Consider the following 72,089-nt stretch of genomic DNA (forward strand, 5'->3'; position numbering starts at 1 on the left):
ATTGGATGACAAATAATTTTCTCCAATTAAATTCGGATAAGACAGAGATATTAATTATTGGACCAAAAAACACTACACAGAATCTTGTAGATTACAATCTGCAACTAGACGGATGTACTGTTACTTCCTCTACAGTCAGAAATCTGGGTGTTATATTAGACAGCAATTTGTCTTTTGAAAATCATATTTCCAATGTTACAAAAACTGCATTCTTCCATCTTAGAAACATTGCCAAGCTACGAAACATGTTATCTGTTTCTGATGCAGAAAAGCTAGTTCATGCATTCATGACCTCTAGACTGGACTATTGTAATGCACTTCTAGGTGGTTGTCCTGCTTCTTCAATAAACAAGCTACAGGTCGTCCAAAATGCAGCAGCTAGAGTCCTTAACAGGTCAAGAAAATATGATCATATTACCCCAATTTTACAGTCTCTGCACTGGCTACCTATTAAGTTCCGTATCAGTTACAAATTATCATTACTTACCTATAAGGCCCTAAATGGTTTAGCTCCAGCGTACCTAACTAGCCTTCTACCACGTTACAACCCATCACGCACCCTAAGGTCACAAAACGCTGGACTTTTGGTAGTTCCTAGGATAGCAAAGTCCACTAAAGGAGGTAGAGCTTTCTCTCATTTGGCTCCCAAACTCTGGAATAGCCTTCCTGACAATGTTCGGGGTTCAGACACACTCTCTCTGTTTAAATCTAGATTAAAAACGCATCTCTTTCGCCAAGCATTCGAATAATGTATCTCTTAAATTGTGAGTGTAGTTGCATCTGATCAGATGTGCATTTTTATTCATTAGCTTGGGTTAAATTAATTTTAGTTTGTTGGATCAGCAGCTATGCTAATTATGTCTCTATTTTGTTTCTATGTTTTGCCACGGGATGTAACTAGGATTTACACAAGCTCCAGTCTGGATCCAGAACACCTGAGAAGAGATGATGCTGACCCTCAGAGGACCCCAGATGATGCTAACCCTGAATCAACAAACAGAACTAACAATTATTGCTACATGTGTGACTGCATCATATAACAATTATTAATTAATAATAATAATAATATTTATCGTCTAGCTGACTACGTCTTGTATTAATTTTTTTCTAAAACTCCTGTCAAACGTCCACAAACTGACAGTCACCACCATAAGCTACTACTAGATATTGTATAAACATTATTTTCTGTAAAGTTGCTTTGTAAGGATTCGTATTGTAAAAAGTGCTATACAAATAAACTTGAATTGAATTGAATTGAATGGACAGGGCCAACCTGGTGGTGGTGGGGAGGGTGGAGGGTAACGTCGCAGCAGTATCTGCAAACACAATGAAGTGTGAGTAGAGTTTTATGTTTGTAGTTTATTTAGAATATATTTAATTATCCCACAACATAATTTAATATTATTATTATTATTCATGTTGAAAAGAGCTGAGAATATTTTTGGGGGAATAAATTGAAAGAACAGCATTGTTTGTTACATTTGTTACAGTTATCTCTATTTGTTACATTTATATTATTTACATCAAGCTTTTGTATGGTATAGTATTGTATATTGTTATTGAAACTTCATAATGTTTCACTTGATTATACATTTAGTCAGGAATTGTAGTTTGAAAAAAAAAAGTCTTTGGAAAAAGTCTAACTAGTAAAATGTTTACAGGTTATGTGAAAACTAGTACAAGTATATAAATAAATAAAAAGAGACTTACTCATGTTTTATGATCTCTGCTGAATAAAGCACTACATTCTTTTTTTCTGAGGAAATCCATTTCTCAAATCCTCAACCACATCACATCTTTTTGGGGTGAATTATGTCTTATTCCTCTCATCGCGAAGCAAACAGTAAAATAAAAAACCTTGAAGAACAGTCTCGCTGTGTTGTCCTCTGTTGGCGTATTCAAGCCGCGTGCTTCAGTGAAACATTTTAATCTGAATAGAGCATCAAGTTTTCTACAGATATATCGCTCATGCAGGGCCGGATTGGGACTCATTTTCAGCCCTGGAGTTTCATGCCTTAGACGGCCCACTTTAGTTCATGACTGACCAGTTCAGTGCAAAAACAGTAGCCTTAGTTTTGCTTCACAGTGAAGATTTATTAGAACAGTAAATAACAGGATAGTATCAGAATCCCTTTAAGATTTAGTATTCATAAATATCCAAACATTGAAATAAAGAAAAAAAAATCGAATAAAAACAAATATACAAAACAAAATAAAAAATAAAGATTAAAATAAAATGTATTGCACTTTCTAATGACAGTATTATCTTTTTTTCAAGGAAACAGCTGCTTTACAACTTCAAATATTTTTCACAAATATGAGAACACTAGTTAAGGAACTAAACAAATATTGCACTGTTTTTCACAGTATAACTTTTAATGATTGTTTCATCTCTTTTTCCACTGCATAAGTTTAGCTTCAAGGAAACATGGACAACCCTAAAACATTAATAAACGCCTGAGCAGAGCACTGGTCTCTGCAACTTTATCTATCACAATGTCATTGTCCAAAGACATGAGAATTTCTTTCTTAGTGCACATGAGCATGAATGCCTCAAAGTTCTTCTGGGTTAAAGTGCTCCTGAGAGTTTCACTGTTGAGAAGCTTCTCTCACAGGCTACTTGTGTGATGGACAGTGTTAATAGCAACTTGTAGGTGAGTCCAATCACATGGGAAGCATCAGTTAGTGGATTGTACTGAGAGAGAATGAGATGAACACAAATGACAGTTTTTACAGGAGGAACAGGTTTCACTCTAGTTCGACATCCTGCTGTTCCATGGAAGGATCCTCATCACTTCACTAGCTGTCCTAACAATATAACCCTCCAGAGGGGACATCTTTAGTCTGTCCCACTGAGAGGCAAAGCTGTACAGTTCACCAATGTGCCAACTGTAGCCCTGTCATCAAACTTAAGCAGACATTTGCTTATTTCTTCCAGAGCTGAGGTGGGAAGTCCATTTTCCCTCATAAAAGCAAAGTTTCTAGGGTCTAAACAGGCAAAATCTTTTTTTGCAAAAAGTTTTGCATTAGCAGAAAACCTCCTTTGGATACTGCCTATTACATTGTCTACAATGGCATTGTGTACTTTTACTCAAAGTCAGTATCTGCTGATGCTAACTGCCCATCTTCTGCAAGCTCTCCTGGCATTCCTTTCTTTTTTCTGATCCTTCTCTCAGAAAAGGCAGCCTGCACTACAAGCTCACATTCTTCCTCCTCTTGCAACTTTCCACTAGCCCACTTCACAAACTCATCAGCTGCACACTTAACCCCTTCAAAGTCCCTAGCACACTTTCTGAGACCCTCCTCTGTTCCCTCAACCAGACTTTGAGCTGTCATGATATCCATTCCCTTTGTCTGTAAGTATTTTGAAAAGGGGATGTAAGCTCAAAAAATTGTAGTAAGAGTTGAACAGTTACCACAGTCTCATACTTCAGAAAGCCTTCTATGAATCCCTTAGCCTTGGCCCTCACAGATGGCTTTTGTGTACGGTCATCTATAATGCTGTCTAAAGTCATGAGCTCTTCAAAAACAAGCCTTCCTGAGGATTCCTGAAGCACCCTAGCCCACCTCCCAGTTGGCTCTTTTGGCCAGAGTCGTCTGTGAGGCTTGTCCTGACTCTCCTCTCACTTCTGCATGCGCTTGTATGACTCTCTTTAAAAAACTGCTACATCGTTAAGCAGTGAAAACAGAGACACACTTTCCACAACACTGCCTGTTGTCTCTGCCAGTACAAGATTCAAAAGATGTGCCTAACACCAAATATGAACCTGATTGGGGAATGCTCAGAGAGGAGTGTAGAAACCCCCTAAACTGACCCTGTATATTAGCTGCACCATCTGTTGAGCTGCCCACACATGTGCCAATGGCATTATTAAGGTTCAGTAGCACTTTTTCCAGAAGCTCTACAAAATGCCTGCCAGTAGATGACTCACAGTCCAGCATAGCAATCAGTCTTTCGTGAATGACATCTGTTACATATCGAAGTATGATTGAACACTGGTCTTTGGAGCTGATATCTTGGGTTGTGTCAATTTGAACTGAAAACATACCAGCTTGTCTCAATTCTTCTGCTTTAGTCACCTTTATCAGTTGGCTAATGAAATCCACAGCTTTATTTATTGTATCTTTTGACAGTAGGAGAACTGGAGAAGCCTCTGCCTTTTGCACCAGTTTCATGCTGGGATTTGCTGTTTTCAGTGCCAGTGTTAACATGCTGTTGGAGGCAAATGTCTTATCTACTCAAGAGTAGAATCAACTCCAGGACGTTACCATGATTTACACCAATGTTTTCTAAACTAAAGTCTCCCTCTTCTTTATCTCCTCTGTAGCTAAAGCCACATTTGCCTACGACTTTTAACAACGTCCACTATACGCCCTATCACCTGGCGTTTCTTTTTCACTTGCTCAGCTTGTAATGACATTTGGTTGCCAGTCAACAGGCTTTTCACATCTGCCTTTTGTATTTTCAGAAAGTAAGCATCCTCACTATCTCTCTCTGTCTTACTTTGTTCTTGTTCCACTATCCTAAGAAAGCTGCCATGTTTACAACTGACGGCAATTGCTTATCAGGATCAGCTAAACACTGGATTTTCAAGAGTATGTGAAATTTTTAAAGTCTGCAGCATAGAATCTTTAAAACATGTCCAGGAGTTTTACACACCGGTATTTTAATGTGGCGCTATTTCCACAACTCGAAACGTGACGATGAACAAAGTGAACTGTGATTTTTACAATATTAGTAACTGAACTAGCCAGTTAGCATTAGCCAGTATTAAACTCGTGCAGCAAGAGGGTCAATGTTTATTCATCTAGCTATAGCAGACTGAAACTGTAAAGGCATGTTATCAGTATTAAAGGATGACACCTGCTTTCTCGCACAGTCCAGATTGAAGGTTGTTTTCTGTGGTTTATTTTAATGGAGTGGCCTTTATTCTGTTTAAGGTGGAGCTGAATCTCACTCTCAGCTGATCTGGTTTTCTGTTTTATTGCATCACTCCAGTCTCATCTCTTCCTCAGTTGTTCTGGACAGCAGAAGTTTAACCGAGACTGAACCAGTGTTGAAGTCTTTATACAGATTCTGGCGCCCCTGGAGAGACTTTTAATTATGACTGTCCAGAATTTCTCAGAGTCACACTCTGACAGAACAGAAGCATTATTAGATAATAATAATAATTGCTTATAGTGCTTTTGTAGACACTCAAAGCGCTTTACATAGACAGGGGGTATCTCCTCATCCACCACCAGTGTGCAGTATCCACCTGGATGATGCGACGGCAGCCATAGTGCCCCAGAACACCCACACACACCCAGCCACACCCAGCCACACACACCCACACACACAGTGATGAAGCCAATCAGCAGATATGGGGATTTTTTAGGAGGCCATGATGGTCAGAGGCCAATGGGCGAATTTAGGATGACGAGGTCACACCTCTACTCTTTTCAAAAGACATCCTGGGATTTTTAATGACCACAGAGAGTCAGGACCTCGGTTTAACGTCTCACCCGAAGGATGGTGCTTGTTGACAGTATAGTGTCCCCATCACTACACTGGGGCGCTAGGACCCACACAGACCACAGGGTGAGCGCCCCCTGCTGGCCTCACTAGCACCTCTTCCAGCAGCAACCTAGTGTTCTCAGGAGGTCTCCCATCCAGGTACTGACCAGGCTCAGCCCTGCTTAGCTTCAGTGGGAAACCGGTCTTGGGCTCCAGGGTGATATGGCTGCCGGCCAATAGCGTGACCGAATCAGTTGTTGAATGAAAAGTTCCTGCTTCATTTACTTAATAAAATGTGAGGTGGTGTTGGAAAAAAGTATTAAAATACTTTTCACAATACATTTTTGAATCATGAATTCTTACATTGTTTTGTTAGGGTTACAGATGTGTCTGAAGACAAAAAAATGATTTGGAAAAGCACAGATAATGGCTTAAAAATTCATGAGAACAAAACGTCCAAGTAGGCACACCACAGTTCCAGAGATATTTAATTATTTAATATCTAATATCTATATTTAAATATTTAAATGTGTTGTCGCTGCAGGTGACGTTTCGAGCTTAAACGCTCTTCAACACACAATTAAAAATGAATGAGAAATTCTTCAGAATAATAAGGAAAACATTTGACAGAGTCAATCCTCATGTTTGCTGGACAACAGCACGATATTATACATACACCTCTAAAACCACAATGCACCAGAGAAATATCAAGTAAAACACTTTTCTTCTAAAACTCTTTTCATAAACTCTTTTTTCTGTTGACATTTATATTTAAATGTATTAATTTGGCAGAGGCTTTTATCCAAAGTGACTTAGAGTTGAGGAATACAACAAGTGATTGGGGCCCAAGGTGTACAGTAAGTAAACTACGTGGCTGCTCATGGCCCTGTGTCCACCAGGGCCCCCAAGAGGACATGAAACGACAGCTTGATTTTTATCTTTTTATTTTTGCTGATATATTAAGTCAATAAACAATGGTAATTATACAAAAATATTAAAACATCTAAATGTATCATCTTATTATTTACATAGCGATGCATCATGCAAAAAAAGTATTATCACTATTATTTAGTTCTTTCTATTTCTACTTAAAATATCCACAAACTTGTTAACTATTTCAGGAACTACATCCTATTCTGATGGTCAGATACGTGTAAATTAATTTGTTTTGTTATTTAAACAATCTTGATGACCATGTTAGTTATTCAATAATACTCTCTGGATGCTGCCATGTGGATCAATCAGATTAACTTCATGGAAATTCACCAATTTCTCCCAAAATAAAGTGCCAGTGGCCAGTGAATTGGGAGAAAAGTAGAGTACATTTTATAGTGTCACGGAGACAAACCCTGTGATTCCCTCTGATGGCCAGCAGAGGGCACCCTCACCTGAATACTAACACACACGCATCCATTCATTCACTTACACTGACGACACTACATTTCCCACAAGCCCCGTCCTTGGACTCTGATCACTGGCACAGGTGCATGTCATCAAGACTGGGTATACGTATAAGATGGACTTCCACCATAGGTCAAACGCGAAGTCTTGATTTGCTGTGTCTGTCATTTCTCAGCGTTATTACCCGTGTTTGATTTCCCGTTACCGATCCTGTCTGATATCTCTACGTACCTTTGCTGGCTGCCTACCGACCCCTTGCTTGTTACTGGATTTTGATTCTCTGTTCTTTCCACGCTGTTGATATTGCTGGTTCTGACCATTGCCTGTACGACTACGAATCTATACAATAAAGCCTGCATTATGGATCCCATGTCGTGTTCTGGATCATTACAGAAGACTTCGCCAAAACAAGATCCAGCGGCTTTTGAAGGTCTTCATACCGCCATGGCGGCCCAAGCCAGTCAGATTGCGGCCAATCAGTTCCAGCTGAATTGACTGACATCGATCACAGAGGAACTCGTCAAGGCCGTGCAGAATGTCCACACAGCTCCCGCGGCCACACCAACACCGAAGGCATCCGCCATTGCCCACGCGGCAGGAACGCCATCTCAGACCAATCCCCGTCTTGCTTTCCCGGATAAATACAACAGTGACTCCAGCAAGTGTAAGGGATTTCTATTACAATGCTCTCTGTTTGTGGAACAACAGCCCTCACTGTATACTACGGATACTGGGATGATCGCCTTCGTTTGTTCATTATTGACTGAGAAAGCACTAGAATGGATTACGGCCGTGTGCAGTTCCGATTGATCTGCATTTCCCTCCTTTCAGGATTTCCTACAACAGTTCCGGGCAGTTTTCAATCATCCTAAGGAGGGAAAAGGAGCTGGAGATCGCTTATTGGAGTTGTCACAAAGCAGAATGACGGCGGCGGATTATGCTCTACAATTTCGCACTCTGGCGGCACAAACTAACTGGGTGAGCGACACATTAAAAGTACTCTTCCGCAAGGTGCTAAATTATGATCTGCAAACGGAACTAGCATGCAGAGACGAGGGCAGAAATCTCAACAGCTGCATCGAATTGACCATATCCATTGATAATCTGCAACGTGCCTGGCGATCCAGCTCCCGTCGCACTGAGCATTCAACACCCTTGCCCTCTCAGGAATCTACTGAACCCATGCAGGTCAACACGTATCACGTATCTACGGAGGAAAGAGATCGACGTGTTTCCAATAAGTTATGCATGTATTGTGGACTGCCTGGCCATCAACGCAACAACTGCCCACTCGTACATCTACCTCCTCCCAACGCTCGGTGAGTACTCCTCTCACTTCCATGTGTGATACCCAGAGTGTAAGCATTCACGTTGAGTTTTGGATTAACGACAGACAAGTTATCACCTCTGCCTTACTTGATTCCGGGGCTGCAGGCAATTTCATTTCTGAAGAGTTCGCTCAGAGGTATAACATTCAACTTATTCCATGCTCTACCTCTCTCTCAGTGGAGACAATGGATGGTCGACCACTGGGTTCAGGTTCCATCACTCACCTCACCCGCAAAGTCGTAATGGCGGCTGGCTTCCCATCCTGTCTGATATCTCTACGTACCTTTGCTGCCTGCCTACCGACCCCTTGCTTGTTACGAATCTATACAATAAAGCCTGCATTATGGATCCCATGTCACGTTCTGGATCATTACACAATGTGTATTTGATAGGAATAAAGCACATCATCAGATTTTAAAGGATAATTATTATTAGTATGGTTTATTTGGTGTTGATATGTTATTGTGTAATTTGGTATGTAGATGAGGTTTATTTTTTATTTTTCATTTTTATTAAATTTTTTTTTACATTTTTAAGTGCTGCCTTTCTTGGCCAGGGACCATTTGAAAAAGAGACTATCGTCTCAATATGATTTCCCCTCGTTAAATAAAGGAATAATAATAAAATTATTGCTGCTTTCCATAGAAATCTGTATGATTTTCATAAACTATAAATGTCTTTTTTGCTAGTACTTCATTCAAAAATTTATGTTTAAATTCATTTTTATTTTTAAAAGTCATTTAGATGTCTGAATCAAAAAATAAATAAAGTGGTTGAAAACACTGAATGGTTGTGTTATTTAAAATGCACTGAGTGCATCTTTCTATGTTAGTAGCTAGTTTTAGATGAAATATACTGAAAACAGTTAAATCAAATACAATACAACATAATTTCCATCAAAATGCTAATTTTAATTCTCTCTTGCAGTGCAATTTAAAGTTGAACTAAAACATTACAAAAGGAATGATATACAAATTATGTCTACATCATCTTTTCAAAGTCTTTTCAAAGCTTTTTTACATAACTTGGCTATGTTTAACCTAAACATATGTTGTTACCTGCCAGTACAATTCAATCAATTACCGTGGTGTCAAAAGTACATTCATTACTCAAGTAGAAGTATAGACACTAGGGTTTAAAAAGACTTTTGTAGAAGTTGAAGTATCAACTCAAGCTTTTTACTCAAGTAAAAGTACTGGTATAAAAAACTACTTAAAGTATAAAAGTAAAAGTAATGTAAGGGGAAAAAATGCATTTAAGAATAAAAGCTTAGGCCGCACCTCAGGGGCCTATTGTGCACTACCCCAGCTGCTCAAAAACACATTTTTCCAAAGGCCAGAGGCCATAATGACTATAATGTTATTTTAAAATGTTCATGTAGAAAAATTTGGGATGCACTAGGCTACCTGTTTCAGCCGCATATATGCCCATTGAAAATGAATGCACTTTAGTACAATGCAAAAACATTAAAGAGCTAGAGATATGATGACTAGTTGCCTATAAGTATTGTTATGGTGCAAAAATTTAAACTTCAGAGGCATGGCATCAATAACCTTTATTTACAATAAGCATTATAGTGCTGTCAAAATGAATGATTAATCCAAGTGATTACTGTATTTTTCTGACTATAAGTCGCACCTGAGTATAAGTCGCATCAGTCCAAAAATACGTCATGACGAGGAAAAAAAACATATATAAGTCGCACTGGACTATAGTCGCATTTATTTAGAACCAAGAACCGAGAAACTGCCGCAAGTGGCTACTGGCCGAGGGAAGTGACGTGGAGCGTGTCGTCGATCTGGTGGTGCTGGAGCAGTTCATCACTCGGCTCCCCAAGAAGACGGCCGAGTGGGTCCAGTGCCACCGCCCCGCGTCGCTGGAATCGGCCATCCACCCGGCGGAGGACCACATGGTGGCGTGCCCAGGGGTCGGCACACCCCCACCTACTAACTCTCTCTCCCCTTCTCTCTCTCCCCCTTCTCTCTCTCGCCCTGTCCCTCTCCCTAGGTCCCGTCCACCTGGCCCTCCTCGTGTCCCGCCCCGGGGGCGGAGCGGGACGGACCAAGGCCGTTTCGCGAATACAAGGGCCCCGCCCTTGTATTTCCATTGTGGAGTCCCGGAGTCTCCAGCCACGAGAGGGCGCTCTATGTCTTCAGTGTAGACTACAGGAGCACTGAGCAGCACAGAGCGCCCTCTCACGGCTGGAGACGGTAATGTGAACTTTTGGTTCTGTCACAGTGTCTGGTTTGTGTTCCCTGGGTAACCACTAGATATCCTCCTTCCCCACAGTGTCTGTCACTTCATGAACCCCATTCCCCACGATCTCTGTCTTCTCATTGCACTCAGCTGTCAGTGGTCATTAATCATTGCCAATTCCCCATTAGCATTGTCATTTCCCTATGTATTTATACCCTGTCTGTTTTAGTATGTGTCACGGAGTCCTTGTAGTTTTCACGCCAGTTCTAGATCTTGTTCTTGACTTGTGTTTAGTGTCTGTTTATGTTTCATTGCTACTCTGGTTTTGACCCCTGCCTGGACTGGATAACGATTTGGATTACCCCTATAAAGAACATACCTGAACTTGGTTCTCTCTCTGTGTTTTCCTGTGTCCCGATCGTGACAGGTTCACGTCAAATTAATGAAAAAACTATGCAGCCAAACTATGAAAAAAAGTGTGACTTATAGTCCGCAAAATAAGGTAATCAAGAACTAAAAATGAAAAATAACTCATAACGAATACTTCCTGTATTCGCTACATACGTCTGCTATGTCCAGTGTTCGAGGGGTAACGAGTTACAATGTTGGTATAGCCTACTTATCACAACATTGTCAAACGTGTCGTCAATTGCAAATGGTAATTAATTCAAACGTCTCGCTACTGAACTACTTACAGTAGCTTAATTTGTGGAGAACGAAGAGAAAGAACCCATTTGGTAAATGAGCCAGTAGTGAGAAATAATAACTTAAGTAGGGTCCAGTGCCTTTTCAATACTTTTAAAATGGTACCGGCACCTAAACGGTACCTGAATCAATACTTTTAAAAAAAAGAACCTCAAAAAAAAAAAAACTATGGATAACTTTAAAGACCATTACAAATATTTAAAATAAATCCATAGCTTTCACCTTGGATGCTCTCATTTCCCAAGTTGTGCTTCCCTTAATCAAAGGCTAATAAATGTATCAGTTTGACAATTATCTAGTGCGATTTTGAATACACAAGCAGTCTGACAACGGCAAAATAAATGTTTGGAAATGTAAACTGATATTTTATACTGACACACTACAGCAAAATATATAAATAACTGTCCGAACACCATTCTTTTAAGGGAAAATACTAATGTGCCTTTTTCACAGTAGCTAGTGTATGTATAAAGTACCTATGATTAAATTAAGTATATTTAAATAAGTGTAATTAAAGTACGTGTTCGTTCATATGTGTTAAGGGCTAGATTTTCGCTGGAGGAAACAGCTGTTTAGTGATGAGCAAAAACTTTTCAGTAGATGAGAAACCGACTGTTCCCTCGAGTCCTTTTGTAAACTGTATTTATGACAAAGAACTGCACAGATACGGATATTCTAACAATCTATCGGTAAACACATACCTTGTGTCCTCTGTCTCTGTTTGAGCTCTCGCTGCTCCGCCGCGGTCTGCGGATTGAAGAGCGCGCTGAAAGACGGAGAGGAGACCGGTCTGACGCCGGTTTCATATGAAATTTTAGGGGACTGACTCTGAGGCGATCGGATACCGGTTCCATACCCAACCTTACTTTTAAGAAATATATTTTTTGATAAACGAACCCAAAAACTGTCTATGTCCTGGCTGGACTGTGATGTGATTTGTGTCACGTGCAGGTGCGATGGATCGCGTACACACCAATAGGGTGTTGGAATGGTATATGTTTATACTTCTCATCCAACCACAATCAAATTCACTCCATCCGGATGGAGCGATTTATCTGGACAGGGTTTTTTTTTTTTTTGGATGATGACAAGCCAGAATGAAAACAAGCCGAAATGAAATAGCAGTAATGAAGCTATTTTTAAAATTTAAGGAGTAGAAGTAAAAAGTCGGTTGAAAAATAATTACTCAAGTAAAGTATAGTTACCCAAAATTCCCAGATAGCACACAAACGTCTGGAAGATGTCTGTTAAAGATCTCTTGATCTGAAAAGCATCTGCTGTCTACAAACGTCTGACAGACATCTTTCAGATATCAGTTTTTCATACATTCCAAATTATAAACATATTATAGACAACTTATAGATGTCTATTTGACATCTAAAAGGAAACATCCTATAGACGTAAACATAAAATCCTGCCAGTGTGCATGACCCTAGGTGAGATTCAGCCACAGTACCGCTCATACGTTGACCCAATGCAGCTTGTTTTACTGTCTAGAGATGAGGACTTTAACAGTTTGGTCAGCAGAAGGTCTTTTCCAGCCTTGTTGCTGATCTAAAATATTAAGAGGATTCTGGATTCCAGTCTGTAGATGGCACTATTCTTAAAGCAGGGCTAATTGTCATTGTTTGTGGGGATAATCTTGGGTCTCATTGTATAGGTGGCTTTTCTGAAAATTTCAGTACCAACAAGTTTTTCTGTCGGTACTGCCTAATCGACAGAGACACTTTTCGCCAACAACCTTTAAATCTTGGCCTAAAAAGAGCAAACAGAAATGGTGCGCAGTTTTGATCAGATCACAATTACTGATCAATGTAGGGTAGATGGCAATTCCCTTAATTATTTTCATATGTGTGGTGGACTACTGTACCTCCATGCTTAGAACATGATTTATTTGAAGGTATTGTGGCTAATGACTTGGCAGTTTACATAAAACATTTGGTCACTGTTGAAAATCACTTCACCTACAATGAGCTGAATAGAGCCATTACACAATTCAGGCATTTAGGAAGTGATTCTCACAATACACCATGCCTGTGGACCCTTAGGTTAGAAAGTAAACATTCATATTTTAAGAACTGTGCAAGAAAACTGCACAATTTTTTGCAAATTTGAAAACCTTGGCAGAAAGGCACCAGATGATGCAGTCCTATCTAGCTTGTGGCCAGTTATTTCCTCCTAAAATTTCAATCTGTCAGTGAAACACATATACACAATACCCAGTTATATAATACAAAAATACAGACTGCAATAAGGGCAGCTAACTGTGTCACTCAAAGTACTTCAGAGGTATCAGGAGTTGTTTATAAAGGAAGCAAATATAACAATGGCCTTGTTGTTGTTGTAGACCACATTCTCTATTGATAGCCGCCCCAATGTGTGGAGTTTTGTTCTCAAGTCCAGTACGTATTGAATTTCGTTTTTGCCCTGAGATGGTCCCTCCTCCCAAGTTTCTCTCAGAACGTCAAGCACCCCCCGGGGCTGGCATCCATAGAGAAGCTCGAAGGGGGAAAACCCCGTGGAGGCTTGTGGGACCTCTCGCACAGCGAATAACAAGGGCTCTAGCCACCGATCCCAATTTTTGGCATCTTCCTGAACGAACTTACGGATCATGGATTTAAGAGTGCGATTAAATCGTTCGACCAGGCCGTCCGTTTGTGGGTGATAGACGCTCGTTCGAATCGACTTAATGCCCAACAATCCGTATAGTTCGCGTAGCGTACGTGACATAAACGCCGTGCCCTGATCAGTAAGGATTTCTTTCGGAACCCCCACCCGGGAGATAAGACGAAACAGGGCATCCGCAACACTTTTAGCGGAAATGTTGCGGAGGGCCACTGCTTCAGGATATCGTGTTGCATAATCAACTATGACTAATGCAAAGCGATGTCCTCGTGCCGATCGCTCTAATGGCCCGATGAGGTCCATACCAATTCTTTCGAAGGGGGCCTGCATTAATGGGAGAGGGCGCAACGGCGCTTTTGGGGCGGCCGGTGGGTTCACCAGCTGACATTCCGGACAAGACGCGCACCACCTGCGCACGTTGTCATGAATGCCCGGCCAGAAGAATCGGGTCATGAGGCGATTTAGTGTGGCTGCCTGTCCCAAATGGCCCGCCATAGGATTAGAATGAGCCGCATGGAAAAGCATTTCCCTGCGGCTCTTTGGAATTAACAACTGGGTTGTATTTACTTTTGTCTGAGCATCTTGGGTCACTCGATACAACCGGTCTTTTAAAATGGCAAAATAGGGATAGGAGAGCGGAAGGGCCGGTCGGAGAGGCTGGCCATCGATGGTGCGGACCTGCTGGAACGCATGTTTTAGCGTCTCATCCTGAGACTGCTCCAGGGGAAAGTCATCGTGCTCCGAGAGAGTTAGTCTCCCGATTCCGCTCTGTTCCCCTGAAGCCGGCCCCAGTGGTCCTGGCTCAGTTTCCCCCACCTGCACCCGCGCGGTCTCCTTCCGTGCCTTATTTCCCCAAGAGGCATCCGGACATAACGACCCCAATAAAACCATAAACACGGGCCAATTCATCACTACACTACACAACACTATGTTTTTGTCCCCGAAATTGAATCCAAATTGGGACGACCGGATATTCCACCACATCCCTGTGTACACACCGCACCTTAACCACGCGGCTTGTATCCAACGCCCCCGGTTGAACCAGGCTTTGATGGATTGAGGTTTGGTTACATCCTGAATCCACCAAGGCCGGATATGTACCCCCCTTGATACTCACGGGTATTTGGTACTCGCCAGCCTGACCGGGGGTGGCCCGTGGGTCGTCCGGGACCCGGACCATCATCTCCACCTCCATCACTGGACACCTGTCCACGAAATGCTCCGGGTCCCTGCAACGCCAACAGGCCAGCCCAGACCTACCCGCCGCCCCAATGGCAGGGAGTGGAGAGGGGAATTGGCGTGGAGAGAGCGGAGAGACGGAAGTACTGTCCCCTCCCGCAGCCCCGAGGCCCGCCCCCCTGGGCGGGGCCCTTGTATTCGCGAAACGGCCTTGGTCCGTCCCGCTCCGCCCCCGGGGCGGGACACGAGGAGGGCCAGGTGGACGGGACCTAGGGAGAGGGATAGGGCGAGAGAGAGAAGGGGGAGAGAGAGAAGGGGAGAGAGAGTTAGTAGGTGGGGGTGTGCCGACCCCTGGGCATGCCACCATGTGGTCCTCCGCCAGGTGGATGGCCGATTCCAGCGACGCGGGGTGGTGGCACTGGACCCACTCGGCCGTCTTCTTGGGGAGCCGAGTGATGAACTGCTCCAGCACCACCAGATCGACAACACGCTCCACATCACTGGACGATGGCCTGGAACCGTCGCTCCTGATCGGTCCTCAGATCCAGCAGCGCCTGGTGTTGCTCGCGGTGGAGGACCGCGAGGGAAGAGATGATGTCCGCAAGCGGCGTGGAGGACGGGCTTTGCATGGCGGCGGCGTCGGTCCGTCTTCCTTCCCGGGTTTCGGCACCAGTGTGGTGAGTTCATGTGGGTAAGGAAGAGGACAAGGGGTCGGCTGGACTGCTGACGTTAATTTATTAACAAAAATAAAACCAACATTTTCTAACACCATATGGTGACTTCTATTTTGCTGCGTTCACTCGGAGCTTTCGCTTTCCGGCTTCCGGTTTCCGGTCTCGGCTTCCGCCAGCAGTCCCACTCTCTCTCACTTGCTTCCGTCTCTCCTGGCGTTTTATACCCTCTCCACACCAATTACTAGAACAAGAAACAGGTGATAATAATTTCTGCCCAAACCACTCACTTACCGCTCGTCTCCTGATCCTCTCTCCCGCTGCAGACTTCGCTAAACCACGCCCCCCCTGCCACAATGTTATTAGCAATAGTAGTAGTAGTATGAAAATGCAACATTAATAAATGCACTAGATTTTATAGAGGTTTTGCCTGTGTAGTGAATTGTTTTGTGAGTGTGTTTTGTAAGAAATCAGCTTCCAATAGGAACCCCACCATGACTCCAGTGCCTTGCGATAACTTACCTTAGTTTTTATATTATATACAGTACTGTTTGTGTGCCTCCTCAGCATATACCACATTATCATTAATTCAGTTTCTGTATGTAAGGCAAAGCCAGAAGAAAAGTGAAAATACAGGTATCCAATTTGTAATTAATAAAGAATTATAAAATAATTCTGCAGGACTTATTTTGATCCTGAAACATTAGGCCTATTCTAAAGTGAAAATAATGGGAACCCATTAGTAATTAATAATTAATTATCAAATAATTCTGCAGGAGTTACAGAATTAGTTAATAATAGTATTATTAGTAAATAATAATAAACTACATAGTTTTGACTAAAAACAAGCTATAAAACTAATCATAAACTTTGTAAAATACTCTCATCTGTATATTTCAGATGAGAACATTTCTTAATACAGCATATTTTATTCCATTTTAACATGTATACTGCCCACATTTTAACTAATTTAACAAACATTTCATAATAAAAAGTTAAACAATTAAAAGCAAACAAAATCCATATTTAATTTCCATTATAGGCTAATAAGTGGGCTGTAAGAAAGTTGCTACCGTAGTAGTACATTGTAAAACCCGACAAGTAAACTTAACTCAAACCGTTTGAATAAACAGATTGCCTTGATTTAAACCATGTAAGTTTTATGAGCTTGGTAGGATTGCTGTTCTTCTGGTCAGTGAGGAGAAGGTTTATTTTGTTTGTGAAAAGTTTCAATCAGGTGTTGGTGTTCACATCTTGCAGCATGACACACAGAGACATTATGTTTGCGTTAGTGTGGACACCCTTGCTGATTATTACAACTTTGATGATAACCTTGATGTTTTTGTGCTTCATCATTCTGTTTTTCGGGTGATGTATAATGGAAGCCAGCATTAAAAGTGTCCTGTCATACCTGGAAGATGAGTCACTGGAAAAGATTCTACAACATTTGTCAAGCATTGGGGTTATGACAGCTGATGACGAGGAATTCATAAAAGAAGATGATTTGAAACACCTCCTGACACCAGTGGACTACTTCATGCTTTCAATAGAAGAGGTAAATTAGGTGGTATTAAAATTATATTTCACCTAAAAAATTAAATTGTCAGCAATTACTCACTCATATAGTTCCAAACTCATATTTGGAACACAAATGAAGATATTTAAAATGTTCTGTTTCTTAACTGAAAGTCTGCTTACCCAAAACTCATAAAGCTTCATGCTTCAAAACTTCATAAATCCAGATAAATGGGGTAGTTAAATTTAAGTCTCCTGAGGACACTGGCTTTATAATAAAAGGGTTTCATTTAGAATTTGATTATAACCTATAAACGTTGATGAATGAACATAGAGCACTAAAGATTTGTACAAATAAAATAAAAAAAGTGACGTGACATTCAGCCAAGTATGGTGACCCACACTCAGAATTTGTGCTCTGCATTTAACCCATCCGAAGTGCACACACACAGAGCAGTGAACACACACAACCGGAGCAGTGAACACACACACACACACATACACCCAGAGCAGTGCACACACACACACACACACTGTGAGCACACACCCGGAGCAGTGTTCATCATTTATGCTGCGGCGCCCGGGGAGCAGTTGGGGGTTCAGTGTCTTGCTCAAGGGCACCTAAGTCGTGGTATTGAAGGTGGAGAGAGAACTGTACATGCACTCCCCCCACCCACAATTCCGTCCGGCCCGAGACTAGAACTCACAACCCTTCGATTGGGAGTCCAACCCTCTAACCCTTAGGCCACGACTTCCCATGGCTCAAATAAACGTGTCAAAATGTACTTGCTTTATGTATGAGAACAAACCTGGCTGGTTCTTTTGCATCAACCAGGCATGCTTGCGCTTCTGTTTATCAAATTGGAGTGCGCCATGTTTAGTGATCAATGTTTTTCTGCGAATAAAAGCTTAATTTAAACACAAGGTGATTTTATCTCTTTATGAAAGTTTTAGGGTAAACAGACTTTCAATGGAGGCACATATCTCACGGTTTGCATTAAACAACTTCATCATTCATGTTTCAAAGGTAAAAAAAAAAAGTCTTATGGGTTTAAAATAACCTGTGGGTGAGTCATTTATGACAAGAAAGTTTTATTTTTGGGGGTACTTTCACATTAATAATTTTGGTTAAATAATGAAATCCATTAAAAAAAATCCAATGCAAATGAATTCCAAAAACAGCACTCATAAAATATTGACAAAATACACATTTATTAGATACAGCTATGTTTATAGTTTTTGACAAGATGTACATGTTTTCTTAAAAGCCTTGAATTGTTGTGGTAGCAACTCCATGCTTTTTCTATTTTAGATACACAGCACAACACTCAGCAACGTGACTGTACCATGGGAACTTCTGCTGAACCTGACTATCTTTTGACTCTTACACCTGTACCTTATCCTGAAACCTCACCCAACTCAGAGCTTGCATTGGAACCTTCAAGCCATGTTTCTGTCCAGAATAGCACTTGGGTATCATTTTCTGTGCTGTGGGAGAAAACGCATGAAAGCTTGAGAAGGAAACGACCAAAAGCTGCAGATAGACGGCATACGGTGAGAGTCATTGCGAAAGCAATAAGACAGGTTTGCTTGAACGCCCCATTCAGGCAGTGTGCTGAACTGGCTAAGAGCATTGTAGAGTCTTTTAAAGACCGAACAGAAGAGGGAGAACAGCTTGGCAATGGATATTACACTTTAAGCAAACAACTGAGGATAAGGATGGATTTTTTAAACAGAAACAATACCCTAACAAGACTGCGAAAACCAAAACGAATGGTCCCTGCCGTGGATGAAGATCTGCCTGGACCATCAAGAAAGTGTGCCAAAACTGATCGCTACGGCTGTGTCAATTGGCAGCCATCACTGCTGTCTGAAGGACAAAATAGAGAGTCTCTCTATGAGAAGAAAATAGAGTTAATGACTATTTATACCAAGGAGGGACAAAGAGGTGCAGACAATGATCTCATGACATTACTGTATGAGCAACAGCGTCGTGACATTAATGCAACACCTTCACCAACCCTGTCAGATTTACAGAACGAGTGGCCATTCCTCTTCATGCAGAGGTTTTTACTACAGCACTTCTGCACGCTGACAGGAACTGAGCTGGAATCAAGACTACCAGAATCACTTTCTGTCAAGGGGAGAAGAGAGCTACAATATTTGAAATGGAACAAGGAAGTGAAGGCAGTCGTTCATGGCATTGAGAGACAGATGGAAGACATGGATCCTGGACTTTCTGCAATAGTAGTCATTATTGCTTACTTCAAAGAAAAGGAAGAAGCTTTTTTCCTCTTGGTTGATGCAAGTAATTTTGTACAGTATTGCCACACACTTTCTCTTATGAATATTATACTTGTGTTTTCTAAAAGTGTTTTTTCTGTTTATTTTGTGTTTCAGGAAACTTCCCCCCAAGCAGACGTTGAGACCCAGATGTCTCTACCAAGCTCTCCAAGACTCATCATGCTCATCATGCTCGGTAAGATCCCAGCACTAGACACACAATATATCACAGTTTTAAGTGTATATTAAGTCTTAAGCATATTTGTGTATCCATTCACTGTGTGTGAACAAAGTTAAACGTCATCTTGCACTTTGATTCCAAAAATCTCTAGTTGTCACTGATCCATTAGAAAAAAAGAGGTCAGTGCATTTAAAAAGGAAAATGCTTTCAAAGCTTCATTTTAAAAGCTCACACTTGTGCACAAATTCTGCGCTGTGCATACATGTGCAGACTCATTACCTGGCTGTGCATCAGAGGATGTTATGAGAGTGATCTGTGTAAGGGAAACAGGTCCATTTAGCTCAAAGGGAATCATTTAAGATTATAAAGGGAATTTGAACAGAATCACTCTTTCACGGCTGATCACTGAGACGCCCTGCGATTCACTGAACGAGCCGTTTAACATCAAATCTGCGCTGGATATTAATGACCTTTAACCACCTACACAACTAGTAAAATACTTCTTAAAGCGTTTATTTGGGTTTATATGGACTGTTGTGTAATTGTTAAACCTCAAACTTTTCTTTTACCTCACCATGCAAATGGTAGAAACGTAAGCACAGCTAGTCTAAAGTCTAAATTTCATGCACATCACATTTTCTTTTCTTCACTTTAATACTTCATTACTTGGTTTTTAGAGTACTTGACTTCTAAATTACTCAAAATTCCCATCTCTACTCTTCACACTCGCAGTAATCTGTAGCACACTCCCATGCAGCAGCAGGTCCCTCTGTCAGGCTTCCCACGGGGTCTTCAGGGGTGTAAAATTCAGAACTTTAATTTAAGGCCTTAAAATGTCTTTCAAACAGCCAGATGTTTATCCTCGTTCATTTCCAGAAACGCTGGACGCAGAAAGTTATTACAAAGTAGTAAAAAAGTATTGAGTCGTAGCCTACAGAGCGGAGCAGGTCTCCAACACGTCGCTCGTGGCCTGATTTGAGTTAGTTCGCCAACAGACTGATTCTGTTCATATATCGCCTCTTTTGAGCGCTCAAGTTCGTTCAAATATTTTTGTCATTGTGGAGACCACAGTGCATAGTGTCACGGCGCGGTGGAAAGAGCAAGGTCTGGGTCCAAATGCAAGGAAGAGACACTTTAATATAAAAAGAACAAAAAGGCCAACAAGGCAAAACAAAACTGGCATGAACACGATAACTGGGAAACCACACACAACTCGAGGAACACTATAGAAATCACAATCAACATTAACAAGTACAATTAATCCAGGCAGGACGAGTGGTGGGAGAGAGGAGAATATATGTAGGTGAACAAATGGGAATCAGCTGTGTGTGTCTGAGTGAGTTAGCGGATGCAAAACAGGTGTACCGAGTGAACCAGGTGTATGTGAATGATGAATGAGTCCGGGAGATGGGGAAGTGTCGCCCTCTGGTGGTGAGAGGGAGGAACACCGCGTCCGGACTCATGACATATAGTTGCAGAGCAATGACAGGCGCCATGGGAAAATCTGACTGAATTTTACTATTAATAATAAAAGATGAGCTTAAGTGCATTGTGAATGTGGGTAGTATCTTTTTTGACTCATTCTTTTTATAAAAAATTATTTAAAGGCTGAAATTATTTTGTCGTCAAAACTTTATTAGAACTTGTTACGTTAATGTTTATGTAAACAAAAAGTGCATATTGATGCTAATTTTATTTGTTATGTGCTGGTTTTTGACAAAACTTGAATTGATTTCATTAGTATTAGTACTTCTTGAACAGGATTCTGTGATAACCATGATAATTATTGTGAATATAATCAGGAAATGAAATGTTAATGCCTTTTCATCTCTAGTTATTATCAACTAAAATCAACTAATTATATGTTTTTACAGTATATGTAAATACATTTTATATAAACAAATTTTTATCTGATTCTGTTCTTATCTCTGACACACTTTGGGTGTTGAAAGTTACTGATGGATTGCTTTATCTGTAAATTAAATGAATGCTTTTTCAGTTAATTGAATTCATTGAAACAAAATGAATTCTTTGATTTGAATATTTTTTGGCAATGTGTCGTGTAGGTCTTATATTTCAATCTTTATGATCTTAAAAAGGTCTAAAATTTGACTTGCTGAAACCAGCCAGAACCCTGCTCTATATATGGTAAAATCTTACGAGAGGTTTTTTTTTTTCTTGGATAGAGTAATGCATGATGTTTTTATTTACAGATTCTTCATCAGGATAGATCCAGAGCACAGCAAGTGCAATTTGAAGGTCCAGGTGAGCAGAAGACCTGGGAAGGTGGTCCCAGAGAAAAACGAGTCCCTCAATCCACACGTGGCATCGTCCATCAGGGACTTCAGTGAGTATGACTGGAAGAACTAATACCTGGTGAGACTGTTAATGAAGCTGAAGTGAACTGTTAAATCAGATGACTTCAGTGCAGCTCTGCTGTCATCTAGTGCTGAAAACCTCAAAGACACCATATGCTCATAAACAACTGAAATAAAAGACTAGAAAGACTAGGAGTCATATAAACTGAGCTACTGTACCTATGTGTAGTTACTCAATGTATTTAACAGTGTTTGGAGTAGTGAACAGGTGAATGTACTACTATTATTTATAATACTCTGTGTTCTGGTTTGTTATTGAGAATAGTTTTCATCTACATCAACACAGAGTATGAGATCGACTGAGAGAGGACAAACTACACTGTCAAACATGATACTCTGTGCTAATCAATACAATTCTGTCAACAGATTGAATATTATTAATTAAATTTAACACATTAGAATTAATCAGATGAGATGATTACAAGCAACCATTCAAAGTGAGGAAAATAAAGAAAAAATTAACAAAAATTTACACAAAAATATTGGTTTTGTTGGACAAAACACGAGAAGCACTTGGCTGCAGCCTGCAGAGAGAGGCGGGGTTACACGTGTAGCCCCGCCCCGTACTTCTCTGATTGGTCCAATGGTCTTTGATAGACACACCTGATAGGAAATGTGTTTGTAGTTGGTGTAGGACAGAGTATGTCGATTAAAAAGATAAAAACACTGTGCAGTTTTACTAACCCTTCATTATGATGCGCAGAAGAAGAAAGAAAACACTAGCCTGTAACTCACCATGTCCCGGAAATGATTGTTTAGCTAAATTAAGCTGATCTTTCAGTTAACATACAAAAACCCATTATATTTAATAAATAAATTGGGTTGATTATCCACAGGAGGATCAGGTGTCAGATAGAAGAATTAATTATCAATTAAATCATTCATGAGAAAGGAAATGAAAGTATTGTTTTAATTTATTTAGCATGACGAGACAATTATTGTAACATTTAATTATCTGTCATGATAAATGATACCGCAATATATATATAATATAGGTATGTTTTACTGTAAGAATGTACAGGACAAAAAAGTGTGCCCTCTTTTCTCGTGTATTTAGAAAATCCTCTAATGTGTATAAATAAGATATCATTAATAACATCAATTATAATATCTGTGTGTGCATACAGCCGTCATTCATGATTGATTCCCAGGATGTAGAAGCAGCGCTGGGTCCACACAGGTGACCCCCAGGTGACCCCCAGCAGATGTGTGGGTTTATTACACTTCTCATTACATCTGAATGAATAACTAAAGCTGCTGTGTGTCACAGCCTTCAGAGAAGAGACAAAACCATGAGGATGATGAAAGTGTGTTCATCTGAGCCAAGCCTTTAGCTGCTGTTCCTCACTGAATATGTGTAGTTTCTCATGTGGTCACATCTCATTTATTGGATTGATCCAAGCCTCACATATGAAGCTAATCAACCGAGATCACATGAAATGTAAGGTTTAGATCAGGTAGAAACCGTTTCCTGAGATAACTCTTCTTAACAGAGTCCTGTAGATTCTACAGTGGGTTTGTTTCTCTTATCATGTTCATTGTGTTGACTGATTGTTAAACAGCTAAGGTCAATAACTAGATCAAGAGAAGAAGTGTTACCATTCGACGAGATCCCGGTCCCGTTCATCAGTTCACAGGAGGTCAGAGTTCAGGTAAGGACTAATTCCTCCACAACAGACTGCAAACTGACATCCAAATCTGTTTCTGTTGTGTTATCAAGATCCAAACACTTCACATCTGTTTCTCATCAGAAGCTGTTTCACTCAGATATACCTCACTAAAGGGAAAAAAGACTCTCACAACTTTACAGTTCTCTTGAATATTTACACTAAAATCATAGAGCAGGTGCTGTGTTATTCCTGAGAGCATTAAACTGACATCACAGATTGATTAAACTGGATCACAGTACTGTGTGTGATATAACTCTTAGCTGAGTGATCATCTTTGGAGTTCATCCAGCCCAATATTCAACCTGAAAGACTAATTAAAGACACTGATTAGAACTGTGTGTTACCCATCATGCTGTGGACACTTTAAAATCTCCTCCAGCAATATCAGTGTACTTACAGGACATCCAGCAAGTCCTGCAAGAGAAGAGTAATATCAGATAACTAAGATCTCACAGAGCAGGAGGACCATTCACACAGTTCAACTGACTCTGGAGATATACATGTGACATCAAACACAGGACGAGCGTGAAGAAAAGAAAAGCTGTCACTGAGAATAGATGCTGATGGAGAAACAGATCTTTTGTTTTTAATATTCAACAGCCAAAGTTCTTCTGGATCTAACTGCAAAAATCTTCTGACTACTGGGGAAAAATCTGAATATTTATCTTGTGACCATCTTTTGATAATTGTAATAAAAGCATCAATATAATAATGATAATAATAATGGTATATATATGTAAGCTGATTGAGGAACCTGTCACAGAGCAAGTCCTGACAGATACAGCCTGGTCTAAGCAGAAGCATGATGGTGTATGATAACGTCTGGTTTTAGCGCACTATGAGAAACAGGCTCCAAACAGAGCAGCTTTGGTCTTCACGTCCAGATCCACAGGAAGGAGATCTGAAGTGAACACTTCTCTCAGCAGACCTGACCACTGTTTAGTGATTCTGCCCACCTGAGCTGATCTATCCATGGACAACACCTGAGCAGATGCACAATCATGTGTGAGTGTATTATACAGGGATCACATGCTCTTCTAGTTTAAGATCAGAGATGAACTGACTCAGATTAAAGAGCAGTTTAACTATGTCTTGAATGTGTCGTTCATCAAAGTTGAGATCCGTGCAGCAGCTGCATGAGCCGAGCACCCCACGATCTTCAGAACGGCTTCTCTCCTCTCCTTCTGAACGCTGAACTCAGGAAGGAAGGGATGCCAGTTCTGGAGCACGTATCCAATCGATCGCCTTAATCATTCACATCTTATACATCGCACTGAAGCTGCTGATGCAGTCACGACCGATGCTGAGTACCCATCATGCAATGCACCACTCCTAACAGTACATTGGTCAAGTCTAATCTGGACACATGACTTGCATATCCTAGATGTCTAAAGTATTAGCAGACTCAAAGACATCTAAGAGGTTTCATCTATTTAATTCCCTGCATGTTACTGACACTTTCATTTTGTGAACACAATTACATTACTAAGCAATGAAGCTATTTTCTAATAGCAAACTATTTAATAAAGTTTTATTTCCAATAACTTCCTTATTTTAATGAGACTTTCTTTCTTCACCTGTATGTACATTTTTATGCATGCCAAAAAGTAATGAATTTGTTCTTAATTCAGAAATTAAAAGCATGCTCAATACAGAAGATGTGTATTCAGGTCAATGCACGCTACTGTTCAAAGGACTGGGGAACGAATAACCGAAAGAGTTTAATGCAAAGTTAAGATCCATCTGGAGAATTGCAAATCTTTCCAAGCCCAGTCTTGTAGAGTAGTGTAGGTATAGACTGTAAAAGGGTTAGAATCTGGTTTCAGCAGCTTGTGTCTGTACCCAAGGCTGTGAGAAGTGAACAGAAGTGAGAGCAGTGTGTTATCTCAGAGGACGTGTGATCCTCATCACTTCCTGTCCCGTGTTGTCCTGGACGAGCGCCGGGCTCCACAGAGCTGTCTGCTGCAGAAGTCACAACACAACACAACACAACACAAGCACACAGCACTGCACGGGTCAAGCGTCAGATGACCACCCACCATCATCAGACCAACTCCACACAAGAGTCTAACATTACACAAGTTACACACATATTGTGTCTGAGCTGCTTACTCAGTAACAGTGGCTCAAAGTATCCAGAGAGAATATATTTGTGACCAAACAATTATTTTACTTTTTACTTCATCTGAACCGTACGAATCATGGTTTGGCACATGCTGTGTGTTCAGGGACATGATCCAAACAGGTTAAAGATCCAGAGTTGTCACACTTTTACTCTTCATGGTCAAACATGACTTTATTCATCTGAAATGAAAGGGAAGTGAATCTCATCTAGTGGAAATGTTTGTTAAATTAACTCTGACTGAAGCTCATCGTTTAGATATCACACACACATTTACAGCACAGGTTGTTTAGATCTGGCTCTGATTTTCACACAGTTGTACAGTAAAACCTTATATATGTATGTATGTATATAAATTAGTATTTTGTGTGTTTCATAATAATAAACTTCTAGATACTTGTTTTTTTTCACGTTTAAAACTTTTTCCAGCAATAATCTGCCAAGCGTTCTTTAAGAAGAGACCACACTTCAATATTTGGACGGATCATAACAATGGATCATAACTACAGTATTCTATAAATATAAAATAGTACCATAAAATCCCTCAAAAATACAAAAATATTAAATGAAAAACATTATCAAACTAACATCTAGTGCATTCATTTATTGAATTCTGGAATTATCGAGTTTTTCCCGCCATGAAGACACCACCAGAGGGTTTTATAAATTAAACTAAAAATATTATTTTTAATTATTATACAGCACTAAATTTTAGATTTAAAAATGACTTATTATTGAAAATCACATAGTTCACGAGTAAATCTTGAATGGGTCAGTTGATTAATATTATAATGGTCATTAGATCTAAACACTTGTATATATTGAGACAGTATCAGTGAGAGGAACACTAGAACAAGCATCACAACATTACCTTCAGCCAGCTCAACAAACCCATCCACCTGGGAAATAGATGAAGAAAACCCTCGTTAGGACTTTGGATGGCATGATAATCACTTTTAAGGCTTTTCTAAAGATGCTCAACATTAGTTTTATCATTTATCGAGTAGGGCTGGGCGATACGGCCTAAACACAAAATACAAGATTGTTTCACAAAAGTCAGATTTACGATTTAAACCGATCTTTTTCCTCCCTAATTAAAATCAATATTCAGATGACAAAGAAATAGTTCAAAACAAGTTTTAACTTTATTTTGTTGATTTTCCCTTCTGGGATTTGATCTGGATAACCCCCTTGAGGTTAAAGTTCAATCAGGAACAAACAGCCAAAAAGTCAAGCTGCAGGCGCTGTCACTGAAAACACATCACATAACATCAAATCTATCATGATATTCCTATCACTCTGGACACAGTTTGTACATGTTTGTAAGACTGTCAGAGGTCTTTTCTTCATGAGAGCCGCACTGATAGGACAGAGTTAATCAGAGAGACACTTTTACCACAAATCATCAAAACTTCATCTAGTCACAAATATCATGTCTTTTTATCAATCTGTCTTCCCTGGTATGCAGTGCAGAAGGGGATATCATTTTTCATCATCAGATCCTCACCGTGACCTGGACACTGCTCCCTGACTCTTCTGTGACCCGAGGTCTGCTTAAACACAGCAAAACTCTCACAAACTGGCAAATATAGTACCTTTTGTTGAATAAATGCTTAGAAATGTGAATTTTAAACTTCCACACACACACACACACACAAACACAATGTAAATAGTGCACACAGAAATGAACACGCTAATTCCTAGTTGTGGTATTATTAATAAGTTTAGTGTCAAATGTAAATAGTTGTAAACGCACACATGCTCATCATTTATCTTATGAAGTTTTCACAATGGTTACTCGTTATTTTAATCAGAGCAAACTGTTTGTCCTTCGTGTCTTCAGAAAGATATGGATATGATATTCACTAATGTTTCACATGGTTCATGTTTAACTCACACTGACCTTCATTAAACAGCAAATAACTTGCATTTTAACCAAATTAAAAGGTACTCATCTTTCTTATTCACTGAAATAACATTCAGCTCACAGATGATCAGGTAAAGGTCCATTTATGCAGATGAAATGAAGTTATGAACACTGGCAGACTGATGATATGTCCAGGTGCACCAGACGGTGTATCTAAAATCTACATTATACCATTATAGTATACATAATAACATGATATTATACATAATAACATGATATTACACATTATAACATTATAGTATACATAATAACATTATAGTAAACATTATACCATTATATTCACTGAGTCAGGATCACTCACCTTGATTTGTTGCCATGGTGAAAGGCTGAAAACTACACTCTGAAAACTAAAACGTTAAGCAAGTTAAGGTTATTTTAACCAAATAAAGAATCACTGGATTAAATGATAACCTGATGAGTGAGACACAGTTAATTATAGACTACAGTTTAACAGCCGTGAACACGCACGTGTTACCTGAAGGATGTATTTCTCGTTAAATATAGTTCTTCGGTGATGTATAGACGGTTTCATCGGATGCACGCGCCTGGACCTACAGTAAGTTCACTTCCGGTCTGTGTTGTGTATATCGGTCTGGCTGCGGTGCCATCTACAAACGCAGTTAAAGTCAAGGTGATGAGTAAACTGAAGTTTGGCTCAGGTGGTTGTGCTGTGGGATGTGTTTCCATACACTTATTTATTTTTGGAGACTCGCCACAATTTTAAAACTGATCGATTTTCAAAAAGGCTTCGTTGAATAAACATGAGTAACGTTACGTACTGCACTTTTAATAATAATAATTCCTTACATTTATATGTTTACATATCAAAACGAGGCACAGTTGTTTTTATATCGCTGTATTTCTGAAGGAAGAATTGCATGTTATATGCCTGATAGCAGCGTGTGAGCGTACCAGCTCTGCTTTGTTTACAGCTGTTACTGGGGAAAACTCTATTTCTGGCGCTTTATGTCTTTGCTTTATGTCTAACTCTTTAACAGTGTAAAAAACTCATATATAGCATTATAAAAATAGCATTTCACCCCCCCTTTAACGTGTTTCCTGTCCTTTATACTTCTGCTGATATTTCACGCTGACCCAGACTATTGCTGAACAATATCTCATTTAGCCCATAAAGAGATACCAGAAAATTAATTCATTGATATGTTTCATCAGGACACGCATAATAACATTTCATGACTTTTTTTTCCCTTGAGTTTTATTTTTTCTTAATTTTATCTTAGTTTTTTGTACATTAACATTTACATTAATCATGATTCATCATTAATTAAAGTTAATTAATACTAACATTGTTTTTTATTATTTTAATGTGGGTGTATGCACATTAATTATTATACAACAATTATTATTTACTTAACATTATGTTGATGTTAATAATGATTATTAATTCATTTATTATTATAAATTTGATGATGTATTATTATATATATATATAAATCTTTTAGAATTGTTTTTTTTCATATTAATGTAAATGCCAAATATACCACAACAGGCTTTTGGGCAACACTTATTATTCCATCTCTCTGTTGTCAGTGACTTGTATATGAGCTATAAAAACATTTAACATTATTGATGGTTAGATCGTGTAATGCATTAACTACATTTACATTTACACTTAGTTATTTAGTAGACGCTTTTATCCAAAGCCACTTACAAATGAGGATAAAAGCAATCAAAAACAACAAAAGAGCAATGATATACAAACGCTATAACAAGTGAACTAATTTTTATTAACAAATGAAATCTCATTGCCATCTTGCTGAGTCGGTGGTATTTGCAGCTTGTGTTTGCAGTATGTGAGGTGCACAGCTAAATATAAAGAAACGCAGTGAATCCTGAGCAGATGTGATGTGCTAAATGAGCTGACTGAATCTACAATACTCTGCAAACATTGGTTGCATCCATAAATGGGTTGAATAATAAGTATTCACCCTGACCCTCATGTTTAAGCACATTGTTGTAGGCATGAACAACATTACATTAAACTGCAGAGTTGAAGTTACAGTCTCTGAATGATGTAGAGTGAGCTGACACACTTACTGTAGTGTAGTCTGACACATAGACACTGTACGGTTACTGATCTTATCTTTATACAGTAATCTGAGCTCCACTGCAGCAGGACATGATGGAGGAAGCTTCACAAGCACACTCTGACCTTTGACCCTTTGAAGACTGGACAGGCCGGTGTGGATGGAGGACTAAAGCTTCATCACATTCCCTTTCATACTGTCGTAGAATCTAATGATTCGTTATGAAGTTTCTCATTCACAATCGATTCTCACGTGGTATCTGTGAAAATGATCCAGGTCAATTAAACCCGACTTTGATGATCTTCTTGTAGAAGGGATTCAGAGGAACTGGAACAAAGAAGTCAAAAGACAAAAGGATAAGAAGAACAATTCAACTAATGTGAAAACAAAAGGATTTGATTAACTAAAAGAATGAGAATGCTGAAAGAAATGATTGAGTTGGTTAACTTTATGAGTTGCAATCTCTCACAAATGATATCAGAGCTTTGAGATTGCAAACATCTGCCACAAAACCTGAAAATCCTTTAAAGGCAGTAATGAGAAATACATTCTGTTAGAATTCCCTCAGACGGCCACGTATGTATGCGGTTTGCTGACTGTATGATGTGTGCAACGACATAGACCGTCTTTCTTAAAGTGCTGTATTATGATATGTTTTATCTTATCATAAAATAAATGATGCTGTGCAGTTTAGAAATAGTTAATTGCTTAGCCTATGCCTTTAACCCTCTGGCCCTCTCCCGTCATTTTTGACCGAAAAATTTTATATTTCGAAACTTAGAAAATCGTAGCTTTATCGGAATGAGATGACACTTGGTGACTTTTGTCACATTAGCAATAAGAGCACACAAAACAATCACGGACATGATTTGGATAGGTTAAAGAGTCCAAAAAAAAAAAATAGTCACACTTACCTTCTTCGTGGTCAAAAATGTCCGACATAGGAAATGAATGAGAAATAAGAAAACATTTGAAAACTCAGTGAATCTTTTGGTGGCACAAACTAAAATCAACCACTGGTCAGGAACGAAGAGTGCAGCACTTTACTCTCCAGAATATCAGGAGTGCAAAATACACACCAATCAATAGATGGAAAAATACAAAAGGGGCTCTCTCTCTCACACACACACACACACACACTCGCATAGAAATGAACCAGTTAGACTGCAACATTAACATTTATTGAAGTACATTGAATAAAATATTACATTAATTACAAAATGTTTGTAAAGTGTTTTGAATGATCACTTTTCATTCCTTATTTTGTTTGATTTTTAATTATCAAATAATGAGTAACAAAAATGCTTTCCCTTTCTAACAAGATTTTAATGTTGACTGTAATCATAATGTAAAACCTGTTAGTTATCCAACCAAAAATATCTAAACTTTGACAAAAAGTAATCTTTTAGAATGTCTAGATATAGATCTAAATGCAAAACCTAAAAAAATGAAGAGATGAGGTCTAAAAAATGATGGGAATCCAAAAGCCTCTGTATATATATGTGGGCGCTAATACAAGAGGTTATGCAACATTACACAAGTTTTTATTTTTTAATACCTCCAGATTTCCTAATTCTCACATAAAAAATGTATTTTAAATGTTTTTACTCTATTTCCATGTGAAATATTGCATGTATTAAAAAAACAGTAAATGAATAAAGAGAAAATAGCTCATTAAAATTGTATATTGCATATTGTATAGTATCGTAAAAGTCCCTAAAAATCATAAACAATAATCAAAAAATATTATTGAACAAAAATATATTACATTGGTTTTCCTGAAGAAAAAAAAAGTTAAATTTCAAGGCTGAAGAAGGAAAGTGTGACTCCTAAATGAAGAGGGCCACAGGTTTAAGATGCTGTCATTGTTTAGATTAAAACTAGGGATATATTAATTTGGTTTATTAAAAAAGATGCAGCAATTACTTCATCTGAACTTGTGCCACTGAGAGGTTGCTAGGTGAATGCTTCCTGTATCCATAGCAACCTGTGTATGTGTGTGTGTCCACCGAAAAAGGCATCTGGAAAGAAAAGACATGATGCTTTCAACTTCTATTAAACAAGTCTCTGAGTAATTTATTAAGAGTAAAGTTATTCTTTTATTTTATTCCTGGACTTACATTACATAGTTCCACAGCGGCATGGACTCAACTGAGCTGATCTGGACTCTGATGGGAAGAAGTACTGAAGTCTCTACTGCATCGCAGAAATAACAGAGGTGAGAGCCATATTTATACATTGACTTTGCTTGTGGGAAACATAGATGTGAATAGAGCTTTGTATATTCTTTAGTCAGAATACTTTTACAACATGGCGCCCAAACATGTGGTGCTCAGATATAGGAGAAGGATCATTTAAAATTAACAATAAGCTTAAAGTACTTAACCTAAGAGACTAGGACTATACCTGGGACTTTAGTCTTTGAAACGCATGCGCAGACCTGAAATAGAAAGACAAAGAGCTCGGTGAGCTAGAAGCAAGAGAAGAGATCTTGCTAAGAAATAAATATAAATCCAGGGAAAATTCAGTGAATACACTGCGAAAAAACGCCCCCCTTGAAAGCACACGCCGGTGGATGTAGGTATCAGGATCCTCAGAGGGCTAGAAAACCAAATAAATACAGAATTTAGGCTACAAACACAGCAAAAAACAGCAAAGTAAGTAATGTTTGTGTTTCATATGTTGTTGGGTGGACACGGTTAATGAGGAAAAGGAAACATCTTTTTCAAGTTTGAAGCTCTTCCCGGGTAAAAATGCATCTAATATAAAACATATAAATAAAGCTCAATTACACGTAACAGCATTTACACCCTTCTAAATGACTGGTTATTATGGGTATTTTTTCTACCAAAGGCGGGGTCAAGGTTATTTTTTTATTATTATTATTATTATTATTATTTGTTTCATGGCCAATTTTTTGAGTAGCCCAATTAGGACGTTTTTTTTTTAACCAAGTATTTTATTGACAGTGTAGGCATCTGAGGCACCTGCTAAGTTATCACTACTGAAGTTAAACTTACCGTGAGGACGTGGAAAAGAGCCTCACTGATTGGGCCAGTTTCTTGGGTGCTGCAGAGCCAGATGGGAAGAGCAGTGGCAGGGCAGTAAAAACTGCAATGGCATGTTCAACTAAAAAAACAAGAGAGGAAATCGATATTGATATGCACTTAGGAATTAGGTTAACACTTTATTAAAAAGCATACAAGAATAAAGTACATCAAAATCATTAACAAACTATTAGTTTATAGTTAATTCGTAGTTAAGGATATTTAGCAAAATTCATGGAAAGGTCATGGAAAATGTCATTAAGTGCTTTAAACCAACCTTTATTAGACATTAACTGCATTCATATTAAGTGTTCCTTAAAAATACTTTTTTACCAGGCATAGGCGTAATGTTATTTATACTGTACTACTGTATATTCTGTCCCCCTACACTAACTCTACCCATAAACCTACCCATCACAGAAAACAGTATTTAAGTTTTGAAAAGGAGCACTTAATACTTATGCAATTAATTTATAAAAGGTTGGTGTAAAGTGCTTAATTAATGACATTTTCCAATTTTCTGTAACCTAATCTAAAGTGAGATCTCCTTACGGTTAAAGGATTAGGTTACCCAAAAATGAAAATGATGTCATTTATTTCTCACACTCATGTCGTAAGACCTTTTTTCATCTTTGGAACACAAATTAAGATATTTTTTTATTAAATCTGATGGCTCAGTGAGGCCTGTATAGCCAGCAATAACACTGAACCTTTCAAAATCTGTAAAGGTACTAAAGACATACTTAAAACAGTCCATGTGAGTTCAGTTGTTCACTTTCCAACAATATCTAGTGATGGACGATTTCAAAACTCTGCTTTGGAGACTTACGATTCGTATCAATGGTTCAGAGTGACAAAGTCACGCGATTCAGTCCCTCCTTTGCTGAACTTTTCTCAAAATTTGTGGTGATATTTGCGCCATTTTTTACTGTTTTGCAGTTAAAATATAGCACAGAAAACATTCTTCTAACACTGTTATGAGTTTTCTGACTTCGAGAAACATTGTAGGTCTCTAGACTAACATTTGAGGACACCAGCACCAATGCCATTAAGTTTTTTTTTTTTTTATGTGGTCTCCACATCAGTGGCACTTGTTCTGATATCTGTAGCTTTAACACTGCACTGAATTTGAATACTTCTCACAAGATTTCATTGAGATGTTATTGATTCTGTGGCGAATTCGACTGCGTTCTCCCAGCGCTGTGTACATCAGTGTCCCGAGATCATGATCAGCCTGCGGCCCGAGCCCGAGCAGATAAACGGTCTGCACTACTTAGCCCAAATCAGTACATTTTCTGTTCGTTTATCCAGTGTAGCTCTTATAAATTAGTCATGATGAGAACACAAGGATGTTCATTCCATTTTTGGAACTGAGAAATAACCTTTCTTTGACTGAATGCGTGTTGGGATGATGTCATGGGATGTGTCTAAGGCAAAAAACGGGGGAAAATCTTCGGGAATTACAAAAATGTGTGAGCTTTTGCAAAAATTGTGGAGTTTCCTTGTTTTTTTGTGATAAATTCAGTGATCACAGAATTGCTAAATCCTGAAGGGACTGGTGATTACAGCAGTTTAGTTTGATACGTGATCTGAACCAATGAATCGAAATGAAAGCTTCAGAACTTAATGAACCAGTGTTTTGAAAACGGCGCACAAGTATTATCGTCACTTTACAACATTAAAGTTGAATCACTGAACTCACTTTTGCTGTTTTAAATACGTCTTTAGTACCTTTATGGATCTCGAGAGGTTATAAAAAGTATAACCCCTGTAGTCACATGAACTGTTTCTGAATCTTGAGAGGTGCAGTGTCATTGCAGCTGGCAATAGAGGCCTCTCTGAACCATCATATTTCATCAAAAATATCTTACATTTGTGTTCTGAAGATGATGGTCTTATGGGTGTACAACAACATGAGGGGGAGTAATAAATTACACCTTGTTTTGTTTTTGGGTGAACTAACCCTTTAAGTTGTAAACAAAGCATAATAAATATTAACTAAGTTATTACTTATGAGCTAATTAAACAACAATAACTGTTAATTCCACTGAAAATGAATGAAGACTAATTGCATATAGCCTATTAATGTAATACCAATGTAGATACTACAATATAATAACTATGAATTAAATATAAACCAGTAAATACTATAATGGTAAGTACTTTATTACTGTATACTTATTATAAATTATTACTGAAATCAGGTAGGTCAATCAATGAAATACATCTTTACCTCCATTTAATGTCCTTGGAGGCTTCATGACTTTCTTCATGACGCCATAAAACTGAACCTTGGAGTAGAAGTTCTCCCACCTGCCTTTCACCTCAGAAGTGTATTGGCTATTGTTTGGCTCAATGACTCTCCGCAGTTCATCCATTACCTGAGAGAAATATTGAAAGTTATAAAAATCATTCATCTGTATGTCTGCAGTTAGGCAGATGATATGGGACATTTCTCACTCAGTCTAAAGTATGTTTCAATGTGTATACCCACATGGTCCAGTTCTTTGAAGCACGGGTATGCCTGTAAAATTTTTGTGGGTCGGTCTTGCTCCTTCAAAGCATTTGAGTCAATGAAATTTCTTCTGGACTGGAACTCCAGGTCTAATAGATGAGTTACAGCAGCTTTGTTTGGCTTCTTTGCTTTGTACATTTCTTGTAGAGTCCTGTAATGTCGTGCCTGTGTTTTCTGGCTGTCAAGGCTGTTGTCTGGACCGTCGGCTATAATTCAGGCATTCAATAGAATTAGAACAAGAATGTATGCCATGCCACATAAAAATAAATAAGGCAGAATTAGTATTACATATATTACCAAATATTATGTTATTACTTACTGCAAATACTATACTTGTGAATTTTCTTGTAAATGGTAATGTACATACATGCTTCATCAATGCTGTCATTTTCTTGCTGTGGGGTGCTTGATCTTGAAGGTGGTGACAGATGAACTGTTGATGCACTGGAATCAGCATCATAGTCACTTGCCACTGCAGCAGACGGTACTTCATTCAGACGTGCTCTCTTGGATGGAGGGTGTTTGGCCTTCACAGGACTTCGGATATTTGAAAGTCGCTTCAAGAGCTTTTTGGCAACTGTAAAAAAGAAGGAAGCATCAATGAATAGTTTTGAAACAATGTTAGCAGGAAAACATGTTTTGACTATAAATATTCAAGCAAATGAAGTCTCTCACCCACTCATGACTTGATCCAGTTGACTTATCTTTTATCATAGGGTAGTATTCCACTAACCGCTTTGCCATGGCAATAACTTCATGTTTAGTGGGATATTTGTAGTCATCTGAAGAGGCTCTTGCAATAGATATCATATTTGTCATGGTATTTTGGATGAGTCGGCAGAAGAGCTCCTTTGATAAGGTGACTTCACCCTCTTTTCCAAGACGTTGCTGCTCGAAGTATGCACGTCTCACATGTTGTAGTTCACTATCAGTGAAGAGAACGTATTCTGGGCTGGGTAACTTCAAAAACTTTGAAGTGCTGGGGTCATCTCTTTTTGGACTTCCATTATGTTCATCATCAGCTGATGAACCTTGGGGTTCAACAGGAATGGTGTGCCCCTAAAATACAAAATGTATACATTAATCAAATATTTTAACCTTAACTGTCACCATCCCACTGGTGGGACACTTGACACTCTTCTTATATATTGCCTTGTTTCATATCACATATTTTATTAATCAACACCACAATTAGGTCCGACCTATGAAAACCTTTTGAAATCGATGTGGTGTTACCATGGAAATGGTACTTTCATTTCTTTTAGTGAGCTCCTACCCTAGCGGGTGATGTCATGTTACAAATTACAATATTTAGTTTAGCTACAACAAATAATGTTGGAAAAGTCTGAGTCTCACGGTTCAATATTTGTCAACTGTTTTGATATTTGGACAGACATTTATAAATTTGTAATAGTCATATAAAAAATGTAAAATGTATCAATAGTAAAATTGTAAATTGTTTCTATTGAAAAAAAATTAACAATGTCTGTGACATCCAGGGGCTTTTTTTTACATCAACTTCAATTTTAAAACGCAACTTGGATAGACATATTGCTTTTAATTTGATAGCAATTTTAGAGTAAAATATATTTGATAAAATATACATTTAATATAAAATAAATGCTTAGTACAGTACACTTGATTTACAGTAAATTTAAACTTTCATAAGTTTTTCATACTTTTCATCAGCAATATTAAGCAGACCAAATTTACGTCTGTATTTCAAAGCATTCTTTTATTTTAAACATTTAGGTTTGGATTGGATTCATGTCTATTCTCAAAAATGGGGTGACAGTTAAGGGTTTAAGTAAAATTACCTGTTCTTCCTTATGAACAATAAGCCAAATGGCTTTGCGTCGCAGGAAGTGCTCAGGACCAGGAAAGAGATCTCGGATATCATCCCGTGTGAGAGTTGGTAAAATGTCTTCCCCAATGTTAGCAGCTTAGAACACATGTAAATATGTTAGTTAGCATAGCTCAGGTGCATTATACATTGTATGCATAACTTTTTCAGATATTGTGAAAATGCATTCACTTGATTATAGCTATTTAATAAGAGAAATATAGACATTTCTGTTTTATAACATGGTCCTAACATGGCAGAAATGTTAAATCTATGAAATGGCTTAATGAAGTGAAATAAACAGGCAATAATGATAAAATATTCTTAACACTTGACAAAAAGGTTATTTTTGTCAGCATCAGTAAATGCATTAGGTATTATGAAAAAGCAATAAACAGTTTTAGAGCATTTAAAACTATTGGTATATGGTTGTACAAATGTTCATTGTAGGCCTACGTTCATTATGAAATAACTAATGTTGTGGTATGCACATTTAAAAAAAAAATAATAATAATCCATGTAACACAAGGATCAATAAGTGCTGCAAAACAAATGTTGTAAAACAGTTGACTATTTTTCACTGAATACAAATTTATTATAAAGTGTTAACGATAAAACAACAGAAGTGATAGTTTAATTGAATTTGCCTCAGGGTGACGTCACAAAACAAATTGAGGTCATGGATATAAGCCGCTTTTAATAAATTAAGTATTATTTAATTTGTACTTACTAGTACAACTAAAAAGATGGAAAGCAAAACGGGACAGGCTGAAATTTCAGACAAAAGATGTATGTTAAGTTACTGAACATCTCAAGAAAAAGATCAGCTTCATTCAGTTACAGGAGCGCTGTTTCTGGTAGGAATCATTTTAGATTACAATTCAACTTCAAATACACAGAATGGCCAATATAATTAACTGATTTTCAAAAAAATATGTATAAATTACTAACCTTTTAGAGTACAAATCGCAACTTCATCGAGTCCGTCCATCGTGAGAAACTGGCGGGAGGAAGTGCATTTGTTTCCTTGCTGCACTTTTGCGCGCTGATTGCGCATGCGTATTACAAAACGTTAATACGTCACAGGATCGACGCAGTGTTGCGCATGCACGCTCGTGCGTTTTTCTTAATTCCTGTGTTGTACGTTTTTAATTTGGCACGTTAAGAACGTTACAGTAGTTATTAAGGCTTTAACGTAGTTAATTGGTTACCGTTGAAAGATACATTTGACATTATTTTTAAAATCAACATCTCTTCTGTTTTATTTGAGGTCGCTACGAAAGCTTGCTTTGATTTTATCGGAGAAAATGATTTGGCGCTGCATAATTTGTTATGTGTTTGTGGCTCTTACTCTCAAATCTTTATTGAGTCACATAAATTCTGCACATAGTCGTAGTCCAGATTTCCGTCTGGTTTGGGGAATAGATGGGTGCACTAAGAGTACCGAGTCTACAACTCTTTTTGGTATCACGTCAGACGAACACACTCACAATATCTAGACGGCGTGAGTAGCAGCAGATCACATCGGAGAGAGAGATCAGCACAACACGAGGCATCCGGTGAACCTAGAAAAACGGACAGCAACAACTTGTGGACATATAGTGAACGAACGCTGGAGGCTCAGGATACTTGGAAGTCAAGTGACAGTCCGGATAATGAAAAGACACTGGAAAATAGTGTGGATTTGCAAACCTCTCTTCTTGTTCCTGTGGAACATTTTGGTGATTTTGATGCTTTTGACACTGGTGAATCAGTTTTCTCTGGCTTAAGCAGTAACACCGTTTTGCGGTCTCATCCGAACCTGGAAGCACAGGATGTCCTACTAAATGAAACTTCAGATTCGAATCCCACTCTACCTATTCTGATGACTCAAGTTCCTCATGCCTCCACCAAGAAACCATGGTAAATTAATAACTTAGTTCATGTTGATTATGTCATAGCATAGTCTATTATTTACCCTAATTATTATACATTCAAGTATATAATATTTTTACTATTTTCTTCATGTTTAGAATGACGAATTATCAAGTGATGATGTGCTATCCAGACATGCCACTGCTATTGTGATGACTGCTAGAGAGAAACATCATCTCTCACAGGTTAGTATCAGTAAAATGAAGTTGCGTTGCAATACATAACGCAAACGGTCTCATTCGTTAACATTAGCTAATGTATCACGAAATGACAATACAGTTTTTAGTTACAGTATTTATTCATCTTTGTTAATGTCCGTTAATATTAATACAGCTATTCATTGTTTGTTCATGTTAGTTCATAGTGAATTAACTAAAGTTTAAAAACTACAGAATTTGATTTTAATTATGTATTAGTAAATGTTGAAATTAAGATTAATAAATGCTGTATAATTGTTGTTAATTCTTAATTTATGTTATCTGTAGTAGTTAACTAATGTGGTAAAACTTTAGTATAGTAAACACATATTCACTATTAACTGACTTTTCTTTGAAACAAAAAAAAATCCTAATTTACTGCTTATTAATAATTAATATGTTTGTTTTTAACATTAGGTATTGGGTAGGATGAGGAATATAGAATAAGGTCATGCAGAATAAGGCATTAATATGTGCTTAATAATAATTAATTAATTAATTAATAATAATAATAAAATAAAGTGTTACCTCTAATGTAAACTAATAAAACCTTATTGTGAAGTGTTTTTTGTTGTAATCTGAAATCTAAAAGAACAGCATTTATTTAAAATAGAAATAATTTGTGACAATGTACACTACCATTCAAAGTTTGAAGTCATTTAGTTTACTTTTTTTTTAACAATTGATACTTTTAATTAGCAAGGTTGTGTTAAATTAATTAAAAAAGCAACAGTAAAGACATTGTTGGAATATATTTATATTTTGAATACATTCTGTTCTTTACTATTTTTATTCATCAATGAATCCTGGAAATTTTTTAAAAATTTTATATTATCACAAGATATTAGCATTGCAACTGTTTCCAACACCGATAACAACAGAGTATAAAATCAGCATATTTTCATGATTTCTGAAGATCATGTGACACTGAAGACTGGAGGAATGATGCTGAAAATACAGCTGTGCATCACAGAAATAAATGACACTTTAACACAGATTCACACAGAAAACAGATGTTTTAAATTGTAATATTTCACAATATATATTTTTTTCTGTATTTTTGATAAATAAATGCAGGCCTTGCGCATATGAGATGTCTATCAAAACCATTAAAAATGATAATATTTCCAAATTTTACCTCACAACCTCAAAAGTACACCTCTAAAATTAGTATTTGTCACTATAAATCTTGGCAAAAACTTTGTTCCTGAGTCACGTTAATGATCTATCAATGTTCTCATTCAGTGATGTTTGTAACGCTGTAACATATATTTCCCTGCTAATTAATGTTTTGTTTTTATTTTTTTCAGAGTGGTGTGAATGATGTTGTGGCTGAGGTTCAGGCGTATCAAGCTCAGTTACTGAACAGCTTGAGGAGTCAGCTACAAACAGTATTCAACAGACATGCAGGAAGTGAACTTCAGCGAGAAGCTTTGGGACTCTTTGACTCCTTTAAAGATCCATTTGCTGCAGTTTCAACATCATATAGACAGGACAGTGTCATAAAAGAAAAATTCAATTTTGTGGAAGCAGAAGAGGTTTCAGTCGGATTAGCAGTATGTCGTCAGAAAAGAAAAAATCAAAGAGACCTCGCAATAAAAAACAAATGTTTCCATTATATACCCCTGATAAAGAGTTTAGAACAATTAATGTCTCATCCAAAAATCTTTGCCATGATAAATGGTGGATCTCAGAAATGCAGCAGTGGATATTTTTATGACATCATAGATGGTGAACTAATGCTTTCACACCCTTTATTTTCTTCTAGACCCTCTGCTTTACAGATAATTCTTTATTCAGATGAAATCGAAATTTGCAATCCACTTGGGTCTCATGCTTCAAAGAATAAGTTGCTCATGTTTTACTACACTTTGGGAAACATTAATCCAAAGTACAGGTCAAAATTAGCTTCAATCCGCCTTCTTGCTATTGCAAAGCAAAGTGAACTCTCAGAATGTGGAGTTGATGCCATATTGGCAAGATTGCATGAGGACTTGGTAAAGCTATATAATGGCGTGAAGATTCATCTTCCATGTGGTGAACATGAGATATATGGAGCAGTGGTTTCCGTATGTGGAGATACTTTAGCTCAACATGAGTTATGTGGATTTAAAGAGGGTGTGGGCTTTGCATACAGTAAATGCCGACATTGTGAATGTTCTTTTGAAGACATGCAAATGTTTTTTAATGATGAAAACTTTGAGCAAAGAACACTGGAAAGACATATTCGACAGTGTAGTGACATTGAGAAAGCCAGTACTGAATATCTCAGGAACAGCCTTAAAACTACATATGGAATAAACCGAAGGAGCAAAGTAATGGATTTCCCTGCCTTTAATTTAATCCATCAAACTCCTCAAGATATAATGCATGTAATTCTTGAGGGCATTGCTCCTTTGGAAATTAAGTGTATCCTGAAACAATTGGTTCTTTTGGGACAACTGGACCTTGATGCTTTCAATGCTGATATAATTGGATTCCCATACTCTCCACAAGATACTAGAGATAGGCCTAGCCCTATTGCGTACAGTACGTTAGCTTCCAATGACAACAAACTGAAGCAGTCATCGGGTCAAATGCTTGTTTTACTCAAAATAGTGCCCTTTCTATTGGATGTGATTAAAGGTACTGCATATTTTTCCTTCATTCTTGAGCTTCTGGAGATTATTCACATTTTGTTTTCACCTGTTATTAACCTTGAGACTACTGATAAGTTGAAAGTACTTATTGAACTGCATCTTAAACATTTTAAGGAACTTTTCTCAGAAAACAACATTACACCTAAACAGCATTACTTGATTCATGTTCCATCCCAGATTAAACTGTTGGGACCAATGCTCCGTCACATGTGCATGAGGTTCAAATCCAAACATTGTTTTTTTTTAAAAATGGGTTTCAAAAGTAAATTTCAAAAATGTCTGTAAGTCCTTAATTAAGCACAACCAAATGTTTGAATGTTGTCAGAATGTAAACCGTTCCAACCACCCGATTTTTGGCAGTGAATGTGTATTGGGACCAGTATCAGAAGTAAAAAACATGGCGTATTTGAAAGGAAAAGTAAGGGACTACTTTGGAGTTGATCAGATAGACCATGCAGTGTCTGTTAAGTGGATTACTTTAAATGGAAACAAATACATTAGTGAAAAAATAGTAGTGTGTATGGCAAATGGTAGTAGTCTACCGGAATTTGGACTTGTGAGGAACATATTTGTCATAAATTCATCTTTGTATTGTTTTGAATGTCAGATGTACAGTACAGTCTGTTTTGACAGAGACTACATGTCTTATAAAATTGAGGTTCCCAACCTGGCAGAGGCAACTGAACTAGTAAATGCAGACAACCTTGTTGACTTCACACCGTATTACATTTTAAGTCACAGGGACATTACATACGTCCCTGTGAAATATTACCTTGGAGATGTGATTGAATTACATAAAGCCTCAAGTGTGTGAGAATTTATAGGTGTGTTCTAGATTGAATACGTTTTGAATTATTCTGGATGTATAACAATTTCAAACAAAATAATTATTTAATTTGCCATTGGGATATTTTGGAATAATCTGCGTTCAATACAAGTTGAGTTCATCGACATTGTTTTGACAGCCCCAGGGTTAAATGAATCTGTGTTACTTTGTAAATGTGATTGTTCTACATACAATGAAATACAGTAAATCAGATTTAAACCACTGTTTGACCAAGTGTTTTTGTTCACACAAGCAATTTGTCTTAATTTAATTTTCAAATACATGAACAGACACAAACAGAAAAATATATTTATAGATTTGAACTTTCTTAATTTTCTTGAAAATAGAATTTTTAGGAGTGGTATTATTCTTAAAATTAGCACAACAATCTAATTGAACATCCACCAAAACTCGCACTTTATAGCTGTCACTTGTTTCTGGTAAAATCTACCTCAAAATGAGTTAAAATTTACTTATCAAGACAGAATAAGACTAATTTTCTTAAATTAAGATTAATGAACTAGGTCGCAATGTATTTTATAAGAATTTTGGTCTTTTATGGCAAAAAACAAGATGTATTTTCTAGAAATAAGATTTTTTTTACTTTCTTAGATTTCTGTTTTTGCAGTGTATAGAATATAATGTGAATATAAATTCCGAGTGAATATATGGGTCAGATGAGGATGGTCAGGCTCGTTTGATCCCACACAGTACAGGTGTGCATCAGATTTCATGGCATGAGATAACAATGCTAGCGTCAGAGGTGAATCTTAGGATCTGTGAAGGAGCAGAAATCCCTACCTTTATTTATTCAAACAGAGGGGAAAGAGATGGTTCTCCCAAAGTTAGAGTGTTTGATGAATATGGGGAGGAGTTGGGATGATCTGGATGATACTAGGGAAGGGTCTGAACGCGGATTGGTAGCCCCAGTTTTATGCCCCGCAGAGATGGGATTAGAAATCATCTAGATTCAAGTGCTCCACAGCTGGAAGATCCTCTAAACCCAGATGATGAGTCAGAGTCAGAGAGCCAAGAACCGATTAAGACTTATTTTGGGAAAGGAATTTAATTATTCTTAAGAAAGGATATTTGGAATTAGAGGAGGAAGCTTTTGTTTTGATTAACGCGGCCAATAAAGATCTCCAGCATGGAGATGGTGTAGCAGGTGCCGTCAGAAGAAGGGCAGGCCAGTGACGTCAGGCTTAATCAGACAAATAATAGAGCGCGGAAAGATTCTGATAAGGACAGGCGATGTTTTACAGAAAACTGGGGGTCCAAATTGAAAACCTGTTACACACACACTTTGTAGTAAGAAAGGTCAAAATGGGGACATAGCCTAGGTATTAACTGTGGAGAAAAATTATTGCATCCTCTGTAGATGTCTTCAGCGCGTTCCTGCGCTCACTGATGGTGCGTCATTATCATTATTCACTCATTATTCTCATTATAAACATGATCAAAACTTTTCCACACCTCAGAGTTTGCTTTAGTTGCTGGTGCAACCAAAACATGTTCGCCAGAGGCAAGCCTCCGTTACACCTGCTCAGCATTCATTTTCACATCTTTCTCACGCTAATCGAAACACATCACACGACTGCTCATTTACCTCACAAACTGGAGCACAAGCCCGAGTCCGGCCCGAGCCCGCGTAATATTATATAAACTAAGCCTGAACCCGACCAAATCCGTCAGGTCCGATCGGGTCCCGTCGGGTTCAGGCAGAGATCTTCAGCTCTAATCACAATGGGGGCAGCCATTGTGAGTGCATTAATAAGAAAAAGAGATAGAACTAACTTGCCCAAATTATGGAAGATCCGTCACCCAGACCCTGTAGTTATAGAAAGAGTAACTCAGAGAGTGAATGAGGATCAAGCTGCAGGAGAGGAGAGATCAGGTCAGGGATCTAATAATACACCGAGACACCATGGTCAAGTTTTCAGAGGAAAGATTCAATAGACCCACACATGCTCGAGGTATAAAAAGAGAAACTACTTTAGACAGATTAAATAAGTGAATGAAGAATGTGTTCCAGGTATAACATGTGGGCAGGTGTGGGGTTTGCTGAATGGAAGAAATGCCAAGCAGATCCTTCCAGACACCTCATTAACGCAGCACACCAATTAAGCTATTTTGGCTCAGAAAGATTTGACAAACAGGGCTGCATTGGAAAGAAGGATTAGGAGTAAAGTAGGGAATGATCAGTTCAAGGAGAATTACTCTGATGTAGGTCCTGAAAGTGACAGTTCAGACGGTGAATCAGAGGAAAATCAGGAAGATTCAGCTGAGGACGTAATTGTAGTTGAAAGAACAGAAAGAAATGTGACACCTAACCCATCAGAGAAACAAGGAGACTGTTTCAGAGATATAACTCCAGTCAGAGTATCAGTCGGAGGAAGAACTAGAGCGACCAGTTGAGATTAATGCACTGATTCAGCATTTAGAAGAATATATTTAGGGACACCTGGGCAACGAAGACCAATAACTCCCATAAACCAGTTGCATACTCCGAGACGAACTGACATTAATTTGATGGAATCCAGAGTAACTCTGGAAGAATTAATGAGAAAAGATCAGGAGATTAATATAATTTAAAACAAAGGCCAAATTGAAAAATACCATAGTGGGAGGAAAAGTGAGGGAATAAGTCAGATATGGTAAACAGTTGAAGATGAGGTGAGTCAGTAGATTTGCATATTCTGGCTGAATTTGGGCTGCATAGAGGCAGAAAATTAGCTCGGACTCTTGAAGGGTCAATTCCTACTAATAAAGAAGAAACTGAACAGGAACACTTTGAAGAAAAGTGATGTATGGTAGGAGCATTGACAGCCTGTCAAGAGATCACAGAAGAAGGTGTAGAAGGGATTTTGAGACACATTTTCAAGGTGTAAAAAGATACACTCTAATTGGAGCAAAATAATTCCTTGTTTATGGCCCAGATACATCTCCTGAAAAATGTGAAAAATTTCTAATTCAGTATCACAGAAAAACAGAAATAATTCAGACAGACAAAGAAAAATCAGGATTATAAAATACAGAGGTCTAAAGAACAAATGAGACGGTCAAGCCGTGAAAACAAGGCCACTATAACCACTCTGAGATGGAGAGTAGATCCTTATCTCTCCCTGAGCCAAAAGCAGATAAAAATTGTAGAAAAGGGGAGAAAGATTTAGCCCTAAAGATAAAAATATAGGGATCAATCAAAACCTAGGGAAAACCAAAATGAGAACAGTAGAGAGAAAAGCAGTTACATAAGTCCCAATATGATAAATTGACCTTAAAAAAAAAAAAACAGAGAGACGAAAAAATTAGGAACAGTGGATCAGATAAGAGAGATTGCACGAACAGTAAGAGAGTCAGAATTAGGTGATAAAGGGGAGCTGGAGAGTTCAGATGAAGTATGATCATGTGATTCAGGGAGTAATTCCTCCACCACAGACACAATACACAATTAATAGTGCAGCTGGGAAGGAAATAGGTGAAACTATTAAAGAACTGACAGAACAGGGTGTTAACAGGAAACTGCCGAACGAGGAACTGGAATTTACTAATGCGCCCCTGCAGGCGTTCTTGAAACCTGATGGAAGTAAATCCAGAAAATAGTTACTAATTATAAGGCATTAAATAAAGTAACAATCTCAGATACTAGATACCTGATTAACTGTCGTGAAGTGTGGAAATATAGGCAGAGAGAAAAACTGGCTGTCAAAAATTGACTTAGCAAATGTTTTTTGGAGTATTTCTTTGGCAAAAGAAAGTTAGTTAAAAACTGCTTTTACTTTGGGAAGTGACCATAACGTATGGAAAACGCAAGGTTATCAGAATGCACCCAATTAATTTCACAGCGCAATTTTGGAAATTTCAGGAATACTGGTTACAATATATATTGATGATATTTTGCTATTCACAAAGGACAAGCGAGAGCACTTTAACTGCTAGAACAGACACTGGACAGGTTAAAAAAGGCCGTCCTAAAACCTACTTTAAAGAGAATGCAAATTGGAAAACATGAAGTAGATTTTCTAAGATTTAAATTTGGCAAATATACAAAAGCTCTGTCAACAAATACAAGAACTAAGTTAGAGGAAATGGAATGGTCTGTGCCTCCTAGAAACAGGAAACAGCTGCGGTCACTGCTACACTGTAAAAAAGCCAACTAACAAAAAGTCCTCCAAATAAACATAAAACAGTAAATTGAACTAAGACATTTTTATTGAAAGTGTTCATGCATGATACTAAGTTGATTCAACAAATTCGTTCCTTAAATGTTAAAAACGTGCAATGTTATGTTGATCTTACTAAGAAGTTTTAGTTTTCATTAAATCTCGCGATTCTCGTTTGAACAGTGAACGCATGCGCAGTAGGAGACTAAGCTACTTCGCGGGGTTTTCAGAGGTTGATGCAGGTGAGAAGACGGCGGTTTCCAAAAGTTGATGATAAAAGTATAAGAAGCGGGTGACAGTGTCCTGCCTAATCAATCCACCTTTTCTGGACAATAAATGGTATGTATTAATCATTTATATAATCGCCTATGTTATTTGTCACATATAATAGCCTATATTGTGCTCTTCCCAAACTGATGGCGTAATCTAATTTAGCAGTGTTACTCAGTCGATGCTGATGTGAGGAGTGGTGTCGTGCCTGATCAGTCCAGCTTTTTCTTTAAAATAACTGTTGTGTATTAATCATTTTTATAATCGAAAATATAGAAAATAATTTTATAATATTTTATTAGTTATGTAATGTATCTTGCTCTGTTCACAGACTGACGGCTTATTCTAATTTAGCAGTGGTTTACTGATTTACCACACTGAAAAATGCATTAAATGAAGTCGTTTAAATAATGGAGAAATTGCGAAAATAATGTTAGAATATTAAATGAGATGTTTGCTCATGGGTATAGACAAAAATGTATTGACCATCTAGGCATATTCCTGCAATTGCTTTAAAAGTAAATGAGCACTGTGCACGTCTTTTCAAGTTTTGAGAGAAGATTGCTAATGGGAAAAGGGATTTTATTTGAATAATCGTTTGATGGAAAAATCGTGTGATATTCATAAAATTTAGTATAATGTTACAGATTTTGTGCCCTTTTGAATAAAAAAAAAGCCATATAAAAATAGGATAAACTGTTGAAAAAATTATGTTTTCACAGCGAATTAGTCCATAGGAGGAAATGCAATGCAGATATTGTAAATTTTCAAATTCTGACCCAGAGGTCCTGGTAAAGCATTACAGGCTTCGTCATGGACAAGGTCATAAAGGAACAAATTGGCCTTGCCTATATTCAGATTGTGTCTGCTCATTCCGGACACAAAGTGCTTTGAGATCGCATTTGTCACGCTGCCACACCCGCAGAACTATTAGGCAAGTTAGCCTATCATTTAAATGTGAGCTTTGTGAGTTTGAAAATGTTTGCAGTGAAAGCATTTTTTTTAGACATCTTAAAGGACATCTAAAAAGGCATGAAACTGTACGGTGTCCTTTTTCTGGCTGTGAGTATAAAACCAACAGGCTTACAAATTTTGCCTCTCACAGGACTAGGAAACACAAAACTCACACAACAGTTGATTTAAGAAACTTGGTCATTACTGAAACTGAGAACATTAACACTGATACAGCATTGAACTTTGAAGATAATGATGACCATGATGCTGGGGAGTCCTCACAGACTGTTCAAACGGCTACTGACACTGAAAGTGTGGATATTGAAATTCTTGAGCATAAACTGGCTTCTGTATTTTTGAAAATGCAAACAGTCTTGCATATATCAAAGAGTGCCATCCACAACATAGTTGAGGAAATGCATGATATATTGCACTTTTCCAAGTCTCTTGCTGTTGAAAGCATCAAAAATATTTTGGTCAAACGAAAAATTGATGTAGATAATTATATCCTTCAGGAAATTAACAGTGCAATTTTTGAGACCAATCCTCTTCTCCTGACTACTTCAGAAAAAGGAAGTTTGTCCACAGACCACAGAAGGAATATATATTTCAAAGAACACTTCTCTGTAATTGAGCCAACAGAGTATCTCTATGACAGGACACACAAAAATCACTTTGTTTATGTGTCTTTGTATCATGTTCTGGAGCGCTTACTAGGTCGTAAAGATCTTTTGGATAAGATTGTGTTCAGTGGAGAGTCTACTCCTGGACATTTTGAGTCTTTTCAAGATGGTTCTTTCTTCAAGGAGAACAGACTTCTAGGTGACAAAGACCTTGCAATATCTTTGGGACTGTATGTGGATGAATTTGAAGTGTGCAATCCCTTGGGCACTTCGAGAAAAATCCATAAGATTGTTGCCATTTATTAGGTGGTTCTAAACTTGCCTTCCAAATTCCGCTCTAGTCTTTACTCGATTCAGCTTGCTGTCCTTGGTAAGAGTGATGATGTGCGCCTCTTTGGATACGAGAAATTTCTTGATCCACTGATGAAAGATGTGAAGTGTTTGGAGCAAACAGGTGTTTTTGTGCCTGCTCTGAATCAGTACGTAAAGGGGACAGTCTTTTGCGTATGTGCTGATAATTTGGGAGCCCATAGCTTGGCAGGCTTTCAAGAAAGCTTCAATTCTGACAAACTGTGCAGATTTTGTTTGATCAGTAAGCCTGAAGTCAAATCTGGTAAGGTTGAGATCAGTGATTTCAAATTAAGAACTGTAGAAGAACACAATTCTTTTGTCCAGGAAGTGCAGACAGATGGAAGTTTGCAAAATGTCAGTGGTGTGAAGGGGGAATGTGTGCTAAGCAAACACTTGTCTTTCTTTCATCCTGTCACTGGTTTCCCTCCTGATGCATTACATGATTTTTTGGAAGGCATTGTACCTGTAGAACTGTCTTTGTGCCTGAAAGATTTAATTTCAAAAGGAAAATTTTCATTTGATGAGCTCAATCATTGCATTAAGTCCTTCCCGTACAAAGATTCAGACCGGGTTAACAAGCCAAAGGTATTAACCAAGTCAAGTTTCACCAAGGGTACAGTAGGTGGTAACGCGCATGAGAACTGGACACTTTTACGATTGCTGCCTCTTATGATCGGTCACAAAATTCCTGAAAATGAACCATCTTGGGAGATTCTAATGGACCTGAAAGTCATTGTTGAGGTAGTTCTATCTTCAAAATTTTCAGAGGAGTCTCTTTGTTACCTAGAGAGCAAAATCAAAGATCATCAAAACTTGCTTACTGAAACCTTTCCTAACTTAAGTCTACGTCCAAAACACCATTACATTAACCATTACCCTCATTTGATTCGTTGTTTTGGACCATTGGTGTCACTATGGACAATGCGCTTTGAGGCAAAACACAGTTACTTTAAAAAAGTAGTCCATGACACTCAAAACTTTAAGAATGTTCTACTGACACTTTCCATGAAGCATCAACAAATGATGGCGTATTATCTGGATGGTGAGGACTTTTTCAAACAGTCACTACATGTGGAGAAAGCAAAGGTCTTCACACTTGATTCTCTTGAAGCCCCAGTTATGTCAGCAATTGAGAGAAGGTATCCAAATACAAGCCAAGTGTCTCTCTCCTGCACTATTCATTTGCATGGAGTTCGATATTCAGCTGGCATGATTATCTCTGCAGGACAATGTAGTGGCTTGCCAGAATTTTTCAAAATACTGAACTGTGTAGTGACCCCCAAAGATGTGTCATTCCTTTGTAAAAAACTGTCAGCCTGGTATCTTGAACATTTCAGGTCTTTTGAGATAAAGGAAAGCAGTTTTAGTGACATTCATGTTCTTGATCCAGACATGCTGAATGACTTCCATCCATTGACAGCATACAAAGTTGGTATGAAAGTGCTTGTGACTCCAAAAGTGTTTTTAACTCATTAGGAGATAAGAGATGACAGTTGTGTCTCTATTCTTGATCAGACACTACATTCCACACACTAGAATATATTCACTTATGTTCCTATTATTGCTGTTAAGAATGGAAAATAAATGTGTCCCAGTGAATTAATGATGACTGCTTTTGACTCTACGTTCTGCTTTCTATAGTGAGCATGTTGCTGCGGGTTCACATTTCCCCTACCAACATCCGGAGGGTAGAGCTGCCTGAAAGGCCTGCATCTGTGGACCATTTGAAGTCTTTCCTTAGTGAGACATTACAGCTCAAATCTGGATTCTCACTACAATTTGAAGACCCGGACTTTAACAATGAACTTTGTAACTTGAATGACATCAAAGAATTGCCAGCAGCAAAGGCAACCTTAAAGGTTCTGTGGGAAGCATCTCCTCCATTGGACTCAACAGATACAAGTTCAGTGTCCTCACTTGATACAGCAAGCATGACAAGTTGTCAAAATGATGTCCAAAGCCCTGAATCATCTGTGTCAAGAAATCTTAGAAGTGTTGAACAGTGGCCCTCTACTTTTAACATACCTGCCTTTTCTTTGGATGTGGAGCTCAGGCTGCGTAAAGCCAATGAGATATACCAGCAGACAAAGAAGCCTCTGAATGTCCCAAGGGACATGAAGTGTGAGATTCTGGACAAGATTGTGCAAGCAATTTTTGAAATTAAAGCCTACCCCGATGCCTATGAGGTCCAGTCAGTTGCCTCTGCTCTAGTACAAAAACATCCTTGCCTTGCAGAACCTGGCAAACGCACAGGTTGGGATGGATGGGTTATGAGTATCAAGTTTAAGCTTGGCAATTATCGAGCTAAATTGAGAGAGGCTGGTTGTTCAGAAGTTAGTGTTAACACTAAAAGAAAATCACATGAGGGTGTGACGGCCACCATAAAAAAGCCTAAAAGAGCAGAGGTCAACTTTTTACCGAACCATCCTGAGGGCCAGACAGATGATTCGCTTGAGGAGGTGAGACTTATCATGATCGATGAAATGAAAAAAAAAAGGATTGATTCAACACTCATTCAACAGAAGATGCAAGAAACATTTTCTCTTCGCCGCAAAGAAGTTGTAGAGATTCAGCCACTAGTTGAGGAAATCAGAGAGAGATGGCCTGCTCTTTTTCTAAAGGATGAGGTAAGCTATTTAATAGCAAATGTTGTTACCTGTGTTCTGGTTTTTATTAATATTAATTTCTATTATTATTTTAATTATAATTACTATTAGAAATATTATAATTACTATTAGAAATATTAGAACATTTTATTTAGCAAAACTTTCTGGTGATTCCTATTAATGTTTTTATTTATTTTTTTAATTAATAGATCTGCATGGAGTTTTTTCGTATCAGTAACGTTGACCTCCTGGAGAAGTTCAACATGTCCCTTGAAAAATACACAACACCTCTCCTGAAACTGTACAGAAAGAGAACAGATGCATTTGGAGAAGAAATGAAGACTCTTTTGGACAAGCTGGATGAACAGGTAATCTCAATATTCTTTAATATGTAAAAAAAAAAAAAAAAAAAAATGCAGTATTTACAGCTTTCTGAATAGGGCCATTGATGCAATTTTGCGCATTTAAAAAAATATATATATTAGGTCTAACACATAACAGTAAAACTAAACAAAATAAATTAACCTTGCTACTTTTAGTAATGAGGTAAATGTAAAATTATAATTGTTCACCCTGAAATTGTTCTGTAATCTTTTTCTTACCCACATGTTCTAAACCATTAAGACTTCCTCTGCCCTGCAGAACATAAAAGGAGAAATTTAGCAAGAAAGAAGAAATTTCAGTCATTTATATACAGTGACATTTGATAGTTAAAATTTTTTCAAGGCCTTTTTGCATTCATTCAAAGTGATTTCTCAAGAAATGCTGAAACCAATGGCATTTTGCAGGATTTCAAATTTTAAAGGGTTGGTTGAAATTTCTTTCATTAAGTACTCACCCTCGTGTCGTTCCACACCAGTAAGACCTTTGTTCATCTTTGCAACACAAATTAAGAGATTTTTGTTGAAATCAACATAATTACCTTCATTCAAGGTCCAGAAAGGTATTACGCACATTGTTAAAATAGTTAATGTGACTACAGTGATTCAACCTTAATTTTAAGAAGCGATGAGAATATTTTTTGTGCGCGAAAACAAACAAAAATAACAAATTTATTCATTAATCTTTTCTCTTGCCTGTCAGTCTCCTACGCAGTTGACACAGTGCAGCACTTCTGTGTATACGACAGAACGCCGGCTCCTGCGTCAGCGTCACATGTATGCATCACGTCACGTGAACAGAGCCGGCCAATACTGAGTTATGGCGTAAACACGGAATCGCTGCATTGTGTCAACTACACAGGAGACTGACAGGCAAGAGAAGAGATTAATGAATAAAGTTATTTTTGTTTTGTTTTTGCGCACAAAAAGTATTCTTGTCACTTAATAAGAAAAAAGTTAAACCACTGTAGTCACATTGAATATTTTATAGAATATTTTGTAGAATATCTTTACTACTTTTCTACTTTGAATGATGGTAATTACATTGTTTTCTATCGGAGATAAAAAAAACTTCATAGATTTCATCAAAAATACCTAAAGATGAACAAAGGTCTTACGGGTGTGGAACGTCATGAGGGTGAGTGCTAATGACAGAAATTTCATTTTTGGGTGAACTAACCCTTTAAGCAATAACCAGTTGGCTTTTAATTAGTCATGACATACTACGTTGAATGAACACATGCAGATAGGAAAAAATGTTAGTAAATAAAGTCTGTTTTTCAACTCAAAGCAGTTGTCAATTAGGAAACAGTTCATGAGTTTTGTGGACCAATTTTATGATGGTTTTACATTTTTGATGCCTCAGAGTAATCTGTACATTAAAAAAAATCTTCCTTGTTCCAAAAAAGAGAGCAAGTCATATGGGTTTGGAATGACATAAGGGGAGAGTAAAAGATGACAGAATCATTTTTGTGTGTACTGTACCTTTAACTACCAAAGCAGATTTTACAAACGAAATGTTTTTTCTTTTTAGGTGAGTGACATTACCACACATCGGAAAATAACAGCTCTTAAGGGATTGCCTATTTTTCTGCGTGAGAAGCCAGCATGTTTTCTCAAGATGTGCCTGGTAACTTACCATTTTCATACCCTATTTCTAAATCCTTTTTTAAAATATATTTGACATGTATTCAGTTTACTTGCACAACAACGATGATGATGATAATTATTGTATGTAAATTTACACTTCCATTAATACCTCCCATCCATTATTCTCCCAGGATACTGATCCCGAGGACCACAGCACCAAAGGTGTAAAGATTGGAATCCTTACTGTGGTCGAAGATGATGTTGCCGCTGTCACATCACTGCCAACTGTAATCAACCTGGCCATAATCCTGGAAGAGGCCATTGTGCTTCAGGACATTACAGATCTGCCAGCAGCATTTGCATACTTGTTCGGTCTCTTGTATGCACTCAATATGGAGTATCCAAAAGAACTCAAGTATACTTTTGAAGTTATACAAAAGATCTTTATGGATCTTGGTGGTACCTGCTCTGCAAGAGTACAGTCATTGAAGTCTAAACTTTGCTAAATGGACAAATGCATCTGAATGAGGTTCTTCCACTGGCCATTGTTTTTTTTATACTTTTATAGTTAATGACTGAAAAACAATAGTGTTTTATTTCAATGTATTAATTTATGTTAAGTATTAATTTGTTACAACCTTTGCCTTAAAGAGATAGCTCACACAAGTTCCTCCAAGTTCACACAGGTTTAGAACAACTTGGGGGCGAGTAAATGATGAAAGAACTTTCATTTTTATGTGAACTAGGCAAAGGTTGTAAAAAGTGAGTACTTAACATGAATCAACACATTGATATTGTTTTTCAGTTTTTTTTTAGTTTAATTTTTCTCCCTTTTTATTTTTTTTTCTGAGGCTGAGCTAATTATATTTGATTTCTATGTAGACACTGGTACTTCCAAGGCCAAGAGTGGATTACAGGCATATCATTGTAATTATAGTTTCAATGTTGATGTTCTGACAAAAATGTACAGTGCATTTATAATAACTGAGTAATGTTTGTGGTTTACTCTGATGCTTGCACTTGTTTTGGGTTCTTGGACAAAATAGTAACTTCGTTTTGAGGAACTCTTAGGTTGATGTTAAAATATGCAATATAGTAGTTTTCACATAATAGTTTCTTTAAAAATCAACCAAAAATGTTAAATACATGTGATAAGGTACTTCATGCCACAAGACTGCTAACGTATTAAGGTATAATTAACACTGGATTTCTTTAACATGCATTATGTTCCATGCATTGATTTCAGTGTAAAATGCATGGAGTAAAGAAGTTAATATACAAGACTTGGTATGTCCTTGTGCTTTGGACAAACTTTCAATAATAAAAAAAAGTTATTTGACCCATGTTATGGTCTGTCTTTTATTTATTTAGACTATTTAAATAATATAAAATTAGTGTATGCCTATAGATAATAGGCCTATTTGTGTTCAGTAAACAAAAAATATTTTGTTCTGTTATTCATTAGGTAAACATGACTATTTATGTTGTGACAACTTATGATATTAATTTATTATTTTAAGTTGGGTGGACTTTAGTCCCTGTTTGTTAAGTTTACTCAAAAAAGCGCTTGCGATAAGTTGCCTTATTTTTTTAAGTTGACGCAACTTTTTTTTTTTACAGTGTAGGGTCCCTGAACTATATTAGAGAGTTGATCCCAATGACAATGGACCGAGCAAATGGAGCAGGCTAGATTTAAATTAATCAGAATGGCTCTATATAGTGGTATATTAGAAAGACGAGGTGAGACACTTCTTCTACACATCCAAGTCTCTAAAGAAGAAGAGGAATTACTCTAACACTGTGGAATGCAGAGGGGGAATGACCCATTGCCTTTCTGACATCAGCAGGAAGCAGGAAATGTTTTGAGGAAAACAGTGCTGGAATAAATACTAGCTGCTGTGAGTAAAATATTATTACAGTTAAAGACTGTAGCTAAAGAGCAACTAATAGTTATTTTTTTCTACGGCTGGAGAACTGGCTAGGTTAAATATAAACCTAGTGATGAACAAGGCTCATATCAGTAGTATTAGATGGGATCAATGGAGTTAAATTCTGGGGGACAATCAATTAGATTGGAGAAGAATTAAACAAAAAAGGAAAGAGAAAATTACTGCAATTGAGAGGGCACGTCAGTAAGCTGTTGAAATAGGGCTTAAAGAAACCGTCCTAAACAGTGATACTGAATTTGTGACTGATGGAATTAATTTAGAACTGGATAGGTGGAAAACTAATGACTTCCATTCAGCTAGAGGTAAACCAGTGGCACACAGAGAACAGTGGAAAAAGATAGCTCGATTACAAGAAAAAGTAATAGCTCAAATTTATCATCAAGTTAGTCATACACAGCAGAAAAATTACTCTGCTGAGGGGAATCGACACATAGATAAACAGATATGAATCTGAAATGAAAATCCAAGAAATAACAAAAGAGTTATTTAAAAAACTGCATAATGAGCTGAACCTTCCCAGTGTAAAAATGATTCAAGTGGAACTTAGATTAAGAAATCTAAACATCCCTAACTGGAGAAATGACTATAGGGAAGTGAGAAAGGAATGCTAGAGATGCAGGAAGTTTATGACAGCTAAAGGTTGTAAGGAAAGCAAACTGCTGAAAGACTAGCAAGGACAGGAAAAATAGAATTTTCAGGGCTGTTATGACCAAAAATGGAAAAAAGGAAACTGTTATTTTGTACTTGTTATTGATAATTATTCTAAAAAGACCATGAAATGGCCCTTAAGGGCAGCACTCAAAGAAAAAGTAGTACAGGTGCATCTCAAATTAGAATGTCGTGGAAAAGTTTATTTCAGTAATTTAACTCAAATTGTGAAACTTGTGTTTTCAAAAAACTGTAATGCACACAGACTGAAGTAGTTTAAGTATTTGGTTCTTTAATTGCGATGATTTTGGATAACATTTCACAAAAATCCCACCAATTCCCAATAATCTCAACAAATTAGAATATATTGATATGCCAATCAGCTAATCAACTCAAAACACCTGCAAAGGTTTACTGAGCCTTGAAACTGATCTCTCAGTTTGATTCACTAGACTACACAATCATGAGGAAGACTGTTGATCTGACAGTCATCCAGAAGACAATCATTGACACCCTTCACAAGGAGGGTAATACACAAACATTCATTACCAAAGAAGCTGGCTGTTACAGAGTGCTGTATCCAAGCAAAAGAAGAAAAAGATGCACAACCAACAGAGAGAATAGCAGCCTTATGAGGATTGTCAGGACCGAGGCCAGGGTCAAAGCATCAAGAGCTCCACACACAGACGTGTCTAGGAGTTTGCTGAACCACACACAACATCAGAGGCGTCTTACCTGAGCTAAGCAGAAGAACTGGACTGTTACCCAGTGGACCACAGCCCTTTTCAGATGAGAGCAAATTTTGTATTTCATTTGGAAACCAAGGTACTAGAGTCTGGAGGAAGGCTGGAGAAGCTCATAGACCAAGCTGCTTGGAGTCCAGTGTTAAGTTTCCACAGTCTGTGATGATTTGGGATGTAATGTCATCTGCTGGTGTTGGTCCATTGTGTTTTTTGAAAACCAAAGTCACTGCACCTGTTTACCAAGAAATCTTGGAGCACTTCACTTCCGTCTGTTGACCAGCTTTTTGAAGATGCTGATTTCATTTTCCAGCAGGATTTGGCACCTGCCCACACTGCCAAAAGCACCAAAAGTTGGTTAAATGACCATGGTGTTGGTGTGCTTGACTATCATTTTGCATTATTGATGCACTGTTTTCCTAATGAATGTTGTTCAGTTGCTTCAGTGTAATGTATTTTGTTCAAATCTCTATATAAATAAAGGTGACTTGACTTGACTTGACTGGCCAGCAAACTCACCAGACCTGAACCCCAGAGAGAATCTATTGGGTATGGGCTCAGTGCACAACATGGTGCCGGTGAGCTTGGGTAACACAAGTGTGTGCATACTTACTTCCAGTCCTGCGACGCTCACATTTACTGTAAGGGAAACTTACATACGAAACTTGGCTAGATGGATATAATACATGTTTTCAAATTAAACAGCGAATAGTGGTATATCAAATACATGATAAAACATCCTCCCTACTTTGTTGCGAACCTCTGTGTGGAAATTCATCAAGAGACAATGCAGAGACTGCTTTATTTTTTCTTCTGTTGATTACACAGTTCAGCGTCAGCAGTTAATCAGCCCACAGGGATTTTTTTTTTCAAACACAAACCGCTCAAATGCGCAATACTTGATGAAACAAACTGATGTATGTGTACAACTGAGAAGTGGACATTTATGAAGATAAATCGCAGTCCACATCTCACATGATAAATATTTCATTAATTAAAAAAAAAATAATTCAGTGCAATACAAACATTTTTGAGAAATAAGTAATATGTACATTTAAATAATTGGTAAGGGAAAAAGACAAAGATACGATTCAAATGCACTGGCTCAGTTAAAATGTATAGTATATTAATAATAGCAGTGTAGATATTATTTGCATGTGATGTTATATTATAAGTCCTGTAAACATATAGAAGGTAATATTTGGATTTCTCCAGTTCTATGCACTGGCTTTTAGCACAACCGAAAGTATATATGCGCACACTCGCAAGACCGGTAATCCAAGATGGCGGAGATATGCAACTAGCCCATTGTCAAGAGGAAAAAGAGAAACAATCATTACGGATTAGTTTCCACTGTTATGCTGATAAACTATATATCTCAACGAGACCAGATAAAACTTCTAAATTATCTAAGCTAACAGAGTGTGTTAAAAATGTAAAAGTAAAATGTAAAAATGTAAAATTTTCTCCTCTTAAATTCAGATAAGACATAATAAGATATTAATTATTGGACCAAAAAACAGTACACAGAATCTAGTAGATTAGCAACTAGGCGGAAGTACTATTACTTCCTCTACAGTCAGAAATCTGGGTGTTATATTAGACAGCAACTTGTCTTTTGAAAATCATATTTCCAATGTTACAAAAACTGCATTCTTCCATCTTAGAAACATTGCCAACAAACATTGTTTTAACTAGGATTTACACAAGCTCCAGTCTGGATCCAGAACACCTGAGAAGAGATGATGCTGACCCTCAGAGGACCCCAGATGATGCTGACCCTGAATCAACAACAGAACTAACAATTATTGCTACATGTGTGACTGCATCATATAATAATTGCTGTTAATAATGTTCATCATCTGGCTTTCACCACTTATAAGCTACTACTAAATATTGTAGAAACTTAATTTTCTGTAAAGTTGCTTTGCAATGATTTGTATCGTAAAAAGCACTATACAAATAAACTTGAATTGAAACAAGAGACCAAACAATGCAGTTGAGCTGAAGGCCACTGTCAAAGAAACCTGGGCTTCCAGACCACCTCAGCAGTGCCACAAACTGATCACCTCCACACCACGCCAAATTGAGGCAGGAATTAAAGCAAAAGGAGCCCCTACCAAGTATTGAGTACATGTACAGTAAATTAACATAACTTCCAGTAGGCCAATAATTCATTATTTTTTTATTTATTATTATTGGTCTTAAGTATTCTAATTTGTTGAGATTTTTTTTTTAAATGTGAGACAAAATCATCACAATTAAAAGTACCAAAGACTTAAACTACTTCAATCTGTGTGCACTGAATTTATTTAATAAAGTTTCACAGTTTGAGTTGAATTACTGAAACAAATTAACTTTTCCAAGACATTCTTATTTATTAATCCCTTATTTATTTCTAAGCGGTTAACTAGTAGAGAAATTCTGTAAAGAAAATAGAATAATACTAATGAAATCTATTGTCTATCGACAGAGACAAATTGAATTTTGGAATGCGCAATTAGATCTGTTAAGGAATGGTTTGCTAATAATTAAAACTGGATAGGTGGGCCACCATAGACATCATATAGGTAGACGCCCCATCGAACGCTACTGTCTATTGGCACGAACGAGCCGTGGAGCCGCCATCTTGTCGCCAGCTCCTCTCAGTGTAATGTGTTTGCCAGGTGCAATGAGCTGTTAGCGCATTAAATTAATCATATCTCACTGAATACCTCACTGATTTTGACGCGGGTTTTTTTGCTGCTAAGGTCATTCATGCAGCTATGATACAGGACACATGATTCAGCGTATTTTAATATTCATAATAGGCATACAGTGGCATATTATATTCTGATATAATATATAAGTGACCAGACGCCCAAAATCTAAATATGTGAGGTAGGATATTTATAAATCACACATTATAAATATGATAAAGAAGCAGAAACAGATAGTTGCAGTAAAATAAGATATTTTAATAATTTGAAGAAACAATGTATTATAATTTGTGACATATACACTCTCTCTGGTTCTCTCTCTCTCTCTCTCTCTCACACACACACACACACACACACACACACACTTCTCCCTCCCTCCCTCTCTCTCCATCTCACACACACACACACACTTGTGAGGTTATAAAACAACTGCTCTCTTATAATTATTTCAAAAAAATCATGCAAAATGCAGAACCACCAAAGAGGGAGAGAGAGTGAGATGACAGGATGAGACAAAACAATTTAGCACGCACACACACACACAAACCTGCTCCAACCCAGTCTACAGAAGTCATGCGGTTTACCATGCTTACTGCCTGCAATGTATTGTAATGTAACATCATTGAAAACTGGGATTTTTTTCAGTAAAAAAATAATAAAATTTGACAAAAAATATTTTATTTTAGTTATAATTGTGATTTTATAATATTTAGATATGAATCCAACTTGTGAAAAGATATCTTTCAGGTAGTCAAATAGCAAATAGCATATAGTGGAGCTTTATAGAATCAGGGTATCTTCCGTCTATTCCAAATCCGTTTTAAATTAAAAAACAGAAAACGAAAGACTCAAGAGGGTCCGTGTATCATCCGATCATTCAATTATTCCATTTAATCTGGCAAACCAAAAAACGAAATAACGAATCAATATTTTGTTTTTCTGTTTTTCTGTATGAACCAAATATGAAAAACTGACGTTTGTTTCATTGCTTTCAGCTCGAAACGGGAAATATAATAAACAAGGAAACCAAAACGAAATAATGGATCAAATTTACGTTTTCTCAATTGTTCTTTATTTGTTGTAGTAGGTCTAACTATTTCCCACGGTGCCGTCCTGCTTGCTTTGCGCATGCGCAGTGGATAGTTTCAAAGGAATATGCGCTCACTTCCGCATATTCCTCGCGGGGATAAAGAACACGTTTTTGTTTTTTTTAACGATCACAGGCATAGTTACAGTATGTCCAATAACAATACAACACGCTATAATAAAAATCTGAGATGGTTTAAATGTCCTTTGAAATCACGCTAACCACTTGTTTTGGTATGTGGGTCATTTTAAGTAGATAATTAATTATTAAATACTATCTATCTATCTATCTATCTATCTCTCTATCTATCAATCTATCTATCTATCTACATACACACATACAATACAAATAATAAAAAAAATAATTGAAAAAGACTACAGAAAGCTAGTGTTGAATGAAAAACTAGCAATTAGAAAAAATAAATAAAAATGAGATAAAATATAATTAGAATAGACAGCGCTAGAGTTCGAGGGTCAAAGATGAAAGAGATGCATTTTTAGATGTTTCTTGAAGATGCGTGTACTGCATGTAATATATATTTAGCTTTGCAATATAAAAATTTAAAAAAATTTAAAGATAACAATGTAATTAAAAAGGTAATGGTTGATATACTGTAATAATGTTTGTAATAGTATTTTACCTGACAATTACTGTATCAGTTAAATATATTAAATCCTTTTATTATACTGAATTTATAGAAAAGAACACCTTTATTGCACAGATGTACTTTGAAATGTAAGTTCTAGTAGCAATACACACTTACAAACAGTTCTAGTGCACATGTAAACAAATACTGTATGCACAGAACTACGAAGTTAAATATTTACATTATTTTACAGTTACATTGCAATCTGTACAAATAAAACAAATTAATTTATTCCTTGTGTTATGTCTAAACTAGCATTAGCTTACCTACTGCTGTGTGCCGTTCTTCAGTTATCAAATTATTGATGTAGTATCAGGGTTGAAATAACTATACACTTAGTACCTACTGTAAATCCATGGCTTTATCAGATCTCGTCTGAATTGGTGACAAGTGAGCAGAATTCTGCTGCCTATTTCCTTAGGTTGGAAAGGTAGCAAGTGAAAAATTATATTTAGCAGCTATGTAGGAAAATAACTAATTACTTTAAGATAAATGCAGATCTTTTGCTTTAATGATTTGTATTCTTCCAAACTCTGCAAGCAGACTTTTTTTTATTCTTAATTCTCACATAAAATAAATGAATAGCCTAAATAAGCCTTTTTTGTTTTTGTGAAGCATAAAATCAGGGTTTCATCCACATCTTTTTTTATTTAATTTTAAAATCTGAAAAATGAAATTAATTTACTTCAAACCTGCACTCACCAGAAATTATTCTATCAGTGTCATTTTCTATCACAAATCATTTTTATTAACCATTTAAACAGAATGTCTTATTAGGCCTAAATATAAAACCCGATTCCCAAAAAATTGTGAAATTGTGAATAAAAACAGAATACAACATAGATGACATATCAAATGTTTAAACTGAGAAAAGGTATCAATTTAAGGGAAAAATAAGTTGATTTTAAATTTCATGGCATCAACACATCTCAAAAAAAGTTGGGACAAGGCCATGTTTACCACTGTGTGGCATCCCCTCTTCTTTTTATAACAGTCTGCAAACGTCTGGGGACTGAAGACAAGTTGGTCAAGTTTAGGAATAGGAATGTTGTCCCATTCTTGTCTAATACAGGCTTTTAGTTGCTCAATTAGGTCTTCCTCTTTATGATGCGACAAAAAAGATCTGGACTGCAGGCTGGTCATTTCAGTACCCAGATCCTTCTTCTACACAGCCATGATGTTGTAATTGATGCAGTATGTGGTCTGGCATTGTCGTGATGGAAAATGCAAGGTCTTCCCTGAAAGACACGACGTCTGGATGGGAGCATATGTTGTTCTAGAACTTGGATGTATCTTTCAGCATTGATGGAGTCTTTCCAGATGTGTAAGCTGCTCATGCCACACACACTCATGCAACCCCATACCATCAGAGATGCAGCTTCTCAACTGAGCGCTGATAACAACTTGGGTTGTCCTTGTCTTCTTTAATCTGGATGACATGGCGTCCCAGTTTTCCAAAAAGAACTTCAAATTTTGATTTGTCTGACCACAGAACAGTTTTCCACTTTGCCACAGTTCATTTTAAATGAGCCTTGGCCCAGAGAAAACACCTGCGCTTCTGGATCATGTTTAGATATGGCTTCTTTTTTGACCAATAGACCTTTAGCCGGCAGCGGTGAATGTCACGGTGTATTGTGTTCACCGACAATGTTTTCAGGAAGTATTCCTGAGCCCATGTTGTGATTTCCATTACAGTATCATTCCTGTATGTGATGCAGTGCCGTCTACGGGCCCGGAGATCACAGGCATCCAGTGTGGTTTTCTGGCCTTGACCCTTATACACAGAAATGATTCCAGATTCTCTGAATCTTTGGATGATATTATGCACTGTAGATGATGATAACTTCAAACGCTTTGCAATTTTTCTCTGGGAAACTCCTTTCTGATATTGCTCCACTATTTTTCACCGCAGCATTGGGGGAATTGGTGATCCTCTGCCCATCTTGACTTCTGAGAGACACTGCCACTCTGAGAGGATCTTTTTAAACCCAATCATGTTGGCAATTGACCTAATAAGTTGCTAATTAGTCCATTTAACTTTCCCGGCCTCTTATTGCTACCTGTCCCAACATTTTTGGAATGTGTAGCTCTCATGAAACCAAAATGAGCCAATATTGGGCATGACATTTCAAAATGTCTCACTTTCAACATATATTATCTAGATTCTACTGTGAATAAAATATAAGTTTATCAGATTTGTAAATTATTCCATTCCCTTTTTACTCACAATTTGTACAGCGTCCCAACATTTTGAGAATCGGGTTTGTATTTATGTCATCCTTAATGTTAAATTCTTAATGATGATGATAATGTTAAATTTGAATACATGTAATAATTAAATCAGTATTAATTAAGCCTTCAGAGATAGCTGCGTCTGATGTTGATTTTAGATGTATTAGGCCTGTTTACAGTTTAATGCTGATCAGACATGCCTTTACATAGCAATTACAACTGTATAATGAAATGAGATTAATGTTTATACAACATTTTTAACACAGAAATATGTAATGACAAAATGAAATGATAGGCCTACTTTATGATACTTCTGAAAGTAATATCGCCACTAGGTGTCGGTAAGTCACTGTGTTAATAAAGAAGCATTTTATTCAATCTATTCATCCAAGATTCAGATTCTTTCAGGAATAAATTCAAGTGTCTGTGTTTAATAATTTGTCACTGAACTGTTTATAATAATAGGTCTCTCAAAGACTGATTCATATCAGGATTCAGGAATGATACATCACTATAGGATTACTGTGACTTTGGTTTGATGACGTCAAGAAAATACCCCCCACCCATTCACATCTGAAAACTACTACTTACCTATGTCACACAATGTAACTGTAAAAATAATGTAAATATGTAACTTCACATAATTTTGTACATATTTGTTTACATGTTTGCATTTAAATAAAGAAAACACTTGACCCTCTACTTGCTCTCTGTTCGTTTTCTATCTAGGCTACTTACATTGTTGTATTGTTATTGGACATACTGTAACTATGCCTGTGATCGTTAAACAAAAACGTGTTCTTTATCCCCGGGATGAATACGCGGAAGTGAGCGCATATTGGTTAGTCTACAGTATATAATGTTCCAGATATAATTGTTTGCGCTCTGTTTTAACACTGGGTTTTGTTATAGGCATAAAATATTTGAATGAAACTGGTCTTTTAAAATCTGTTTGCATGAAATTTAACTTTGAAATATTTTAAATGTTGCCCCGCCTTTTACTTCTCAAACCTCGTATTTTCTAAGATATAATGCTGAGAAAACACGGAGGAACTTTGTGCTTCGCGAGTTACCCATCGTGTGTTCGGCGCTCAGCGACCTACTCCTTTGAAACTATCCACTGCGCATGCGCAAAGCAAGCAGGACGCCACCGTGGGAAATAGTTAGACCTACTACACAAATAAAAAAATTGAGACAATGTAAATTTGATCCATTATTACGTTTTGGTTTCCTTGTTTATTATATTTCTCGTTTCGAGCTGAAAGCCATGAAACAAACGTCAGTTTTTCATATTTGGTTCATACAGAAAAACAGAAAAACTAAATATTGATTCGTTATTTCGTTTTTGGTTTGCCAGATTAAATGGAATAATTGAATGATCGGATGATACACGGACCCAAGAGGATTCAAGTGAGAGAACATGAATTAAATATATGAATGTATGAATATTGTCCCACTGTAAATACAGTGCAATTAGTTTTGTCTCCTTGGATAAAAGTGAAGTGGAAATAAAAATCAATAATAGACTGAACAGTTCCATGATAATATGTCTGTAACATTTACCTCTCTCGTCTTTTAAGTCAAAAGGCACTAGACATTATTAATTAATTGTGGAAATTAATATAGTTAAATTTATTAAATAAATTAGAATTTTTAATTTTATTACAAACTAAATTGAATGATGTTTCTCTTTTAGTCTTCTTTGTTGGCCTTGAGAAAGCCAACATATATTTGAACATAATTATTATTATCTATTATGAGAGTAATTGAAATCGACTAAAATTTTAATGTTTCACCAAATTCAGCTCAGATCTTCAGACTCACCTGACTAGTTGCTGTAACTGGTCAGACTTTTTCCTTCTAAAAAAATCCTAGTGACTTTCATTATATGAGCAATGAAGGTCTTAAACTTAATGTCCACTAGAGGGGGAGACAGGATTTCTATTTACGTAAGTTTAAATGACAAATAAAAACATTACCATGAATATGCCATATCTGTGTAACACAGGTTCTTCAATGATAGATGGGGTGGGAGGGGGGTATACCTTAGCCAAATGATAACTGTATAATAGAAAACAACATGCAGCTGGTGCCAAATAAAAATGTTTTGGAAAACTGCAAGTCAAATGTTCTTGCACAAATTACTTGCTGTTATATAATACCCCTTATGCGTTGTTGGGGACGTTTTCGTCCACTAGAAGTTGAGCCTTATTTTGGCCACAACTTTCTCTGTGTTTCAGCTAATGGAATGATTTTTGGTGACAACTCTTATTTTGACATATTTTGGGAAAATGCTTGAAAAGTTTCAAAAATCAACAGTACACTGTGGGCAAATTCACTACCCTTTTGTTATGTTCGGGATGAGGCTTCATATACAAGTCAGAAACTAAGCTTTTTTATGCACAGGCCTATCTAAAGGGTTGATGGTCCCACCTAGTGATCAACTGTAAAAATAACAAATTTTACCTCTTCCCAAAAGGGAAAACCACAAACAATCAAGAATGCATGATTATGAGTCTCGGCTTTGCAGTCAAAAGTGTCATTATAATGGAAGTCAATGGAGCAAAAAACAGCCACCAACATTAAATTAGGGAAAAAAATAAATAAATCTAATGCTGCACAAAAACTAAAAATGCATCAAAGCCAATCTTGTTACTAATCTTTGACATGCCCATTTGAACAATGCACAAGGGATACATAATAATTTTTATTTGGCACCAGCCGCAGTTAATGTTGACAGCTAGCAGGAGTGTGGTGGGGTGCGAGGTCTGTTTTGACCAATGGATGGAAACCTCAAAGCAGTGGCCTAAATGCTTATCTGAAGAATTTGTCTTTATAGATTACAGTTTACATTGTACTTACTGAAGTACACCTCTGCATGCAGACACCCAACTGTACAAATTCATTTATAGATTTAAAACCCAGTCCTGAACCGGGAGAACCATGTTCTGCAGAGTTCAGTTCCAACACACTTGCTTGGACATTGCTACTGATCCTGAAGACCTTGCTTAGCTTAGGTGTGTTTATTTGGGGTAGCTAAACTTTGCAGGACACTGGCCATCCAGGAGGAGGACTGAGAGTCCTGACATTAGCATTTACATTCAGTGCATGTGATTTATCAACACTGAGTACATCTTAAAATGTACAGCTCATGAAAAATAAAAGTTCTAGATGGACAAACATTAAATGCATAAACCAGTGTGAATAAAAAATATATTAAAATACATTTGGAGGTAGGTTGAAAAAGCCAGAATGGGAAGTTTTAAAGTACAGCTTGAAGTGTGAAGTTTATTCTTGTACACAGATATGGCATATTCATGGTAGTACACATGAAATTAATGTATTTATTTGTCATTTAAACTTACGTAAATGTAATCTAGTGGACATTAAGTTTAAGACCTTCATTGCTCAGATAATGAAAGTCACTAGGATTTTTTGAGAAGGAAAAAGTCTGACCAGTTACAGCAACGAGTCAGGTGAGTCTGAAGATCTGAGCTGAATTTGGTGAAACAATAAAATTTTAGTCGTTGTCAATTACTCTCATAATAAATGATAATAATGGTCAAATATATGTCGACTTTCTCAAGGCCAACAAAGAAGACTAAAATAGAAACATCATTAAATTTAGAATGTAATAAAACTAATATTACTAATTTATTTCATAAATTTAACTATATTAATTTTCCCAATTAATTATTAATGTCGCACACACCTACCTAGTGCCTTCTGACTTAAAAGACGAGAGAGGTAAATGTTACAGACATATTATCATGGAAATGTTCAGTCTATTATTGATTTTTATTTCCTCTTCACTTTAATCCAATGAGACAGAACTATTTGCACTGTATTTACAGTGGGACAATATTCATACAATACTATAACCTAGAAATAATTTAAAGGCGTGACTTGCAAGTCACAGCAGCACGAATTATGTGCGCAGCAACATCTGACTCAAATATTATGTTAATTAACAGTGAGCGGTGGTTTCAGACACTACTCTTATAAGACTCTTATTCTGAAAGAATGTAAGATCGAGTTGAAGGCGGAGCGATCCGACCAATCAGATGAAAGGAGCGTTTCAGCTCCGCCCACAAGTGCGTATGAAATATTGAAGCCATAAGCCGTTTTTTAAACCCAAAACTACAAAATGAGAAATCAAGTCAAAAACTAATTTTCCGTTTGTTAACCTAGATGGAATAACGAATAAACGAGCCATTTTTCCATTTCTCGTTATTTAATTCATGTTCTCTCACTTGAATCCTCTTGAGTTTTTCGTTTTCTGTTTTTTAATTTGAAACGGATTTGGAATGGACGGAAGATACCCTGATTCTATAGCGGTCCGTGTATCTTTTGGTCATTCGATTTTATATTTAAAAATGAATAAAGATAAATGAGAAACGGTTTGATTTTCGTTTTTTCGTTTTGTTTAAGAAACGGAAAACGAAAATTTAGCTGGATTTTTCGTATTTTTGTTTGTGGGTAAAAAATGAGATTACGCTTTAATATTTGTTTGAATGTGTGGGCGGCGCTGAAACGCCCCTTTCATCCCTTCTGTACTGCACTGACAAGCAGCAACCGCGAGCTCAGTTCATTTTCACCAGGAGAGAAGCGGCATACAGCAGAGTTTATTAATCCTGCGAATTATTTGCTAGGGGTGCTTGCAAGATAAAATAATAATAATAATAATAATTAATTAAATTAATAATAAAATAAAAAATAATATTATATTTTTCCTGCTGCTGCAGTTATTGACAAAGCAGACTTGACAACTTTATTCATAAAACACCATTTGAATTTTACTTTAGCCTGTGATCTACAACGACATGGAATAAAATATAGGCCTACTACAAATGTTTTGCCTACTTATTTTAGGCCATTCATAAAAAAAAGAAAAAAAGGGAAAAACCCAACCCCACATTTATAATAAAATGTATATTAAAATAAGTTAAGTTTTCCAATTAGCCTACTTTAAATGTTTTAATTATAAGCTATAGGCTACTTAGAATTATGAACTGAATGTCGTCTGATGTAAGAGCCTGGTTCATTTCTGACGTTTCATTGAGTTTTGTAAGGATTTCATGTTATTTAGGGTGCCTTACGACCCAAAGTGATGGAGCTGAAGCTCTTTCCTCTTGTTATCGGGATGGAAGCTGTGGATCGGGATCCGCCGATCGGAGAAGTGCAGCAGACTACACTCTACAAGATAAAGCTTCAGTTGCTGTTGTTTGTAGCCTATAGCAAATGAAAACATTTTAGGCTACCTGTGAGGTTTTTCTTAAATAGGCATAGAATAAAATTAGTAGGCTAAAAATCTGCATATTTCATGTCATTGTAGCTCATACAGTAAAATTCAAATGTCACTGAATAAATTAATTCCTGTTTGGTCAAATATATATTTGGTATAGGCTATGTTTGATATATATATATATATATATATATATATATATATATATATATATATATATATAAAGCCTGCAAGCACCACTAGCAAAGAATTCACAGGATTAATAAACTCTGCTGTATGCCGCTTCTCTCCTGGTGAAAATGAACTTAGCTTGCGGTTGCTGCTTGTCGGTGCAGTACAGAAGGGATGAAAGGGGCGTTTCAGCGCCGGACACATTCAAACAAATATTAAAGCATAATCTCATTTTTTACCCAGAAACAAAAATACGAAAAATCCAGCTAAATTTGCGTTTTCCGTTTCTTAAACAAAACGAAAAAACGAAAATCAAACCGTTTCTCATTTATATGTATTCATTTTTAAATAGAAAATCGAATGACCAAAAGATACACGGACCTATAGCCATCTAGTGGTTAAAGTGATTTATTTATTTATTTTAAAACTCCATTTTCCAAAAAATGGGTATAAATGTTACATTAAATCATTTAAAATTTCCATCCATGTTATCCCCATGAATGAAAGTTAGAAATCTGGGACTTTTATAAAGTGAATTTTACATAAAATGCAGTTTTTTTGTAAAAAGCCTATTTAAATAAATATTTATTTATTTATAGAAATTTAGACGATATCATAAATTTTCCAAAAACTGCACAAATGTTGAGTAAAAACATTAACAAACAGAGTAAAATTACATTTGTAAAATATATATATATATATATATATATATATATATATATATATATATATATATATATATATATATATTAGGGGTGTAACGATACGCGTATTCGTATTGAACCGTTCGGTACGACGCTTTCGGTTCGGTACGCGGTACGCATTATGTATACCGAACGGTTCGTTGGAGTAATTAATTATATTTGAAAAAAAAAAAAAAAAGAGAGAGAAAGAAATATAATGATATGCGTTCAACAAGGTAGCCCAATAACCCAAACAACGTAACAGGCAACGCCCCTGACACTCCCGAAGAAGAAAAAAACACCATCTTATATGTTTATGTTAGGCTACTCAGCAGGCGCTCGCTCACTCAGTACACGCTGAAGGCTCGTTGCAAAATAGCCAATGCGTTTAACAGACTAGAAATGAGAAGATCCCCCAATAACCAACAGGTCTGGTGTTTGGGTGCACTTTGGATTCCCTTTAAGCTATAATGGTGATGGCAAGAGAGTGGTGGATAAAAAAACAACGGTATGTCGCATCTGCAACATGACAGGGTACACCAGCGGGAATAATAAAAAAAAAAAAAACCAGCGGGAATATCTGGGATATATGCGTCAGTACTATCTGGGAAAAGACGAAAAAAAGGAGAAACATGCACGCAGCAAACTATCCCTGCAGCATTTAGACACTATAGCTTACAGGGAATCCAACCCAAACACCAGATCTGTTGGTTATTTTAGGATCTTATATTTCTGGTCTGTTAAATGCATTCGACATTTTGCAACGAGCCTTCAGCGCGTGCTGAGTGAGCGAGCGCCTTAGGGGCCGTTCACATATCGTGCCTAAAAACGCATGGAAAACGCTAAACGCGTCTTTCTCCTCCTTTCCAAAGCGCTCGGGCAGAAGCGCTCATGAGGCATCTGTCTTTGCTAAGCAACAATGACGTGCTCTCTCCATGAGACGCGGAAATTTCAGCGAAGGATAAATGGATTTGCAGCTCTAAAAATCGCTTGCAGTAGCTCTGCTACTGAATTTATTTCAAAATTGCAATCCATATACAACTATGATCAGCTGTTCCTTCATCTTGGCTGAGCTCTCAACGTTGTTACGGGAAAGGATGAAGCTGATTGGTTGGTTCTTGTCACATGACCCGCGGTGCGCTTGCGGCATTCTGAAAAGTTGAGATGTTTTTACATTTTGCTGTATCTAAAACGTATCGAACCGAACCGAACCGAACCGTGACATCAGTGTATCGTATCGAACCGAACCGTGAATTTTGTGAACCGTTACACCCCTAATATATATATATATATATATATATATATATTTTACAAATGTAATTTTACTCTGTTTGTATATATATATATATATATATATATATATATATATATATATATATATATATTATCTTGTTACAAAATTAAATGTTATTGTCAAAAAACACGATTATTGATAAGTGTTTATTGGATCTCAACAAGTGTAATACGGTGAACCGGAAATAAATGGAGGATAAGACAAATTTGTGCTTTGAAGTTAGTGACAAAGTCATTATAACAAGAAGGCATAAAGTAGGTAAGTTCTCTGAAGGTTTGAGCACGGTTGATAAAGGGCTCCGAGCTCAGGAATGGCTCGAACCTAGAGTACCTGCCAAAAAGCAAATGGAAAAGGGGACAGCCACCAGATTAAAAACGCCCCCCAAAATAGCACTGAGTACTGGTGGGGGCTGATTTTATTTTTCTGAGAAGTCATCTCGTTGGCGGGCCGGAAGAGCTGAAGTACTCCAGTGGGAGTGACTTAAGCATTGGAAGAGTAGGCCCTACCGGCTGTACGTACTGGACTATGTGGTTAGAGGCGCCCGGTCGAGCCGATGCTCAACAGGAGCTCACAGTGTTGGAACGGGGAGTCCTACCGACCGATGAGGAGGAGCGGCATGGTTGTAGCCGGTGTACGCTCCTACTGGCTGCCCCTGCTATTCAGAGGGCGAAGGGCAAATGATAGGAGGCTCTCGCCGACGTCCGTCGGGAGCACACAAAATCGAATGGGTAAGCCTCTCTGAAAAGGCTCCTGTGGGAGCAGACACTGCTGCGGCAGTGAGGAAATATGGGAAAAGGCTCCTGTGCACCGGTGCACGCCATTACCAGGAAACATGACGTTCAACCCGGAAACCGTAGCAAAACGTTGTGCACCGTTTTGAACTTGAACATGCCCCAGGTCTGCCTGCTCAGTTTCCAGGGCGACACTGACGAGAGCTCGGGACATGTGTCACAATAGACACATGCGACGGAAAAAAACTACTTTTTTTTTGGGCTGTGAATGATCTCGCCTGGGGCATGTTCAAGTTCAAAACGGCGTGCACCGGTGTGCAAC

At 37.4% G+C, this 72,089-nt stretch overlaps 3 protein-coding genes across 3 annotated transcripts; 2 read left to right on the plus strand and 1 right to left on the minus strand.

Annotated features, from left to right (window-relative positions):
• Positions 1–30,970: 30,970 nt before the first annotated feature.
• LOC113098335 (uncharacterized) lies at positions 30,971–38,123 on the minus strand. The gene is made up of 10 exons (XM_026263363.1): positions 38,084–38,123; positions 37,107–37,231; positions 35,976–36,348; positions 35,609–35,866; positions 35,269–35,495; positions 35,008–35,155; positions 32,748–32,856; positions 32,134–32,328; positions 31,848–31,923; positions 30,971–31,748 (listed from the first exon to the last, which is right to left on the minus strand). Exons 1-8 carry the CDS (start codon positions 38,121–38,123, stop codon positions 32,142–32,144), a joined length of 1,467 nt encoding a protein of 488 aa, XP_026119148.1. The 3' UTR covers positions 30,971–31,748; positions 31,848–31,923; positions 32,134–32,141.
• Positions 38,124–38,613: 490 nt separating this feature from the next.
• On the plus strand, positions 38,614–42,901 carry LOC113098338 (uncharacterized). Its single transcript, XM_026263365.1, has 3 exons — positions 38,614–39,034; positions 39,145–39,231; positions 40,554–42,901. The coding sequence occupies exons 1-3, from the start codon at positions 39,032–39,034 to the stop codon at positions 42,165–42,167; spliced, it is 1,704 nt and encodes a 567-aa protein (XP_026119150.1). The 5' UTR covers positions 38,614–39,031; the 3' UTR covers positions 42,168–42,901.
• Positions 42,902–51,499: 8,598 nt separating this feature from the next.
• On the plus strand, positions 51,500–54,976 carry LOC113098337 (uncharacterized). The gene is made up of 4 exons (XM_026263364.1): positions 51,500–51,693; positions 51,882–52,040; positions 53,587–53,682; positions 53,834–54,976. The coding sequence occupies exons 1-4, from the start codon at positions 51,538–51,540 to the stop codon at positions 54,146–54,148; spliced, it is 726 nt and encodes a 241-aa protein (XP_026119149.1). The 5' UTR covers positions 51,500–51,537; the 3' UTR covers positions 54,149–54,976.
• Positions 54,977–72,089: the final 17,113 nt, after the last annotated feature.

The sequence above is a fragment of the Carassius auratus genome, unplaced genomic scaffold (genome assembly GCF_003368295.1).
Source record: "Carassius auratus strain Wakin unplaced genomic scaffold, ASM336829v1 scaf_tig00216516, whole genome shotgun sequence".
Classification (NCBI taxonomy): domain Eukaryota; kingdom Metazoa; phylum Chordata; class Actinopteri; order Cypriniformes; family Cyprinidae; genus Carassius; species Carassius auratus.

Excerpts from the sequence above, each read along its gene's own strand:
- LOC113098335 (XM_026263363.1), bottom strand. The coding sequence starts at position 38,123 with ATGGACGGACTCGATGAAGTTGCGATTTGTACTCTAAAAG. Across the intron at positions 37,232-38,083 it reads TGCGATTTGTACTCTAAAAG|CTGCTAACATTGGGGAAGAC; the intron begins GTTAGTAATTTA and ends ATGTGTTCTAAG. Across the intron at positions 35,156-35,268 it reads GCTTCAAAGAACTGGACCAT|GTAATGGATGAACTGCGGAG; the intron begins GTGGGTATACAC and ends TATTTCTCTCAG.
- LOC113098338 (XM_026263365.1), top strand. Across the intron at positions 39,232-40,553 it reads AGAAACATCATCTCTCACAG|AGTGGTGTGAATGATGTTGT; the intron begins GTTAGTATCAGT and ends TATTTTTTTCAG.
- LOC113098337 (XM_026263364.1), top strand. The coding sequence starts at position 51,538 with ATGATCGATGAAATGAAAAAAAAAAGGATTGATTCAACACTCATTCAA. Across the intron at positions 52,041-53,586 it reads TGGACAAGCTGGATGAACAG|GTGAGTGACATTACCACACA; the intron begins GTAATCTCAATA and ends TTTTCTTTTTAG. Across the intron at positions 53,683-53,833 it reads GTTTTCTCAAGATGTGCCTG|GATACTGATCCCGAGGACCA; the intron begins GTAACTTACCAT and ends TTATTCTCCCAG.